Genomic DNA, 72,089 nt, shown 5'->3' on the forward strand with positions numbered 1-72,089 from the left:
TTACATACATATTCTTATATATGAATATATACATTCAATCCTAACCCTAGTCCTAACCATCCCTCTAAATTTGGTCTTAATCCTAACACTACCCCAACCATAAAACTATTTTAAAATAAAACAACAACAACAACAACAACAAAAAAATAAAACAACATATATTTGTGTGACTATTCATATGTATTTTGACACACACACACACACGTGAACATGTAGTCACATATATTCATTTATATATTCATACCCTATGTCTAAACCGAATCCTAATGATATACATAACCATAAACCTATCCATATGTAGAAACATATTTATTTAGGTTTTCGTATCTATTTTCACATATGTGTTCTTATAAATGGATATACATGTTCACACCCTTGTCATAAACCTACCCCAAAATTTAGTTCAAACCCCAACATTACCCTTAATTATAAAACTATTTTTGCACAAAACCATATATATTTAAAAAAATATTCATATATATTCTTACATATATTTATATATCAAATATATATTCATATTCATATTCTTATATATTCATACCCTGTCACACAAATAACCATAACCATAAACCTAACAACTGACCTATCCGTATATAAAACCATATATGCTTATATATGTTTTCTAAAATATTTTTACACATATATTTTATATATATTCTTATATATGATACATAGATGAATATATGTGAATATATTTGAACATAATAAATATATGTGTCAAATATTTATGAATTTTCACATAAGTATATATAATTTAATGTATAAATAATTTTACAAAAAAGGTAGTACTAGAGTTAAGCTAAGTTTATGGGTAGGGTTAGGGTTAAGGTTAGATTATGAACATATATATCCATCTATATGAATATATACATGGACAAGTATGTAAAAATTTATATATAAACTAATAAAATTTTTTAAAATATAGGAATAGTTTTAGAGTTAAGGGGATAGTCACCATTAGTTTTAAAGATAGGGTATAAATATATAAATGAATATATATAAATTTATATGATTATATAAGCAAATTTATATATGAATATAGAAATATACATCAAAATGCATGTGAATAGTCATAAAAATGTATGTGGTTTTATATATAAATACTTCTATGGTTAGAGGTAGTGTTAGGTTTAGGATTATATATGGTTTTATAAATGAATATATGGTTGGGGTAATATTAGGTAAGACTAAGTTTAGGGGTACATTTAGGGTTAGGGTCAGGATATGAATATATATACATTCATTTAAAATAATATATTTGGCAAATATATGTGAAAACACATATGAAAACCAATACACCCATATATGTTTGTATATGGAGAAGTTTAAGGTTAGTACTATGATTATAGTTTGGTTTAAAGGTAGGATATGGACATAGAAATGATATATATGTGAATTTATGAGAGTATATAAATATAAACCTCAATATGTACATGAATATTCATATAAATATATAGGAACTTATGTAAAATTAATTTTATGGTTGGGGTAGTGTCAGGATTAGGACTAAGTTTAGGGTTAGGGTTAGGATATGCACATATATGTCCATGTATAAGAATATATGTAGAAATATATAAATGAATATAGATATGAAACCTATATAAATATATACTTGTGTATATATATATATATATATATATATATATGATACTTGAATGTGGTATGTGTGAAGTGAATGGTTACAGTTTGGTTGTGAGATAGTTAGGAATATATAAATGAATATATATGAATATATAAGAATATAGATTTGAATATATAAATACATGTGTCAAAATATATAGAAATATTCACATAAATATATATGACTTTATATGAAAATATTTTTATGGTTAGGGGTAGTGTCTGATTAGGACTAATTTTAGAAGATGGATTAGGTTTAGGGTTAGAGTGTGAGCACATATATCCATATAAGACCCAGAATAGCCAAAGCAATCCTTAGCAAGAAGAGTAAAGCAGGAGGTATCACAATACCAGAACTTAAACTATACTACAGAGCAATAGTAACAAAAAAGGCTTGGTATTGGCACCAAAATAGGCAGGTAGATCAAAGGTAGAGAAGAGAAGACGCAGATTCAAACCCACATAAATAGTTATCTCATACTAGACAAAAGTTCCAAAAACATACAATGGAGAAAAGATAGCCTCTTCAACAAATGGTGCTGGGAAAACTAGAAATCCATGTGCAGCAAAATGAAATTAATCCCCTATTTCTCACCCTGCACAAAACTCAACTCAGAATGAATCAAAGACCTAGAATTAGACCAGAGATCCTGCACCAAATAGAAGAAAAAGTAAGCCCAAATCTTCATCATGGTGGCTTAGGATCAGACTTCCTTAACATGACTCCCAAAACACAAAAAGTAAAATCAAGAATCAATAAATGGGATGAATTCAAACTAAAAAGCTTTTTCTCAGCAAAGGAAATCATCAATAACATGAAGAGAGAACCTACAGAATGGGAAAAAATCTTTACCACATGCAGTTCAGATAGAGCATTAATCTCCAGAGTTTATAAAGAACTCAAAAAGCTGAACACTAAAAATACAAATAACCCAATCAATAAATGGGCTAAGGAACTGAACAGACACTCCACAAAAGAAGAAATGTAATTAATCAACAAATATATGAAAAAATGTTCAACATCTCTAGTAATTAGAGAAATGTAAATCAGAACTACCCTAAGATTTCATCTCACTCCAATTAGAATGGTGATTATGAAGAATACAAGCAACAATAGGTGATGGCAAGGATGTGGGGAAAAAGGTACACTCATATATTGCTGGTGGGGTTGCAAATTGGTGCAACCACTCTGGAAAGCAATGTGGAGATTCTTTAGAAAACTTGGAATGGAACCACCGTTTGAACCAGCTATCCCACTCCTTGGCCTATACCCAAAGGACTTTAAATGGATGAAGTTGGAAAATATCATGCTAAGTGAAATAGGCCAAGCCCAAAAAACATGTTTTCCCTGATAAGTGGATGATGATATATAACGAGGTGGGGCAGGGGAAAGAGAAGAATGAAGGAACTTTGGATGGTGTAGAGGAAAATGGAGTGGGAGGGGATGGGGGACGGAAAGATAGTAGAATGAAACAGTATTACCCTACGTATATTTATGATTACAGGAATGGTGTGAATCTACATTGTGTACAACCATAGAAATGAAAATTTGAAAAAAAAAAAAAAAGAAACATTTTTCTTGAATAACACCAAACTTTTTTTATAACATTAATTTATTACCAGGGTAAATTGTATTGGCATGCTAAATAAAATCATCTGATAATTTCAGTTAAGAAAGTATATATATAGAATATATGTGTGAGATTATACATGAAAACCTATATACATACATAGGGTTTTATATATGGATAGATTTATGGTTACATGACTATAATTTGGTTCAAATATAGGGTATGAATATATAAAAGAATATATTTGAATACATGTGTAAATTTACATGTGAACATATAAATATATACACATCAAACTGTATATGAATATTCATATAAATATATATGAATTTGTATAAAAATTGTTTTACAGTTAGGGGTTGTGTCAGGGTTAGAAATAAGTTTAGGGGAAGGATTAGGGTTAGGGTAAGGGTATGAACATACCTATTTATACATAAGAATATATATGTGAAAATATGTATTAAAACCTATATACACACATATGGTTCTATATATGGATAGGTTTAAAGTTAGTCATATGATAAAGTTTGGATTAAAATAAGGTAGGATTATATAAATGAATATGTATAAATATATATGAATATATTCATTGATTTGTATGTGAATATATAAATATATATCAAATATGAATATATGAATATTCACACAAGTATATAAGGATTTATATAAAAATAGCTTATGGTTAGAAGTAGTGTCAGAGTTAGGACTAAATTTAGGGGTAGGGGTAGGGTTAGGTTATGAACATATATATCCACACATAATAGTGTATATAGAAATATGTAAGTGAATATATATACTTATATATATGAAAAACTAGATAAATATATATGGTTTTATATACAGATAGGTTATATATAAAATATATGATTATGAGATAGGGTATGAATATTATAAATGAATATATATGAATATATATTTAAATATGTAAATATGTACATCAAATTATATAAGAATATTTACATAAATAGATATGGTTTCATATAAAATATTTTTATGGTTGGAGTAGTGTTAGTATTAGTTTAAGTTTAGGGTTATGGTTAGGGTTAGGATTAGGATGTGAACATATTTATACATATGTAAGAATATATATATAGGAATATGCATGTGAAAATATATAAAGAAGCATAAATATATTTGGTTTTACATATGGATAAGTTAAGTGTTAAGTGTATGTTCACTTCTGATCAGTTCAGAGATAGTGTATGACTATATACATGAATATATGTAAATATATTCACATGAATATGTACTTAACCATATGAATATATATAAAAATATATATGCATATTCACAAAAATACATGTGGTTTATATGTAAATACTTTTATTGTTAGGGTTAGTGTTAGGTTAGGACTAGGTCCAGAAGTATGATTAGGATTAAGTTTAAGGTATGGACATATATATCCATACATAAGAATATATATAGGATTATATTTTAAAATATATATGAAAACCTATATACATATGTATGATTTTATATAAGGATAGGTTTCAACTTATATGATTATGGTTTGTTTTAAAGATAGGGTTTGGATATATAAATGAATATATGTGAATATATAAATACGTATGTCAAAATATATTTGAATATTCTTATGAGTATATATGTATTTAAATAAAAGTAGTTTTATAATTAGGAGTAGTGTCAGGGTTAGGACTAAATTTAGGGTAGGTTTAGGGTTAAGATATGAACATAAATATTTATATAGAAGAATATAAAAATAAATACATATGTGAATATATTTATGAAAACCTGTATAAATCTATGTGGTTCTAGATATAGATATGTTATATGTTAGGTGTCTGGTTACAGTTTGAGAGATAGGTTATGAATATATAAAAGAAAATATATACAGAATCCTGTATAAATAAATGTATGGATAGGTTTAATGTTAGTTATATGATTATGGTTTTGTTTAAAGATTCATTTATATGAATAATACATGAATTTATATATGAATACATAAATATATACGTCAAAATATACATGATATTCATGTGTGTATATATATATAAATATGTATGAATATATATGGTTTACATACAGATAGGTTAAGTGCTAGGTATATTGTTACAGTTAGGCTTAAAGATAGGTTATAAATATATAAGTGAATATATATAAATAGGTTTTCATACAGATTTTCATACAGATTTTCACACATATATTCCTATATATATTCCCATATATGTATATATATGTTCATAGCCTAACTCTAACACTAACCCTACCCCTAAACTTAGTCTTTACCTTAACAGGATCCCTAACCATTAAAGTATTTTTATATAAAACCATATATATATTCATGTATATTTTAAATTTATATTTATATATTTACATATAAATTCCTAAATACACACACACACACACACACACACACACACACACACATATATATATATATGTATGCATTCATAGATATTCCTCAGAGAGAGAGTCCCCTCATCTTGGCCTGTGGTTTTAACATCTATAGAGGGACAGTAGCTTGTGGATGGAGTCAGTGTGGGGTTATGCAATTTCATGCCAGTTTTCCTTTGCACTTGCACATTACCCTAATCATGCTACTTTCTACATTTCATGTCTCATTGTATCTCAAATTTCTACCCAAGAGTGTGTGTCTTGCTATTTATAATGAGGCTGGGGTCATTTCTCAGTCTCCCAAATCTTTAGTGTGCATGTTCTTTAAAGGAGTGGTTCCTCTGGATAGCTTATGGTAATTTTGTGGCTTTGTTGCTTTGCTATCAGCCAGTTGGCAAGCTACCAGCAGGGATGTGGGCACAAGGACACAGGCTGGGTTGCTCACAAATTATATGTTCTGCATTCCCATGATTTATGGGTATTTATCTTTTGAGACACAGTTTCAAAAAAAAAAAAAGGAAAAAGTAATGTGAAAAGCAGGAAAGTAGTAAGTATGGCCATACTGGGAGGACAAAGGGGACCAGCATTTCTAGTCCTGTCTTTGGGGGTACTGACAGGAACTTCCAGATAATATAGACAAGGGGGGACCTGAAATATGCATAGTCAAACAGTCTTGGTCAAACTGTGTTCTGGCTGATCCTTGTCTCAGGATTGGTCGTCTGAGGTGATAAGAAAGTTGCCTGGGGGTAGTGTTGACTCATCCCAAAGTGTTTATTGATCAGACCTGTTATTTCTGCCATCAGAAGTGACTCAGCAAAGAAGTCAGATGCAAAATGGAGACAGAGATACCAGGCTTCTTATATTTACAGACCCATGTGAAAAGTCAGCATGTTTAGCAAAAGTAGCCTCTAAGTCTTTGTCACATGCCTTGTGGGTTCATAAGAGTGTGACAACGTGGTTGCCCTGAACGACCCGATGGCTTGTTTACCAATGCACGGTTTGGATGTGGAAGCATTATGGAGGCTGCAGAGGCTGCACTCCACTTAAGCAGCCATTGACTCTCCAGGAGTCTAACCCATTTTTACCTAGCCAATCTAGTTGCTCTGTCATCAACTCAGCTTCTTTTCTCCATGCATCAGCTCTTTTCATGAGCCCTGACCATGGAGAGAGGTGGGAACTGCAGACTGGCCTGAGGACCATGAGTCCCCAAGTGCTCTGACTCCTATGCCCCATTACATGAGGGCTGGGAAGGACCACAGGGAAGCCTGGTCAGCCTTGGTCCCCAAAGGGGCAAGGAAGAGCCCAGGCAGCTCTTGGAGAGAGATGTGGGAACAGAAGCAGGGAAGTCTTTGTTTCTCAGTCTCACAGTAGAACTTTCTGCAAAGGATCTGCTTGGTAGTGGGAAGGGTAGGGTCAAGACCCATTCTTTCTTTCTCCCTACCTTGTGTTCTAAGGAGTCACCATTTACATCTCATGTGTTGTGTAGCCTGTGGGACTAAGGAAATTTCTAGGGAACAGAATAAGTTACCTTGGCCATACTGTAAACAGAGGCTCCCCTGAAGTTGTCCTTTGTCTGAAGAGAAGCCTCACTTAGATGGTTCTATGCAGATAGCATTTACTGTGCCATCAATTTACACAAAGCACATGAATTGACTTGCAAAAGAGTTTTATGTCTGTTTGAAAAGAACATGCTAGAGCTGGGCCCAGGAAGTTGAAGTCAGTTGAGAGGTCCTCAAGAAGACACACACCCTAGCTGATGAAGGACTGACTGACCCAGCCTGAAGCCTCTCTGCCTCATTTCCCTTCCCCATAAAAAACTGCCATGCCCTTGAGACTCCCTAGGGTAGAACTTTGAGGTGCTAGCCCCTCTCTCCCCTTCAGGGCCAGCCAAAGCTTTCCAACAATTCCTGTTTCTTGAATTTTGGTCACTTTGAGTGGCAGTCAGCCTGGCAACAATACCCTGCCTCCAGAAGGCCTTTCCACAGCCAGACAGATATCTCCCTACATGCCTTCAGCTATGCACTCCTCTATCTAGTGGGTAGATTTTGACCAGAAACTAGACGTAGGGATCACCTCACTCTGCCACCCCAAACCTTTGGCTCAACAAGATGGGATCTATAGGCTGTTACTTTCCTATCTTCTTTATATGAAATCATCTCAGCTCCTTCTATTCTCTTTTGTGACCAAGACAACCTTACAGTTCCCTTCAGCTTGAGGAAATATTTCTTTCTGGACTCTAGGCCCCTGAGCTCTCTTCGAGCATTTACTTTGGAGCATGCATTACAAGTCCTTTCTCTGTCCGTTCAAGTTGCAAATCTCCTAGCCTCTTTTCAGTTTGGCACCCCCAAATGTCTTTTTCTAGGAAAAAGTTCTCAGGAACTTTCTATTTGAAAGGTAAGCCTCGAGGAAGATGGCGCCCCTCATCTCCCAGGTTCTGTGAAAGGCAAGGAAGGAGCCTTGGGTGGAGGTGGGGTGTATGTGTCCCTCCAAGCTGTAAAACTATCTCCTGTCATGAAACTAGAAGAAAGTTTACTTTTCCTTTGAGTAAGTAAGGTGAATTAGTAAACACAGATGGTCTAAAATTACCCCCAGTTCAGCACTTAAAAATTCTCCAGCCCTTTAAGTGCTGTGTCTGGCTACACAGTGTTAACAACCAAAATTCTTGAGACTAAGGGAATCTTTAAACTACAAGTGTTTATTGAGCTGTGACAGATGCTAGCCAGAAAAGGACCAGAAAAGAATGAGTGCTGTAATTACCAACAGGATAGTAAAGTTAAGAGGAATTTTATAAGGAAACATTGGGGAAGGAGAGCATAGGTTGTTTACATTGAACCTACACGGACTATCAAGAAAAGAGGCAGGATAGCATGAAGCAGGGCAAGTTTTGGGTAGGAGGACAGTCCATAAGAAGCCCTTGATGCTTCTGGACTGGTTGGTTGAGAACGGCTATAAGCAGGATGCTATTTTGCCTAGGGGATGGTGGCCTGGGGTTCTGAGTAAAGGTTTTAATATGCTTTGAGATGTGGAAAAAATTATTTTTTGGTTTGGCCCAAGGTTAACTAATTAGCTCCCTTTTCCCTTCCCTCTTCCATCACTCCCCCTTATAATTAAATTTGTGGCATCTCAGCATTTTTATCTCTTCATCAGGTATTTGGACTTAGTCTGTACTCTCCCCACGATTACTGACAATGGTATCAGAATAAAATAAATCTGTCTGGTGTGACTTTTTAAACTTTAGCTCTCCTGGTTATGATTCCCTTCAAATTCTTTTCTGCACTTTGCGTTCTTGAAACTTATTAAGCAATGAAGTAAAATGTTACTGGAAACATGTGTCTTGCCACTCCATTTGACTAGAATTTTCTTGGAAGAAGAACTGTTCGAGGTGGTGTGTACCATACATTATCTGGCACAGTACTGTCTGTGCTCAAGCCCTTTTGTGGCTGAAACATATTCCCTCCAAAGCAACTCATGATAGTCAATTTCCTTTAAAATATACCACAATTAAGAAATATTTTTATTTGTATTGTTTTCTGCCAGCAGAAAATTTGTGATCTTTTTTCAATAGTCAAGAGGAAGAACCGGAAGTCCAACTCATGTATTTTCCTAGAAAGATACAAAATTTTAGATAGAGAAGCTGGATTCAAGGGGGAGGCTCCAAATAGATCTCCTCTGATAAGGAATGCCTCATGAAGAAAAATAGAACTTTCTGGGATTGTGGAAAATTTTATGGAAGTTAATTAGGAATGCATAGGGATAAATGAAGTCCAGGAGCAATTCCACTGTGGTTTGTACCAAGGTTTTAAAACCAGAACATTCCAGTAGCAACCTTTGTTCCCCAAACTTGATCACCCTTAAATCTTCTGCTTTCAGCAATGTCAAAGTTTGGGAGAAAATTAAGTCTTTGTTCAGTTTATCACTGTCCATGTCATGTATCTAAGACCTACCTACTAGAAAAACAAATGTGCAGAGCAATGAAGTCATGTGCCTGAGGTCCTTCCCTGAGCATGAAGTTTGCTACAGCCTCAGGAGGCAGAGTTCCGATCTCTCAGTCTGGACTCCTTTCTGGTGTTCCATGTTGCCTTTCTCCTGCTGAATTCAGGGGTTTGGAGTGCCAGGGAGCAGGGACTGGATGTCCAGGGCAGTACAACTTCCTTCTAGAAGAGGTAGGAGTTAGGCTGTTCTGAGAAGTCACGGCTGTCAGAACATGTGCTGCTGTCAGGGTGCAGAAAGCCTGCAATGAGATTTATAAGAAACACAGGTGCATCTGTGAGACGACTGTGGGTACTGAGGTTGCAGGAATTTTCATTCTCCACCTGAGGAAATGTTTCTCCCCATCATAAGTAATATTTAAGAATAGTTTAATAAGTAATATTTATTAAGTAATGTTTATTATAAGTAATATTTATTAGAAACAGTAGCAGCAGCAAAAGGTCATGTGACTTGGGTTTCTGCTCTTCTCACCATTAAATGAGATTTCTGGAAGAATCGACCCCATATTCTTTAAGACTTATAAAAGTATACATTTGTACTTGAAAGTATATTCTTTTATGCTTATAAAAGCATATGTTTTTTCTTTTATTTTATGCTGTATTTAAATTATTGTATTCAAGTGTATGTTTACACTTTTATTTTCACTCTTTTATCTTCTATTTTGGATTGCTGAGCACTGATGCAAAAAGTCACAAAACTGCCCCCAATTCACGTTTTACATCATGAACTGAGCCTAATGTTATTCACTTATACCCCTTCCTTCCTTCCTTCCTTCCTTCCTTCCTTCCTTCCTTCCTTCCTTCCTTCCTTCCTTCCTTCCTTCCTTCTTTTGTTCCTTCCTTTCCTTCTTTCATTCCTTCTTTCTTTTCTTTCTTTTTCTTTCTCTTTCTTTCTCTCTCTCTCTCTCTCTCCCCCTCCCTCCCTCCCTCCCTCCCTTCCTTTTTCTTTTCTTTTCTTTCCTTTCCTTTTCTTTTCTTTCCTTGGAACTGGAGATTGAACCCAGGTGTGCACCACCATGACTGGCCATATATTTCTATTAATAAATATTTCTCTTGCCATTTCTCCATGGCAACATTCTCAAATCTCAAATCTCCTGCCTTACATTCTTCAGTGATCCTCCCTTGGGGAAAAGAGAAAAGGCCAACAGGTAGAAAGTTCTTTGACTTCCTCTCCAGATGATCATTATAACTCATATCTATCACTTTTTTCTCTGATCTCAGACAAAGCTCTGTACTACCATTTCATGGTTAAACCCTTAACAGTGCTTCAGATTTCAACTCATGCCAGTTCCCGGTGACCTCCACCATCATTCTCCCCTTCCCCCTGAGCCTTGGTCCCTCCTACCCTGTTGATTCTTTCCCCTTAGCAACTGTGTGTGTTATGCGGTTTCCCTCCCAGAACAACAGCAGCAAACATTCCCTGGAGTCTCTTGAGCCCTTTATCTACTTTCTTTTCATCATTTCTTATTTGCTTTTCACATCAATATTTTAAAGCCCTGTCACACAAATAAAAATACTCTCATCAAGGTTGCAAGTCACCATTGAGTTTTAAATCCATTGGTATCTTTGCATTCTCCTTTCTTACTGGACGTTTTATGACACATTACTGAAGACTATATCCTCCTTCTTGGAACAAATTTCACTTGACTTCTATTTGCAGCTTTATTTTTTGATCAATATGAATGGTCCTTTTTTTTCTCCTTATTGATTCATAAATATTAATATTTCTGAGGTTTCTTTTTGACTTCAGCTTCTGACTCATACTTTTCCTGTACGAACTTCTTTTTCTTAGGTCCTCACTTATTATAATTAAGCACTGAATTAAAGAAATCTCTATCCTTAAACACATTTATCTGGCTGCCCTACGGACTTCTCTGTTGTATTACTTTAGAAGTACCTCAGGCTCTCTGTGTCTAAAGCTGAATGCATCAAGTTGTTTTAAACTTGACAATAGCAAAAAAAAAAAAAAAAAAAAAAAGTGTTAGTCTTTACATTTATGGGGTTATTTTACAACTACATAGGGTCAAAGGTTATATTACAGATTTATGTTGGGTAGAAATACAAATAATTTTTGTCCAGTGCAATCAATAATCCTAGAGATTATAATTTATAATGCTACTGAATATTAATCAACCTGAATATTATCTAACCTGGCAATCTATTAGGCTGTCTTCATATACAAACTAGTTTATCAAATACTCTTTGGATCAGCTCAAATACCCTATTGGTACCCTTACTAATGAGTGAATTGCACAAAATCTTTGAATATCTTTTTGAAAATTATACTTAAAATATTTGCCTCCCAACTTGTTATTTCTGTGTATTTTGTTCCTAATAAAATGGGATTAATTATCCACTTAGTCATCTGAGATGACACCCAAAAGTCCATCTGTTTTCTTTTTTCCTTCCCTCATCCCTCTCCTCCTACCTAAACACATGTCTGTTTGGTCCTAGGTTTGGCCATTGCTATGGTGTGAATGTGTCCCTTCCAAAATTCATGTTGAAAGTTAGTCCTCCAAGGTAGTGGTATTCAGAGATGGGACCCTTTGGGAAGTGATCAAAGCGTGAGGCTTCCCTCCCCCCCAAAATGAATTAGTGTCTTATACAGGACTGGAGGAAACCATCTTGGGTCCCTTTTGTTCTTCTGTCCTTTCTGCTATGTGAGGAGCCTGCATGAGGAAGGAGCTTTCACCAGACATGCACCCAGCTGCTGCTTTGATCTTGGATATCCCAGCTTCCAGAACTGAGAGAAATTATTTATAAATTGTTTATAAATTATCCAGTCTTGGGGATGGGGATGTAACTTGGGAGGAGATTTGTGGCAGGCGAAACCCGGGGCCCAGGGTTACGCCACGTGCATCTAAAGATGGCGACTGGCAGAGAGCAAACGGCATCCTAATTATGCCTGGAGAGAGGCAGGAAGCGTTTACAATTGGCTGTATGATAATCAGTTCAGCCGCCTAGCGCGTGGACAGATATACTTTACATGTATGCTCGAGTGAGTGATCGCTTGACCTTTAACAGGATTGGATGGACATATCTGGTTACAATTGCTTATGCACGAGACTGCTTATATATTGAGGGTGTTATTTGAATAAAGTGGAAGCTGCTTCATGAACCTCTGAAGAGTACATGTCTTTTGTCCCGCTGGTCGGGCTGAAAGAGCAAGCAGCGCCGCCGAGCCGCTTGGAGCAACCCAGGCTAAGAAGCTGCGGTTTTCTGTAAGCGGAGCTGCTTGGAGCAGCCCCGGCGGCAAGCAGCAGTCTTCAGTAAGTGATGGCCCAGACCACGATCAAGGAGGATCGAACTGGGAAGTGGTGAGCGCTCAGATAAATAATAGACAGTTTTGCTAGCGTAATTAACGAGAAGGTTTCCCTATTTCAGGAAACGGTTACCTTAAGGTTTTAACTGAAGAGTCCCCTAGAGGGATTATTAGCGGAAGATTCTCCTAGAGAGAGAATATATTGAAAGGCTGTCCCAAGAGACAGCAAAGGACGTCCCATAAGAAATATGTGTAAATTTCTGTTTGTGTTACCTTTTCTTGTTTGGTTTCTGTTTGTTGTTGTTATAGCGATGTGTACATTAGTTCGTTTTTGTCTGACTTCCAAAAAACCAAAATCTCAAAAACAGTTAAGAGAAGGGGAAAAGATATTAGAAATTGTAGAAAAAGAACAATCAAATCAAGCTTTTGAAAGAGAAAGTAGATGTTCAGACTCTGAGGAACAGGAGCAATCTGAGACAGAGCCGGAAAAGAAGTTACCTCAGTGGCATTTAACCCCTACTGCACCACGCCCTCTGGCGTATAATCAAGATCATCACTCTTTTTCAAGTTATAAGGGCGCATGTACTTGCTGCACAGGGGAAGCCCCCAGACAGTGGACTGATGTAGAATCTCGATCAGTGTTCCCAATACTCCCAGTATTTGAAGATCAAAACAATCAGAGTTATCATCAAATATTAGATATAGACCTCTGTGCCTCCGCCAGAGCAGTATTAACTCCAGAGATGGGAGTACAGCCAATACCAACTTCGGTTGTCAGCCCATTACATAAAGGAACAGTGGGATTAGTTCTGGGGAAGAGTTCTTCTGCTTTAAAAGAATTCAAATATTGTCCCTGGAGTTATAGACCCTGATTTTACAGGAGAAATAAAAATCCTTGCTTCTTCACCAAGAGGTGTAGCAATAATAGCTCAGGGTGATCACATAGCACAATTGTTGGTCTTACCCAGTTGCTATGATCAATATCCATCAAAAAATATTATTAGGGGAAATAAAGGATTAGGTTCTACTGGCAAAAATATGGTCATGTTTACATGGGGTTTAAAAGATAGGCCTATGACAAAGTTAGTGATAGAAGGCAAAAGTTTTGAGGGCTTATTAGATACTGGGGCTGACAAAAGTATTATCAAAAATTATAGAATGGCCCAAAGCCTGGCCACTTCAGCAGGCAGATCAGACTTTAAGGGGATTGGGTATGGCTTCCAATCCTAACAAAAGCGCAGCCATATTACAATGGAAGGTGGCTAACCAGGAGTTATGTTCTGATACTGCCCGACATAATGCAATTGTGGGCAATCCTCAATGGAATCTAAACATGCTGACAGGCCAAGGATGGTATGAAGGGCAAGGTAATCAGATTAATTTCCACCCCGGTGTGTATCAACAAATTAACCCTCAACTTTTAATCTATCATTATATGGATGATATTTTGCTAGCTCATAAGGAAAAACCTGTCTTAGAGCAATGTTATAATTCCTTACTAAAGTCACTTGAAAGATGGGGCTTACACATTGCCATTAATAAAGTACAAATCACAGACACCAAAAACTTCCTGGGATCTATCATAAATGCAACTATGGTTAAACCCATAAAAGTTGCCATTCGGGTGGACAAACTTAGAACTTTAAATGATTTTCAAAAACTTTTGGGTGATATTAATTGGATTAGACCTTACCTTCATTTACCCACCTCAAGTTTGGGCCCCCTGTTTGATATTCTTAAAGGTGATTCTGACCCTCTTTCTAAGCGAGTGCTTACCCCTAAGGCTCAAACAGCTCTCAAGCTTGTTGAAACAGCTATGGGAAAGGCTCATCTTGATCGTATTGACCTAACTAAGCCTTTATCATTCATTGTCTTGGCCACAAATAAGTTACCCACAGGAATGTTTTGGCAAAAGGGTCCTATTCTATGGGTTCACATGAATTATGCCCCTAACAAGGTCTTAGCCTTGTTTACTAAATCTGTGGCAGAATTAATCCTTAAGGCGTTAAAAGTATCCCTTTCCACCTTTGGATCATATCCCTCAACTATCACTACTCCATATACTACTGATCAGATACAATATCTTATTAATAATTCAAATTCATGGGCTGTAGTCGTTACTAGTACTTCTGCTGTGTTTGACAATCATTTGCCATCTGATCCTCTTCTCCAATTTTGGAGTCAACATCCTATAATTTTTCCTAAAGTCACCTGAAAAGAACCTATTACAGGAGCTACCCTTATGTTTATTGATGGATCAAAAAATGGTACGGGTGCTATTACTATAGATAATGTTACAGAAACATTGTTGTTTAATACTCTATCTGTACAACAAATGGAACTATTAGTAGCTATAGAAGTATTCAAAACCCACCATGAGCCTTTTAACCTATTCTCTGATAGCAAATACGTTGTTAATGCTATTCAAAATTTAGAATTAACTGGTATGATTTCCCTCACCTCCACTATTACTAAATATTTGCAAAGTTTACAAAAACTTATTTGGGACAGAAAAAATCCTTTTTTTTGGGGGCATGTTTGGGCTCATACTGGCCTTCCAGGTCCTTTAAGTTTACACAATGATTAAACAGACATGGCCACCAGAGACCCACACGTCTTTAATACGCTTGAAAATGCAAAAACTTTTCATTCCAAATTTCACGTAAATGCTTCCACTCTACGCACAAGCTATAAAATTACTAAGGCAACAGCTCAGGACGTAGGCAAGTCTTGTGCTAAATGTGTTACACTTATTTCTAACCCCTCGTTAGGAGTAAATCCAAAAGGGCTTCAGCCCAATCATATTTGGCAAATGAATGTAATTCATTATTCAGAATTTGGAAAACTACAATTCATTCATGTGTCTATTGATACCTTTTCAGGATTTATTATGGCCTCTGCTCTTACTGGAGAAAAAGCCAAAGATGTAATAACACACTGTTTACACTCTTTCTCCATCCTAGGAGTTCCCAAACAAATTAAAACAGATAATGGTCGTGGATATACGTCCCAGGCCTTTAAACAATTTTGTTCCACCTTTGATATTCAACATGTCACAGAAATTCCCTATAATCCTATTGGACAAAGCATTGTTGAGCGTGCCCATTTAACGCTTAAAAACATGCTTTATAAACAAAAAGGGGGAATAGGGGCATCATACAGATCCCCAAAAGACAAATTGTCTGTTGTCTTGTTCATTTTAAATTTTTTAAATCTTGATTCTGAGGGCCGATCGGCTGCTGACCGTCATTCAGAGCCCAATAAAAAGCATCTACCTCAAGTGCTCTGGAAGGACATTCTATCAGGACAATGGAAAGGCCCAGATCCGGTATTAATTGGACCCGAGGGTCTGTTTGTGTTTTCCCACAGGACGCACAATCGCCAATTTGGGTGCCGGAGAGATTGGTCAAGGCCTCAACAGAGACCCCAAAAATAGGAAGAAGATGAGGAGGCTTCTCCTGCTGATGGTGCTGGCAAATTCTCGCCAAATTAATGGAGGAGACTCGTGTGAACTATGGGGGATAGTGAAGATGTGGCCCTATCCTGTACCCCTTACCAACTCCTCTATTTTTACAACACTTGGCCACATTTCTGCAGTCCGCTGTTCTATGGGGAAAAGAATGGTTTGGGTTTTTGTCCAGGGGAGGTCTCTTGTGTGCTGAATCTGTCCTGTGCATATACAAAATGCATATACATCCGCGCAGAGAAACAGCCATTATTCGCCAAGCTCTCGTCGCAATTGATGCGGGCCCATCCCCCCAAGTCTGGTTAAATATGCTGGACTGGTAGCCAATGACGGGTAAGATTCATGGGGAGCTCATACCAACCTAAGACAGGAAATGAGGGCTAGAGCCTCATTGTCCAATGATAGGTAAGGATGTTGCTCTGCTGTGGACAACCTAAGACAGGCAAGGTCCCTTTTATAAAGAGAAAGGGGAAGTTGTGGCAGGCGAAACCCGGGGCCCAGGGTTACGCCATATGCATCTAAAGATGGTGACTTGCAGAGAGCAAACAGCGTCCTAATTATGCCTGGAGAGAGGCAGGAAGTGTTTACAATTGGCTGTATGATAATCAGTTCAGCTGCCTAGCGTGTGGACAGATATACTTTACATGTATGCTCGAGCGAGTGACTGCTTGACCTTTAACAGGATTGGATGGACATATCTGGTTACATTTGCTTATGCACGAGACTGCTTATATATTGAGGGTGTTATTTGAATAAAGTGGAAGCTGCTTCATGAACCTCTGAAGAGTACGTGTCTTTTGTCCCGCTGGTGCCGAGCCGCTTGGAGCAACCCAGGCTAAGAAGCAGCGGTTTACCGTAGAGATTCTTTGCCTAGTATTTGTGAGACCCTGGGTTCAATTCCCAGCACCTGAAAGAATGAATGGATGAATGAACAACTCAGTCTCAAGCATTTGTTACAGCAGCACAGATTAAGATGGCCATTTTCTGTTTCAATTATCTAAGAAGAGTTCTCTCTTCCTCCATTCTCAATGTTTCCACCTTATTTCTGATCACATTCTCCTTGGGGTTCTGCGGTAGATTCTGAAATTGTTTTCTTTATTTCATGGCTCCCTACTTAGTTCATCTCCCATAACTCTGCCAGAATGATATTTCTTTTTTTTTTTTGAACACTGGAGATTGAACCCAGAGGCACTCGACCACTGAGCCTCATCCCCAGCTTTATTTTGTATTTTATATAGAGACAGGGTCTCACTGAGTTGTTTAGTGTTTCACTTTTGCTGAGGCTGGCTTTGAACTTGCCATCCTCCTGCCTCAGCCTCCTGAGTCGTTGGGATTATAGGCAGACACTACCGTGCCCGGCCCAGAATGATATTTCTAAAAGACAAATGTAATCATTAACTTCCTATGTAAAAATTTCAGTGGCTTCGTATCGTCTCAGACTAAATTTAAAAATGCTTAAAATGTAAGACTTTGTTCCAAAAATCTGATTTGATTATCTTTTTTATTCTCAATTTTGACTTTTTCCCTAGTAGGCACAAGATACGACTTCTGAAGAGCCTGGAATATTCTCATCCTTTCTACTTTGAGTATGTTTTCCTCTTTGCCTAAAATATCAATTTTCTGTTTTTTTTTCTACTTCTCCCCAGCTCAGCCTTTGTTCATCTGCCCAGACTCACCTAGAAAAGTCATCTTCCTAGAAGTTAACTTCTCTGTGCCCCCTGGGATTTAATGAAAAACAATTGTTGATTTTCCTGTCATATTAATCACTAAACTATAAGCTCAAAGTATCCTGTGGCTATTTCTGCTTAACCTGTGGAACACTCCTTTTGTCAGTTTACAAGGCAAGATCCAGTGTTGATAAAGGTAGTGAGGGCATTGCTCTCTATGGGGGGGGGGGTCTCTTCAGTCACTTCCCACGTGGATGAGAAAAGGCTTAACTGCCTGAGGATGATGTTGGCTATAAATCAATCAATTACCCATTAACTTATCTAATCAATAAACACGTAAGAGCCAATACTCCTTTTAAATGAGAAAGGGCATGATGGGATCAGGCCATACCAGTTCTGACCTCTGACAATTTGAAGTAGCCCAACTCTCTTATTTATAGTCACATAGGTAAAGTGGACTGGACAGGGAGGGTCTTCTTCTGTGAAGAACAGGATGGGGTGGAGTTAGGGGAGCCATTTTCTCAGTGAAACTATCTTAGAACCAGACAAGGAACCACTCCTCCAGAGCCACATACCCCCAGGCAACCTGGGATAGACCTCCTGTGTCTGCCAGATCCGAGAAGTCAGGCCTCTGTGTCATGAGGCTCAACCTAGTCTGACTCTGCTGGATAAGGATGGCTCCCCACAGCTCTCAGCTCTTAGGTTAGGATACACAGTTAATGAAGTTCAGCTCCAAGAACAGGTGGAGAGGCTTGCTCTGATATTTAGCAACAGCCTGCACAATCAAGGCCCTGTGCTTGGATGGAAAGAGCACTGACTTGGGGGTCAGGAGATTTGGATTCAGTTCCGACTTGACAACTAAGTGGTTGTATGATCTTGCTACATCGTCTTCCTTTTCTGAACCTTTTCAAATACAAATAGTTGTAGCTGTCTGTATGATTATAAGATTTACACAGGATAATATCTCTGAAAGTGTTATCTGAAAGATAATCTCTCTGAAAGAACTAGAGGCTCTTTCTACCAAAAAGGCTGTGTGAGGTAGTAAGGATGGAGCCAGGGGCTTGCTCTGCACATCTCCAGGAACAATGTTTACATTGCATTCCATGTTGAGCCTTGGACCTCATCTTGGTGATCCATTCAAACTACAACTCAGAAAATGGGCATCATGCAAAGCACATAGAGATTACCCTTCTGCCTTCTGCAACCTAAAGAAGAACAAGACAGCAGATAAAGGGAAGGCTGATGATGAGAAAAGAGAATAAACAGTGGTGTAAGGGCACATAAAAATTAAAAATAATAGGCTTAATTTTTCCTGGTACAAAAAGAGAATGATACCTGCCCCTTCTTTTCTTGAAACAGCTTCTTCTGAAGACTTGTAAATTCTTACTCTGTGTTTTGAAAAGTATGCAAATCTTTTCAAAGGCTAAATAGTCTTGGGCCACTTTTTTTTACAACCCAGGAGTATCTAACTCCTTCTGTTTTTACTGTGGTAGAAACGCTTAATTTGAGATCTACCCTCTGAATGAAATTTTAAATATGTACTATATTGTTGTTAATTGTAGACAATGTTGAGCAGTAGATGACCAGACTATAATCATCCTGCATAACTGAAATTTATTTTATTTTTTAAATTATTTTTTTAATTTTTACAGACTGCATTTTGATTCATTGTACACAAATGGGGTACATTTTTCCTTTCTATGGTTGTGCATGATGTAGATTCATACCATTCGTGTAATCATACATGCACATAGGGCAATGATGTCTGCCTTAATCCACCATTTTTCATATCCCCCCTCCTATATCTGTTGAATAGCAACTCCTGGTCATCACTCCTCCCCAGCTGCAGGCGAGCACCATGCTACTCCCTGTTTCTATGTGTTTGAGTATTTTATACAGCTCTTACAGGTGGTAACAAACATTATCTTTCTGTGACTTATTTCACTCAGCTTGATGTCCACAGGGTTCATCTATGTTATCACATATCACGGGATTTCCCTCCTTTTTAAGACCGAATAATATTTGATTTTATATGTCACATTTTCTTCATCTGTTCATCTCTCCATTGATATGTAGATTGTTTCCACATTTGATCATTATGACTAGGCTGCAATGAACGTGTAAGAGTACTGTTTAAGATCTCGACCTCAATTTTTTTTTGATAAATGCTCAGAAGAGAGATTGTTAGATCCTTTAGTAGTTTTATTTTTAATTTTTGGGGGACCTTCATACTATTTCCCATAGCAGTGGCACCTTTTTATCTTCCCTTCAACAATTTACAGGAGTTCCTATTACTCCACGTCCTTGTCAACACTTATCTTTTAAAAAACTAATGATAGCCATCCTATTTCATTGTGATTTTTGATTTGCATTTCCCTGTTGATGGGTGAGGTTGAGCACTTTTTGATGTGCCTGCTGACCATTTGTATGTCTACCTCAGAGAAACAACTATTTCAAAGTAAATAAGGAACTTCTTCATAGCAAAAAACTTCCAATAAATAAATTGCCTGATTTTAAAATGGGCAAATGTCTTGGGAGTATCTCTTTGAAATGTAATTATCAGAGAAGATAGCACCTCTGTCTCCTACGGTCTGTGGAGCATGGGAGTCTAACTTATGCAGCTTCCTCCTACTTCCAAAACTATCTCCTGTCTTAGATAAGAGAGGTTTATTTTTTCTTTGGAATAAGCAAATTAGCTAACACAGATGGCCACCCCAATTACCAGGTGAATCTGGGGTGAATCATGTGTGACAAATAGTACTGTCAAATCTTCTTACTTGAGGATCAGCTATTGTTTATTTGAACAATATGTATGTAATGGGTTGTAGCTGCTTGGTTATATAAAGGGGTAAGATTTCCTTTTTTTTTTTTTTTCCCCCTAATCTTGTTAGTGGATTTTCTGTGGTGTACATCATATTCTAATTTAATGCTTACTCAAAAACAAAACTGCTTTATTTCTCTTACACCTTTGTGGAGAGATTTTCTGTGATAGAGGGAAAATTTTTAAATTTTTAATTTCGAGATGGTGTTGCCAAGTTGCTGAAGTTGGCCTTGAACTTGTGGTCCTCCTGCCTCAACCTCCCAAGTAGCTGGGATTACAGGTGGGTGCCACCATGCCCAGCTAAAAACAGTGCTTTGAGTTATCCACTATTTGTGGATATCAAAGACTTGTTTCCTTCTTTACCCTGTGCTCTGCACCAGCCTTCCCAGCTAAACACTCTTGTCTCTTCCCAATGCTACTAGCAGAGTTGATCATAAAATGAAGCCTCACACCTCTAGATATGGCTACTTCCCAAATTGAATATATATATTGGCCTGTGCTACCTCAGACCTGGTAAAGGAAACAAAGAGAGCAACAAAAACTAAACCTTCTCTGTGGCTCTGCTTCTTATTAATGTGGTAAAGAACAGAGAGCTTACATCTCAGCCTTAGGGCATCAACAGAAAGGGCTGTGAGTGTGAAATTCTTGGGCATGGTGGAAAATCTGAGGGATGATGAGGGCCATCCATTCTCAGGAACTTGGGGGATGATTAAGACCTCTTCCTTGGCAGGGCCTAAATGAGAAGTTAGAGAGGAAAGGAAACTGCTGGTTGGGGATCAGGTCCTCTTTTAACAGAAAAGTTGTCCCTCTGCTGATTACAAAAAGGCATTTACTTTATGTAGATGAATAGGAAAAAAAGAAATTCCTTCCTAGAAAATGAAGTCCCTTGAGTTCTTGTATGGTAAGCTCAGAAGGATTGAATTCTAACTTCAGTTCTCCCCCACGACCTGGGTATCTCTGGGCGATCGCAGACTGTCCGATTGAACACAGTGGCCAGTTGAACGCTGCTGCCGCTTCCTACCATGCTCATAGCCCTCAATAGGTCGATTACTGGGACTGGGACTATCACAGGAAATCACTATTTTTTAGGAGATAACTACAGACTCCTGACGAGGCAGATGCAGGCTGACTCTTAGTGTTTCTGAGGAACTGTCCCACCGAGCGCTGCCTCTGCCCCTCTGCCTTTGATGTTGGTGAGTGAGGAGTGAGTTTCCCTCTTCCACATTTAACACAGGTGTTAATCGTGGAGGGGCTGAGATGTTTTTATAACTATCCCACCTTCTCGTGGAATAATGGAGGAACTGGGATGAGTGAGAAACAGTTTACAGCTTTGTGAAAAGATGGTAAAGAAACACACAGAACATTGAAGAGGGCTGGGGACCGCTGTGACTCAAGGACTCAACCAAAGACTGTCAGAATAGAGCTCTCATTTTCCTAGGTAATGTGGGAAGGGAGATCTACCAAATCTTTTGCTCATTTACTTGAGAAACTAAATGAATTTCATTTCTTAAGTTACTGTGTTTCATTGAATCTGATGTGCCACCTTTTGTAAGGCTCATACTTATTTTATATTCCATGTAGGGAGGAAAGAAAGATAGCTCAATTGCCTGACACTATCAATTGTAAGACAAATCCTGATTCCAGGCATGTTAAAATGCAGAAAACGGTGTGCCTGAGAATAAGTGAAATACAGCATTTTAATAAAATCTTCTCTGAGGAGATGAAATCCCAATACCTTGGCAGAAAATTAAATCTAGTAATTTACTTGAAATGTATAATTCTCTCATAAATTGATTCTAATAGTCTCTGGGGCTGAAATTTAGTCAGGGTGGGGACAGGTTTGTGAGGTGAACTGGGGTTCTGAGTGTTGCATGGGTTGTTCACTGAGGTACTCACACAGGTCCTGCTCAGGGCCTGCTTTGGTGACCATCTTGGCATTTTTTGTGTGTGTGATGCTGACATCTGCTGAACAAACAAGACTTAACGGAAAGCTCTGAATTTCTGAGTAAATTTAATTCTTGGTATGGTATGGTAACCTAGCCGTGAAATATGTACTACACATTTTTATTTGAATTTGATGGACCTGGGAGTTAACTTCCTTTCCAAATTTTGTATGCCATGTCTAAGTTTGAATGAGCATTAGAATGAGCTTATTCTCAGTGAGTTGTTAATATGTGAAGAATGAAGCCCTTTAAATAATCCAATAGTTCTTATTGTTGGTGCTAGATTGTTTATCAAGATGGTCACAAAAGCCCATCTGCTTTCATATGCCCTGGTACAATATGACTTTGCCACTTCATTAAAAAGCAGTGCCAGGGGCTGGGACTGTGGTTCAGTGGTAGAGTACCTTTCTCACACATGCAAAGCTCTAGGTTCGATCCCCAGCACTGCAGAAAAGAAGAAGAAAAATAAGATACTGGAAAAATGTTAGGTATTGAAAATGCTAAAAGACATTGCTGAGAGGGTGGCACACACCTGTAATCCCACCTACTCCAGAGGCTGAAGCAGGAGGATTACAAGTTTGAGGCCAGTCTGGGCAACTTAGTGAGACTGTCTCAAAATAAAATGGAAAGGGCTGGGGATATAGCTCAATGATAGAGCACTTGCCTCACATGTGCAAGACCCTGGGGTCGATTTCCAGTACCAAGGAAGAAAACAAAACAAAAACTAAGTAGCATCCATGTTTTTCATCCCTTTGAATCTAGGTTGGTTTAGTTATTTGCCTTGGCCAGTACTTTGTGGACAAGAGAATTTTGTACAACTTTCAAAAGAATCATTGCAAATTCACTTTTGGGGGATCAGATTTGCATGTAAGAAACAGGCTAACTGAAAGACAACACACCCCATGGAGAGAGCATCCAACTGACATTCAGGTCCCAGACATATGGGTGAGCCTATTTTTGACCTTTCAATCTAGACCCTGGCCAAATGCTGCAACTATGTAAATGAATCCAAGTGACAGGAGCCAAAAAACAAACGAACAAACAAAAAAATCTACTAGTCAAGCCAGAAAACAATGCTTCCTTTAACACACCACACTCTGAGTGGCTGTAATATAGCAATAGGTAAGTAGAACACTAGAAAATCTTCAAAAGAAGAACAAACATCATGGCCTAGATCCTGATCTAACAGATTTGCATTTAATTCTACTGGGTCGACCTCAGGGAATAGTTATCTTTTTAAAAAGCTCACCTGGATTGAGAACTACTGACCAAAGTATTTATGCCCATGATTACTTTTATAAAATTCAATACCATCAGCAACATCATTATGTTATTCCAATGTGTTACATATCCTTCACATACTCCTTATAAATGTTTAAACTGTATGTAAATGTGTAGTCCATATACAGGTACACGTACGTAAATATAAATTATGATTATTCTCCTATCACATAGGACAAAACTGAAGTGATTTTCCCAAGATCACTGAATTAGTACAGAGTAGGTAACTTGACCGCATGTCCTAAACCCTTTTTAAAGTACATTTATTTTTTAGAGAAGTTTTTAGCAAAGTTGAGCAGAGGGACAGAGATTTCCCACACACACTCTGCCTCCCCACAGGTGCTCTCCCTGTTGTCAACAGCCCCCAGCAGAGCAGTACATTTGTTTCAACTGATGAATCTGCATTGTCCCATCATCACCCAGAGCCCAGAGTTTACATTAGGGTCCAGTCCGGGTGCTGACCTCTGTGGGTTTGGACTAAGGCATAATGGTAAGTATCCATCCATGGTAGCATCACTCAGAGTAATTTCACCACCATAAATACCCTCTGTGCTCTGCACGCTCATCATTCCTGTCCCTCTGTCCCCCTTTTACTGTCTCCATGATATTTTACTTTCCAGAATGTCATAAAAATGGAATCATACAGCATGTGTCCCTTTTAGATTGACTTTTTTCACTTAGTAATATATATTTAAGTCTCCTCCATATCTTTATGGCTTAATAACCTATTTCTCTTTAATAATGAATAATATTCAACTATCTGATGTACCACAGTTTCTTTATCCATTCATCTATGGAAGGATGTCTTGGTTGTTTTCAAGTTTTGGTAATTATGAATGAAGATGCTATAAATATCCATGTGCAGGTTTTTGTGTGGACATTAAGTCTTCAACTCTTGTGGGTGAATACTAAAGAGGGTGATTGCTGGAACATATGGTAAGAGCTTGTTTATGTTTTTTTGAGAAACTGCCAAGCTGTCTTCCAGGTGGCTATACCATTTTTATTTCCACCAGCAACAAATAAGAGTTCTTATTGTTGCATGTCCTCACCAGCATTTGGTGTGGAAAGTGCCCCAGATTTTGGCCATTATAACAGGAGTATGGAGCATCTCTTGTGTTGATTTGCATTTCCCTGATGACATATGATGTGGAGCATTTTGTCATATCCTTATTTTCCATCTGTTAATATTTGATGAGGTGTCTGTTAAGATTGTTGATCTTCTTCTTCTCTTCCTCCTCCTCCCTCTTCCCCTCTTCCCCTTCCCCCTCCTTCTCCTTCATACTCTTCTTTTGTGGTAATTGGGATCAAACCTAGGACTTTGTGCATGCTGGGTGTGTGCCACTGTGCCCTGGATTCCTTTGTTTCTAATTTAGCATTTTATATCATTCTATTTTATTTTTGGCATATGAGTTATACCTCATTTTTCCATTTTATAGCAGTTTCCCTAGAGTTTATAATGTACATTTACAATGAGTCCAACTCCATTCAAGAAACACTCTTATTACTTAAAGGGTGGTGTTAAGTACCTCATAATAATACAATCATCCTGATTCTTCTCTGTTGTTCCTTGTACAATCTCTGTCATTCATTTTACTTATATAAAACATATGTAACACACACAATTATATCATTACTTTGAATAAACCATTATCTGTTAGCTGAATCAAGAATACGAAGAAAACGAAAGCTTTCTATTTCTCCTCCATTTATTCCTTCTCTGAAGATCTTCCTTTCTTTATGTAGGTCTGGGTTTCTCACCTTTGTCATTTTCCTTCTCTCTAAAGAATTTCTTTAGAAATTTAGGTTTATTGGCACCAAATTTCCTCAATTTATGTTTGTCTGAGAACGTTTTCATTTCCTTTCCCCTTTTGGAGAACAACATCATAGGGAACAGGGGTCTCTATTGTTGGTTTTGTTTTTCTCTCAACATTTTAAATACCTCTCACCACAGTCTTCTTGCTTCCATGGTTTCTGATCAGTTGGATGTGGTCTTATCTTTGTTTCTCTATAAGTAAGGTGTATTTTCCTCCTCTGGCTTCTTTTAGGAATTTTTTTTTCAGTTTTGATTTTTTGTACTTCAAAAATAGTATGCATAGTTACTTTTATTTTTATTTTGCATTTATCCTGCTTAGTGTTCCCTGAGCTTCCTGGATCTGTGATTTGGTGTCTGACACTCATTTGGGAAAAATACTCATTCATTATTGTTTTAAATATTTTTTTCTGTTCCTTTATCTCTTCTGGAATTTTCATTATGCCATATGTTATACCTGCATTTCTTCATTTCTTGAATATTCTGTTCTGGTTTTTTTCCCAGTCTTTTTTCTCTGTGCTTTTATTTTTAACAGTTTCTATTACTGTATCTTCAAGCTCAGGGATTCTTTTTCAGCCATGTCCAGTCCATTAATAAACCCCTCAAAGGCATTCTTGATGTTTGTTATAGTGTTTTGATCTTTAACGTATATTTTTAAAATTCTTTTTCAGGATCTCCATCTTCTATCTACATTATTCATCTCTTCTTGCATGCTGTGTACTTTATCTGTTAGGTTTCTTAGCATAAAATCACAGTTGTTTTAAATTCCCAGTCTGATAATCATTCCCATCATATCTGACTTTGGTTCTGAAGTTTGCTTTGTCTCTTCAATCTGTGCTTTTTTTTTTTTTTTTACTTCGAGTATGTCTTATCATTTCTTCTTGATAACCAGACATTTGGTTGGTGCTATAATTTAGTAATGTAGTGGTGAGCTATGAGGGGGAGGGAGTGTCCTACAGTCCTAGGATTAGGTCTCAGTCTTTTCGTGAGCCTGTACCTCGGGACTGTGAATTTCACATATGCCTCTCAGTCCCTTCCTCCCACTTTGATGGTACAGGAAGGCTAGAGGAAGCAGGGGTGCTTTCCTTTTCCCAGTTCAGCTAGTTTTTTTGATAAAACCCCAGCAGGTTAGGCTTTGGGTAATTAGTTTTCTTGAGGGCAAAACTTTTTCCTTCTTCCGCCAGAAGTAGGAGGGGGTTTTTCTGTTATGTACTGTGAGAACCTGATTGAGTTCCTGGAGGCAAAACTCAGCAAAGTGTGGTGGCCCTGGCGTTTTCATCTCCAGCCTGGTCCAGGCGGAACCTCAGCAATCGGCACTGGTTCCTGGAGAGGTTTCTGCTTGGGAGTTTCCATTCTGGCAAATCACGAATCTGTGCATTAGCCTGTCGGTCTCTTCAGCATGGGAGGCAATGGTTTGCCCTGTGATCTCACTTCTTTGATGGATCTAAGAAGAATCATGGGTTTTTCTGTCTGGCTTTTTACTTGTTTGGATATAGTGGAAACTTTTAACTTCTTATAGTCCAGATTGGAACCTGAAGCACTCTTAAACTTTTTATACTATGTATCACAGATTGCTGCCTTCTAATATTTACCTCTTTTGTGAGTGACTAAGAGTATACATACCACCTACATACTCAGAGATGCAGGTGACAGGTAAAAGAGAAAGAAGAGTGATTCCGATCCCAAACCCACAGGGAATTACAATTAAAAGAAAATCAAAGATCTTTCTGTGTCTGGGCATATAAACACTGAAATTTTAGAGTATTAACAATAACAACAGCAAAACTCTTGGGCTAGAAAGTGCAGTAGATAGTACTAAGATGTCCAAAATGGAGGGATCTCTTAATTAAGATTCATTTACTTAATTTAAGAAAGACTTCAATTCCTAGTGTCCTGGAAACACTAGGAATTATTCCTCATGCCATTTTCTTTGTGGCTGTAGTACAGAGGAGGTTAAAACTATCAGAGATTAATTCTACTTAGTTCACATAATAAATTTCTAGTTAGACTATAACAGAACCCCTTAAAATTTAAAAGCTCCAATCTCCCAAAAAATCATTTTTTCTGCAACTGAGTTTGCTCATGCTGAGAGTGGAAACTGATGAACTGGCCCCAAAGTCTGAGCAGGTGCCAGGAAGGATTGAAAAGCTGGAATTGTAACATATCTCTGGCTAGTGCAGCCTGGCTAAATCTTCATATTTCCTAGCTTTTATTCCTGTAAACTAATTCTCCCATAAGATAAGCAGAGGTAAGCTTTCTACCTTCCCACTTTTGGCTAAACTATGATTAAGTTCATTTTTTTCCTTTTATGTCATTTGCAAATTTCTTTTGTTTGCAAGGGGAAATCCAGTCCCTGGGAACCCCAGCAAGGCCTCTTGCCTGGGGTGTGGTAAATAAAACTGTTCAAAGGTAAAAGGGATACCTGTGAAAGAGTTGATATGGAAAAAACTCATTTCTGGAGGAAAGAAATTTCAGCTACAATAACTATGTGTGTTAAGTTCATTGTCCTTCTCTGGGAAGGGGATGGAGAGTTGTGTTCATCAGATCCTAGCTGCAGGAAGGCCCTCAGATCCTAAATGAGCGTAGCTGTGAGATACATTGAGGAATCTGCTCTGAGTCCTATGAGGTGGGCTGATTTAGAAATGGCCAAAAGCAGGTGCTGGCATACAGATTATCAAGGATGTCTCTACCTGTTAGAAAACTTCTACAGCAATACTTCTCAAATGCCAGTGAGCAAATGAATTACCTAACCCAAGGATCTTGATAAAATTGTGACTCATTAAGTCTGAGATGGAAACAGATTTTGCATTTCTGATGATACTAAAGCTGCTGGTTGTGGACTGCATTTTGAATGTTAAGATTCTGCAGCATTTCCTCTAGAATAGTTGCTTTCCAATATTGATCACCAGACAAGCAGCAGCATCATCTGCAAACTTGTTAGAAAGGCAAAATCTTGGACCCTGATAGAACCTACTCAATCAGAAACTCAGTGAGTTGGGGCCCAGCCATTTGTACTTTAATTTTAACAAGCCCTCCAGGTGATTCTGATGTATGATTAAGTCTGAGCACTACTGATCTAGAGAAGTATTTTTCAGCCTCCTCTGGGGAGCTTAAAAACAAGTCAGCCGTGGTTTCTATGCCATTTGAATGAAATGAGAACTGTAGGCTGTGGGGCCCTCCCAACATGGATATTTAAAAAAAAATCTCCCCAGGTGATTACAATGTGCAGCCAAACCTGAGAACCATTGCCTGAGAGACAGGCTCACTTACTTCTTGTGTTTTTGCCAGGGAAAGTCTGGTAGAGGTCGGGGAGTGTGGGTCTGCTGGGCCAGCAGCTCTCTTCCTCTTCGCTGTTGCTTTGAAGCTGTAACTGAGATACCAGAAGAATATGGTCAGAACCAACCAGAACAAGGGCAGGGAAAGGTGCTGTGTGGAACCTAGCTGTGGGGGAATGAGGTTGAGTGTATTTGGGAGATTTGGACAGGAATCTTGGATAGGAGATAGGAGAGGGGTACAGCTCTGCATTCATACATGCAAATGATATTGCAAATTAACACAGCTTCTCTCTGTGGAGAGGATTTGAGAGCTTTTTCCAAGGAATACCAACAGTAGATGGTAGTACCACCTGTAGACCCAGGTAAGAGGAGTTCTAAGATTTAGAGGGTCCACAGGGTGAAGAGTTGGTGGACTTAGATGATATACCCACCTGCTGGTCGTGTGGCCCTGAGATAGCCTCAGGGACCTGCACTGGTTTTTCCTTGTGTCTGTTCTCTCAGAGCTGACCTCTCTGCTAGTGTGTGCAGCCCTAGATCTGAGTGGTTAAGGGATTGTGGCATTTGGATATGCAGGCTGGGATGACACCAAGGTGTGCAAAGTTTCTTAGAGACTAGGACAATTCTAGATATAGGTAGGGAAGGAGACAGACCAGAGGCTAGTATGGGCTCTGCTCATACTATCATCTCCTAGCACAGAAGTCCTAAGTATGACTTCTATATTTAGAAACTGACTTCTTAGTCTTAATGGTTACACATTTGTTATGGATGGAGAGAACATATTTTACTTAATAGTTTTTAGCTTTGAGTATACCTAACTTCCTTTCATATTTTTCTGAGGACCCCAGCAAATGATAAGGGCAGGTGTGTTTCATGAGAACCTTCAACGGGAGTCAGCTCCAATAAGAATTTCAAAAGTAGATTTGAATGTTCATATGAAACAAGGCCTATTTCTCCTTCTCCCTCTATATTAATTCATTCTCTAAAATTTCTGAATTTAATTCAAGAAGTGATACATCTGGGGAGGATAGGACCCCTGGATCTCCTATTCTTCTTACTGGGATGGACTCCCTTACCTTCTGTGTAAAAATCTGAAGCTTTTCTCTGCCAGTTTCTCTTTCACTTGCAACTCACTCACCTTCTCTGAGTCCACAGTATGCTGAGGCTGCTGGGTTATAGATCGGTGCAGTTCCGGTCTGTTTTGACTTTGCTTCCATTTCTGCTGAATTATTGACAAGTCCAATGACTTAAACTTTTTGTCCAAGGAACTCTTTTGAAATAGGTTCTTTCTTGCTTTGCTCTTTCTTTTCCAGAAAATCTCCTTCGTGGCTGAATGGGCTTCCTTATTGGTGGCCTGTAGACCCCACAGCTCTCTTCTTACCTGTGCAGAGTTTGTGCTCCATTGTGGATCGGCTCTGGTTAGAGAATGTATGCAACAGGGTGCCTCAGGGTTAGAATCCAGATCTTGCAGTGGTGCCCGAACTGTGGACATCCCTTGCTGTTTTTCCTCTTTTGCGTAGAAGACACATGGAGAGGTAGCAGGAAGCTGTGACTCCCTTATAGGGTGGGCAGTCTCTTTCTGTGGAAGTTCCCCAAACCCAGGGCCTTTCTGAAGAACTAGCTTCTCTTCTCTCACTCTGTCCATTACTTCCCACACCACTTGGTCCAAACTGTTTCTCTTAGGGATGTTGTGGGGTGATGAGAACCGATCGCGGGAACCTGTGTACAGGCACATTTTGGAGATAGCTTTCCGGAGGCGTTCTTTGGGTGAGTGGGGTTCAGACTCTGGGGTCAGAATCCTGATGGATGGCACATCAGTTGGATTGCAATTCCAGAACATATGGGATGGTGTGAATTTTTGGACAGGTGTCTTAGACACATAGGAGTAGAGACAGAAGAAGGCATCAGCAGTGACAGCCAGAGTTTGCACCTGCTTGAACCTGCCTGGGTAAGAGGTTAAAGATGGTGATTCAGGATTCATCAGCAAATTCTCTCTTAAATGTCTCCCTTCTAAAGCCTTCTGAAAGCTCGATTTCAAAGGAAGCTACCGATTTACCCACTAGTGTTTTTTCCTTTTAGATTTTGGATACCCAGGGTCCCCTTTTTCGACTTTCTTGACTCTCCCTACCCAGAGGATACCCCAAATAGGAAACAGAAAATGGATTAAGCCTTAAAGACATTGTACTGATTTGATTTGGCTGAAAGAGAGAAGATCTAAAGGAAGCAGTAGTGGTCTGAGATCTCTTGAAGGCTATTTCTTCAACAGAATGAAGCAGACATCAAAGTAATCCATCTTCCCTAAACGACATTAGAGGAAATGGAAGTGACATAGAGAACGAAGGATTTGGAGCTATCGGGCCCCTTTGTGAACAGCTGAGACTGGGGGAGAAGTGGAGCTCATATGCATAGTAACACTCACTGGCTAACATGAGGCAGGGGTCTTCCATTTCAATCCTCCGCACCTGAGCCTTCAGGAAGAGCTGGAAATCAATGCCCTTGGCCTGAGAGGGGTTGGTGAAAAATCTTGCAGGGATCCGAGAAGTGTCTCTCTGGTCCTCTTGGCCGAAGCCCAGACTGAAGAGGACATCTTCTGCATCTTCTTGCACCTGATCCAGAATCTCTGAGATGCTGAAATGAGGGAGTTTGGATAAACAGTAAACAACTTTGAGACATATGATAATCCAGAATATCTAATACAAGTATCAGGAGGCTAAAATTTCTGGCCATTTCTTCACCTTCCACTATGACTTTGAGAAAAGCTTTCACTTCTTGAAACCTAAATTCTCTGTCTGAAACATGGGAATTATGAGCCAGATTTAAAAACTGAATAAAATCTTGGCACAGTACTGTGAACAACTTGCTACCGGTGAAAAAAAATTATATAAATATGAAAACATTTTGAAAAATGAAAAGCAGTGTAGATGCAAAGAAATTATGTAGTCGCATTATTAACTATGTATGCATTATTAATTAGATACACTGTGACGTATCTGGCTTTTGCTAGGTCTTTGCAACTTGCCACTCAACTTGCCCTAGTAGTTGTATGGGGAACAACAAAACAATGAGTGCTAAGGAACACAGACCTGCTTTTTGTCTCACTCTGAAGTTAAAAATGAATCAGTAGGTACATTCAAATCCTGATTGTGAAAAATACACCTCTTTCTAGCACTATTTTCAGGAGAGAGGCCCTGGGTTGCAGAAGATCAAGTGCTCACTCTCTCTTTCTCTGTGGAACCAAACTGTACCTACATTCAAATCTGAGTATCACTGGTGACACCATTGCTCAATAAATGCATTTCAAACAATGGGGCCAGGGGAAATTATGGATTATTTGACACTGAATAAACATCACTCTCCTCAGAAAGAACGCTGGGTGTTTTGATCCAAATAGGGACCATCTTGCTTAATTAATAGCTGAAGAGTTGGAATTCTGAACTACTCTTGTGATTGCCAGCTATGTGCTCATTTTATCTCCATGGTTCTGAGGGTCCCTGTCTGTGGATTGCAGGCATATGAGTGGATAGCGGTTCACAACCATGGCTGCATGTGGGCCTTTAAAAAAAACATAGCACAGATACCTGAATCCTCTCTCCAGACATCCTCATTTAGTTGAACTGGGTGTAGCTAAGGCTACAGTTCAGGGAGGATAATTCACTAAACACAGTCATATGACAAAGTTTAAGTCTCAGAACCAGGTCTGGAATTCAAACTTTGACTCCAAATTCCTGACACTTTTCATCATACAACACTCGTCCTCATCACTTACCATCTTGTGTAAGATCTGTGCATGTTTTATCTACCCTATGGAATAGTTGAGCCCCTTAGGGTTAGTCTTTGTCTGCTTAAGCTTTTTAAATTCTGTAGTTATTGAATGACCAGCATTAACTGATATTTTATTGCTTCATTCAATCAACAAGTTATTTGATGAATCAATACATGGTTTATTGAGTACTTACTGTGAGTCTAGGCACTGGGATGGTAACATGACGACTCCTCCTGGAATATAATATTCAGTGGGAGGAGACACCTGTATTTTACACAGAACATCCAGTTCTGAGCAGATCCTTTGCAACCCCACTGTTCTTACATCAAAAATGGTCATATTTCTCAAGTGTGCATAAAAACTCCAAAAAGACATATCAGAAAAAAGGGAAATAGTTCTTAGGTCCATTCTCCTCAGCCTGTCTTCTTCCTTGCCCTCCCAGTCCTACTGAACTTAGTATTTACCTTGAACTTGTCTTGTTGGTCCCACCAGTCATGCTGCTAGAAGCCAAACTACAGCCAAGATCAAGTAGTTGTCCAGGCCTGGGCGTCTGCAGGAAACTCCTGCAGAGATCAAAGCTAGTGTCATACGAATCTTGTGGCCAGTCTGCACCCTGGCATCAAGCACTCACTGACTGGGCATATCCACCTTCTGATGGATGCCTTTGAATTACTTGCGGAGGAAACCTAGTCTATGCCCTCGTTGCTGGTTAGAAAATTTCACTCTCTCTATTTTGAATCTGTTTTAATCTCTTTGATTCTGGTCCTACTCTAGTTTTCTGTCTCCTAAGGTGACATCATTCATCCTGGCTGACCTGGAGGCTTACCTGGAGAAGAGCTTTCCATTGGCAGCCAGGAGTGTGGCTAGACAGGAACAGAAAGACAAAGAACATGTTAGAAGGGAAAATAAAAATCACTGGAGTTGCCTTTCTGAATTTAAAACAGTCCTTCTATTTCCCTATGCCACTGCTACAGGCTAGCTGGACCCCAAGAATTCTGCTCTAGATTATTTAGCGTAGTTTGGAAAGGGGACAATAAGGCAGAAAACACCTGACCTCTGAACTTTTGAACCATGACTGAAGTCTAGGCAGGGAACCCCCACCCCGATCCTAAGGAGGACAGTCATTCCACTCTGTCTGAGGCTCCTGTTCCTGCCCCACCACAAGAGTCTCCACAGGTCTCAGGAGAATCAGGTGGTTGGGCCTCTTACTCAAGCCCTTTCTTCCTACAGTGCAGTCTTTCTTAAACCCAGTACTCAATCTTCTCTGGGCTTCCTATAGAGAAAACGGTCTTAAAGATGTCTGGGCAGCAAATATTACATTGATTTTTATATTATCTTCCCAGGAGCAAAGGAAAGCTCCAGTGATGGGCTGGTAGGAGTCACGGTAGGCTTGTGAGGAAAAGTTTCTGCTTTCTGTTTTTGCATGAGAGATTGAGTCCATTCTTTTTCTATAGATAAGACCCCAGGGGGAGCCTGCTTCTTTCTGAAGTTGCCCCCTTCCATGCTATCCTTAATTCATCCAACGTGTAGCTTCTTCCCTGGTCTCAGCTTCAGAGAGCTGTGCCACTTACCCTCTGCTCCAAGGGTCAAGTCATCTTCAAAGCTGGCCCCATGGCTGGAGCACTCTGTCAAATAATCAGGTGAGGGTCACAGAAAATTAGTCTGGAACACACACACACACACACACACACACACACACACACACACACACACGTGCATGCTTGAATTCTGCACATATCCTCAGATTTGCACAACCATATTCTTACACTAGGCATCCACTTGTTTACACAGCTACCTCCAGCTTTACAAATACTACCTGGGGAATTTCACTCATGTTTTGATTCAGAATTACACATACACTCACATATACTAACCCATGTTCTATGTCACACAGACCACTGCCAAACAGAAAATACATGAGGGCGTACACCCACACACAGACACATACATATAAATGCACATGTTTTATGAAGTGCTTTTCCTGTAGCAGTGGTCGTTGGCTGAACACCACTAACAGAAGATAATCTTTCAGTTTTAGTGAGTTTGTAAGCTCCAAGCTGGCACTTTCTTTTGGGCCTTCCCCGGCTGCCTTGTAACAACTAAAAGGTGGTTTGCAGACACTTTAGGCAAGCATTGTTATGTGTGTATTTACACCCCACCTCCCCAACAGCCGTATCACTATTCAGGTAGAACAACAGCAGAGTCTATACTTACCATTGTAGATGGACTGTCCTGCTTCCTCACAAAGCCCCTCTTCAGAGTCTCTGAAACCCAAAAAAAATTATCCTACAGGTTGAAATCACAGCAGTTTCTAATGATTTTCCTCAATATCTCCCAAATATTCATGTGATTTTCATGGAGTCAGCAGTACTTATTTACTTTTCTATTGGAGAAAACTAAGACAGAGTGGTTATCTGACGGACAAATTCATAGAGGTTTCCGTGAGGAGCTGGGATTGGAATGCACTATATTTTTGATAGTACTGCCATTGTTCTGGCGACATCGTCTAAAGTCAGGTTTGCAATGATTCTTCAGTCTTTAGGTAAAATACAAAATAGGGAATAAAGAAGAAAAATTGGGGAAATGCATTTATAGAAGAGGGGTTTTGGTGCCATATTTGCAAATCACAACTACAAGCATCAATTTTCTTAAAGTCTTTAGGAAGTCCCCTTATCCACCCACACCTCCTTTCTCTTGGAAACATGATCTTGCTGAGTATCATGTCTTTCAGGAAACAGCAGAATTGCATCTTGGTTAGAGATATTTTTAGATTTCTAGATACAGGATTTTATCAAACATTTACCATCTCTGCCAGAAGAACAAATGGAAATCAGTATAAGTGGTGGTAAGAAACAACTCAGTTTTATAAACAAGGAAGGAATTATTTCTTTTCAAAACAGGTGATTGAAGTATTCTGTGAAAAAGCTTTGAACTGGGAATAGCACATCTGGGTTCCAGATCTGGCTCCTTGTTGCTAGTGTGTTCTCAAATACTGTGTAAGGGCCCCGGATCACTAGATTTTATCATGAGCTAAGTCCACTTCAAGAACTGATAAATTGTGAGATTTGTAGTTTGTCTTCCTAGCAGTTTTTAAAACAGCAGTTGTGCACAATGCTTTAAATGTAATCTCAAGGGGAGGCTTGATTGGAGAAAGGTTGGTATGATGAGTGGCAGGGAAATGGACTGGAGCTGGCCCTAACCAAGCCTCCCCCTTTATCCATGTCCAGAAATTCAGATAACTCTCAGGCACTTGGAGTACCTTGATAGGACGTTTAACAATGGGAATGGGATTAATTAAATCTGTAGATCAAGTGGTGTTTACATTTTACAAAATAAATCATTACATATATAGACAATTTTGCTTGTACCCTCCTTTCAATAGTGAAAAAAAATCAACCATGCTTTCCAAAATCTGAGTATTTATGTGATGAAAAAACTGCACATGTAAAGTGGTACTTAAGCTAATTAAGAATGAGTAACTCTAATAATACAACTAGAAGTACAAAAACACACTTATCTCCTAATATATAATCACAGGAAAATGTGTTGCAATGTAATACTACAAATGTGTGTATATATTAATATAGTCATAAACATTAATATTTACCATGACTCCTAAAATGCTATGATAACTAATATAGTCATCTAATACTAGAATATTGGATTTATATTGCATTTAATGCTTGTGTTATTGCTGTATATTACAGGTTGAGTATCCTTTATCCAAAATGCTTGAGATCAGATTTTGGGTTTCTAAAATTTTGGAATATTTGCATATACAAAATGGAATATCTTGGAGGATGGGACTAATTCTAAGCATGAAACTCATTTATGTTTTATATATACTCTGCACACACAGCCTGAAGGGAATTTTACATGATATTTTTTTACATGATATTTTTAGTGTGTTGCATTTTGACTGTGACCTATCACACAAGGTCAGATGTTGAATTTTCCACTTACGGTTTCATGTCAGCCCTCAAAACATTTCAGATTTTGGAGCATGTTGGATTTTAGGATTATAGATGAAATTCCTAAGGCATACTATTAGCAGAACTACAACTGAAACAGACTACTATCCTACTTATAGGTTGTACCCAATGGAAATGACTATGTATGTCCACACACATACCACATACACACACACACACACACACACACACACACACACACACACAGAAATTCTAGTTGTAATAATCCAAAAAAGAAACCCCAGAATCTCTAGTTAGTGTAAAATGGAAAAACATGTAATGCTAATTATGCAATTTAATACTACAGAAGGATAAAAAGAATGATCTGCTACTTGTAAATGCATGGACAAACATCACAAACATAATGCTAAACAAAAGAAACAGATAAAATAGTATATATTGCATGATTCTATTGCGTAAAGTTTAAAAGTTCTAAAACTTGTCTATAATGTTATAAATCAAGGTATTGGTTATGCTGGGAGGTGCGGTAGTGAATGGAAGGGAACAGAAAGGGGCTTTTGGAGTGCTGGTAATGGACTGCTTCAGGTTTCTGGGTTGTATTCCCTTTGTGAAAATTCACTGAACTCCATACTTAAAGCTCACTGATTTTCCAGAAAGTAAATTCTACTTCAATATAATTTGTGTTGGAATAAAACATGTGCTAGGTACAGCAGAACACACCCATAATCCCAGTGACTTTGGAGATGGAGGCAGGAGGATTGCAAGACCCTGCCTCAAAATTAAAAAATAGAAAGGACTGGGGATATAGATCAGTAAAGTGTCCCTGAGTTCAGTCCCTGGTATGGCCCCAAACAAAACACAAACAAAAAAACCTACTGACATGTACACTTCAATAAAATTTGCTCTTCAGTAGATACAATCTTTTTATCGGGTACATATTCTACAATTCTTTCTCTAGTCGTGCCCCTCTCTAGTTGCAGTCATTTTGTATTCTTTTTTGGGGGCTAGCCCAGGACTAGTCTTGGGGCAGTGGGCTCTCGTGTGTGTGTGTGTGTGTGTGTGTGTGATCTACCACAGTGTATGGACATGGGCTGGATCTATTGATGTCTTCTCACTGAGCATGATGATTTGAAACTTTGTGGCCTTCACCCACGTCCCAGGCATTTCATGAGTTATTGTGTAGACCAGAAAATCAATGACTGGGGACTAGATCCATAGCTGTTCCCCTCTTCTCATTCTTGTGTTGAAAGGTCCCATGGCATCACATCAACTCTGAAATAGGGGAACCAAGGTACTGTTCCTCCTGTGTGTCCAATTCATAAACAGATAGTTGTGGGGGGAACTGGATTGTGAGAAAAGAAGCTCGTGGCTATTTTTAGCTCCTTCCAGCAGTTTTCATAGATGTCTGCCTGCAGAGACTTAAGTTGAAGCCTGCATGATGATTTCTGGGCTCTGAACTCTACCCCTGATGATTCATGAGCTAGATTTTTGTGTCCCAGAAAATCCCTTGACTGAGTAAGGGGAGAAAGGAAAGCCATAATTTGTAAAGATGTGCAGGTTCTAATCCTGTAGCTGAAAGGACTGCCATTAGATTTCAGTTGCACTGAGAGACTCTGACACTAAATAAATGGTCCAAGAAGGTGGTAGATTTTCTTGGAGAACTTGTCAGAAAGAAAGCCCTCTTGTTACCAGAGGGTATCTGGCATTGAAAATGGAAAGAAAAAGGAAACTTTGTGGTCTTGGAACCAAATTTGGAAAATGCCTGCAGGGCAACGTAGTGGACAGATAAACAATAAATTGGGGGCCTGGTGCATCTGTGGTCCTGGCAGCCTAAGAACTGAAGACCATGGCACATCAGCATGCCATACTTAGAGTGTGCTTTTCCTCTGGCTTCTTCATATCTGCTTATCAAAGGTCAAGTGTTCTCTCACCATTATCAATCATTCTCATCATTATTATCCTTCAATTTCTTCAATTTTCCCACATAACTAGAAAGTGCAAGCATACATTTCCTATTTCTCAGAATAGGGACACGTTCTGAGAAATGTGGCATTAGGTGATTTTATCAGTGTGCAAACATCATAGACTGTACTTACAAAAACTAGACCTGCTATGATGTCACTGGATGGTATAATCTGTTGTGCTGCTGTTTGTCACTGACTGAAATGTCAAGAGTAAGTGCATGACTCTGTTACATTCTTACTAAAGAGAGTTAGAAAAAGAGAAAACTGGAAATGTTGTCTAAATCTAACAAATCCCCTTCCAGAGAAGTATGTAAGCATGTTAATACATTCCCTTATGGCCTTTTTGAAGTTTAAATATTGAAACTTTTTCAAAACAAAGGAAAGTAAAGAACTCTGACAGATACTCCTGTGCCTGCCACCCTGCTTTCACACATATAAACATATGCCTTGTTAGCTTCAGAAAGAAATAAAATGTTCAATAATAATGACGGACTCTCACACAAATGATAAAATATTAAAGATTTGACTAGAGTCTCCTCCATTATCATTATCTCTACTCTTTTCCTTCCGAGTGGTAGCCACTATCCAATAGTTGGTGTATATCATTTCTGGTCATACTTTTTCCTAATACATAGAAGTAGATAGAAAGATAGATAGGTAGGCCAACTGATAGATTTTGTGAAAGAAAATAGGTATAGAGCTCCTTTTAAATCAGGTCATTCATATGCCATTCTAGAGCAGAAGGCATGTGCATGTATATCATCTCATTTAAACATCACACTTTATTATTTGGCACTTCATTATTCTAGTGTGCTACTTTATAGGGAAGGAGTCTACTATGGAATTTCAGTTATTTTCTTCCAGTTTGCTATACAGGTGGTAGCACAAGAATTAGTCTCAACTCTTGGAGGCTTTTCACTCACCGGATCACCTTTTTATGTCTTGGATCGGGGTTTATCTTTGTAGAACATGGATGGGGAAAGATTATTTCTAGAGCTTACAATGTTGCATTTCCGTGAACTTACTCATTTCAACTAGAATGTAGTATATTTGAAATTAAGGGGCATATTTGAAAACACATGGCACCTTGTCAGACAATTGGACATTTAGCAAATGCACAATTAATAGTTGACATAAATTGATCAGACTCAAAAGTAGTTGAGATTAAAACACTAGCTGAGCCAAGGATTTCTCCCATTTATATCTGTACAGAACTTTAAAACCCAGTAACCTGCAAACATTCCTATCATCATCATCCTTTATCTTCCATTATGTTGAGGATCACTAATTGGCTTTGAAGTCCATGAACTGTGAGTAAAATTAGGACAACACATTTTGTAAACTATAAGAACAAACACAGAATGAGTACTCCTTACACTGCCTTCTGGGAGAGTTGAAATAAGCAACTTTGGATTATTTAATCCTATTTGTTTCCTATGGAATAAGTAAGAGTGGGTTATTTATGTCATTAATGGATGAATTTAGATTACAGTCTATAAAAAGCTTGAGACATTCCTGGAGGGAGAATAAAGAGTGTGCAGGGGCCAAGACATTTGGAGATTTTATTCTTACAGAAGCGATCAGGCTGAAGTAGGTCACTAGCTTCGGCTTTGTGTCTGGGTAGACGGAACCTAAGATGGTAGAGGCTGAAGGGGGTTGGGTTTCCTATTTCAGTGTTTCTGAGCAAACAGAGGGCATACTTTGCTTTGAAGGGCCTGAACTCTTCACTGGTTTGAATGACAGTGGTGACCCTGAGCCCTCCTCCTGTTCTGGTGCATGGCTCTTCAGATCCCCTTTCTAACTCCTCCTCTTCTGTCACACAATGTGAGACTCCAGTCTGAAGGAGGAAGCAGTGGAGTGGAGTGGGGATCTGGAACTCAGCTCCACCATTTCCCACAGGTACAGATTTCAGCCTGTTCTTTAGTGCAGATCCACCCTGGATGCCTCACTCCATGGATGCATTTGCTTCACATCCTGGATCACCAGCTGACGCCAAATCCTTTCAGCACCCTGCCAATCACTGTCAACCCCATCCCCTCTGGCTCGGTTCAAACCCATTGGCCTCTCTGAGTTCCCAAGGGGCATGCCCATTAGCACAGGCCACCACCAAGCACGTCCACTGCCACTTTTTGTCCAGCACTCACCCACAGTCCTGCAGCCAGTCTTCAATCTTATGGATTGGATTCCCTAGAAAAGTCACACATCAGGTCACTGTGAGAACTGAAGGGAACCAGACCTGCTCCCTGCAACTCGCCCCATCCCCCAGGTTTGTCCTTATTTAAGTCACATCAAGATTCTTTTTCCCCCCATAGAACTTTCCTTTAAGATATGGGAGAATATACCCTTATATGAAGGCAGTGGTTATGTCTTCTCTCTCTGGTTCCTTTATCCTTTTACCCCTGGAACCTGGGAGATGCCTAAGAGGTCCAGGAACAGGGATGGCTTCTTTTTCAAAAGATGTGCTTTTTATTTCCTACCCAATAAATGAGGATAGGTTTATTTATGTTAGAATTTTTGTTTTCTTCTATGCAGTCTCTCCTGAACCTCCAAGAAGCTCTGAGAGGCATGTAGGAAAGGGACTACTGCTTCAACTGGACAAGTAGGTCTTAGGTAAGTGACTTCTCAAAGGTCACACAGCTTGTTAGTGACAGAGTGGCAGGCAGAGTCCAGGCATAGCTTGAGTGTACTTTGTTGCACAGACGAGTAGAAACCTCCCAAAGCTTTCCTTCACAGACTAACCCTAACCTCGGCATCCTACAGAAGCTTCTCAGGATGATGCAAAATGTCCCCCTTTCCAACCTTATAACTGCCTCTTTCTTACATATTCACATCTGGTATTTCTTTAGGCCCCTTCCCTTAAACTCATTTAAACCAGGTGAAAGGAGCCTCCCTGAGGTCCTAAACAAAGGACCCACGCCCTCTCTCTGCAGCCCTGTGTCATCTTCTTCCCACCACCAGACTCTGTGGGCATCCCTGTGAGGTCTTAACTGCCTCTTACCTTCCTGGAAAACGTCATCTAGGCTGGAAGGCTCAGACTCTGGAACATCCTGCAGGACCGCCGCTGCTTCCTCTTCCAGCACCTGGGTCTGCCAGTTTCGGCTCTGACGGAGCCAGGCCCTCCGTTTCTCCCAGGATGTGGGGCTTAGCACAGAGGCCTCCATGGCCCTGGCTCACACTTCAGGGCCTCCCTCCACGTTATGCTGTCCTGAGGGTGGAAACAGCCACACTCCCTCATCTGTTCAGAAACCACCCCTTCCCATCTCCACACAGAAGAGCTTGATCTCTGCCCATGCAGGGGGAGGGAGGAGACGCCTCACCTGTCTTCTGCCCACATGTAGAAATGAAATGCTCTGCAACCTCTAAACCCCAGAGCGAGTCTTTGAAATCAGTAAGTCCCAAAGCTTCAAGCATTACCAATTTGACGGACATTGAGAAGGCTCTTCTCACTTCAAGGATCTGTATTTTCACGGTAACTGAAAAGCTGTACTAGCGAACGGTCTTCTTTCATCCTCAGGGATTTTTGTCTCTCAGAATCTTCCATTAACACCAAAATATCTTTACAGTTACAATTTATAAAATTTACTTCATTTTATCCTCATGGAGATATATAAAAAGTTTTAGGATTTCAGAAGTCAAACAGCTTTTCTAGGGTCCCACAGCCAGGGTGACACCCCACTTACAGTAATTCTGGATTTTGTTTGTTTCTCTTGATTTATTTTGTTTCCTTTTGCTATATGAGAGGTCCACAAAAGATTTTTCTCAGGAAAATAAAAGCTGTGATAGAAACAAGGAGATGCTGCTTTAAAGCAATTAGCAGAAAGCACCTTTGGGATAATTACCCTCTGATTTGTCAACTTGTGTTTTTGCATAACTGTGAATTACTTACCCAGTTATCAATGCACTAATTGATTCATCTGCATTACTTTCATTTAACAGTATCTAATCATCATCTCTGTTTTCTTCCAAAAAATACATAACCATAGCTCTAGGCATAGATTCAAGGAGGAAGAAAGATGGGTAGAATCATTCAGTTGTCCAGATCAGAGAGGCTGGAGGGCTAAGGTGCTCTGTCCCTCTGCCTCCTCCAGGCCAGCCCCACCCACTAAGCATCCCTCCACAATGAGGAAGTAGATGCAGGACCAGGGCTCTCTGACTTATCCCCATTCCCTTGAGCTGCCATGAACAATTTTTATCTCCAGAGTTACACTTTTCATTATTGCAGTCAGGAAAAAGAAAAAGAAAAAAAGAAATCTCATATTCTGTTCTTCCTACTCTTATTAACACACATGCAACAAAAAAGGGAAGGGAGTATTTATTCCCCAAATTGTGTTAACATTAATAAGAACTAAGAAATCATGATATAAAATAAAAATGAAAAATTAAAATAAGAATAGTGAGAGGTTTCCAGAGACTTTTTGTTCTTCCAAGACTTAAAAACAAAATCATTAGTGACACATTCAATGATTTAAGCACTAAAATAGCTATTTTAGAAGAGAACATCCTGAACATAAACTGTATTCCTGGGGCAATAAAATTGTTTTAGATGCCTCTGCTTGCTGCAGACAAAATATATCCAGAGAAAAATAATCCATAATGACTGCTGTCTGATCCAGATTCTTTTGTGTCAGGTCCATTTGAAGACATTTTCCCCCCCTAGGGGAGACAGCAGTTAGCACTATGAGAATTTGTGTTTACTCTGGGCAACTGGTCCTTCGTGCCTTTTAGGGAAAATTAAATCACTGAATTAAGCTTGTGTTACAGGGAAGCTACATGGTGGGTAGTGACTTGCTGTCCTTAGGTGATAAAGAGAGGATGAAGCTACCACAAAGAACTTAGCAAGAGAGTCTGAAAAACCTTGATCAGAGTGTGTTTTCCTAGTCCTGACCTCCAAAAAATTTAATAGGTTGGCTCCAGTCAGGCCAGAGAAGAAAATATTTGATTTGCCTATCGTCCTTAATTCCTGCAAGAAATGGATGTCACATGATCACAGGGACTCTTCTGGGCACAAGGAGAACATTTCTGATGGTTAGAAGAACTTAAAAGGAAGGCAGGAGGACAGGAAGACAAAAAAGAAGGAAAAATGGAAATAAGGAGAGGAAGAGAGGAAGAGAGGTACCTGACTTCTACAATCTCCCAAGCACTAATGGTAAAATCTTGGAAAATTCAATCCCTTTCTCTGGTCTCAGTTTTTCACATAATGCCTAGACTGCATGGTGCTGGCATCTCACTAATTGAGATGATAGACAGAGGGTTTCAATGTCCTCTGTGATATAAATCTATTTTAGATTCCTCTGCTTGTCTGAAACTGTCTCGCAGTTACATAGATGAATTTCCTCTCCAACCCCCGGGAAGCCCCATTTTCTGTTACTTTTCCCTTCCTTCTTCCTCAGTCTTGGTCACACTCTATCTGTAAATCCTAGCTTCCTCCAGAAAGCCAGGTTGGGTTCCCCAGCCCACCCGTCACTGAGGGCCTTCACTTGGAACCTCCTCCTCTTCTTCTTCTCCTTCTCCTTCTTCTTCTGTTATTTATGGGCACATACCTTACTTTATTTTATGTGGTGCTGAGGATCGAACACAGTGCCTCTCATGTGCAAGGCAAGCACTGTACCACTGAGCACAAGCCCAGCCCCGCCTCTTCTTAGTTTATCGTCACTAACATACTTATGTATTTATTTATTTATTGTTTACTCTTCAAGCTTAGACTATGAGCTCCAGAGGACTGAGATATTTGTTTGGATTGCTCACTGTTGTGTTCTAATGCCTACACAGAATCTAATACATAGTACTAGCTTAATAATACTAAATGAGTGAGCATTTTGTAGGTGACTGTTCTCCTGGGACTCAATGCTTTGTACAGACATCATAGACCACATGCAGGGAGATCAGTTTCAAAGGTGTGATAATAAGATTTCATTATGTGTTTACGAAGAATATAAAACGTTTTGGGCTGAAAGTTGAAGAGGGAAGGCTATTCTGTGACTTGTTTTTACCCTAGGAGTTCCTATAATTGAGGACAGAAGTTGTATTTGCAACCCTATTCCTATTTGCTTCTGTCTCTATGTCCTGTGCATAGTGTTAGGTCTTTAGGCCAAAGTAACTCCATTTTGAAAATCAGCACCTACCCACCCAGGCATGACCTTCCCCACTGGCCCACCCAAAAGAGTCCCTAACTACTGAAACCACAGAAAAGATGTCAAGTAACAGTCATGGGGCCAGACTGGTTATTAACTACTCCATTGTACATGACTATATAGTTTAGAAGTTTTTTTTTTTCTGCAGGCTGCTGTGCCTTGCAGAGGGGCAGCCTGGCAAACTCTCTCTGTCAATAAACCTTTGCTTGATCTCAGAGCTGTCTCTCATGAATATTTGCGCCAGTCACCCTAATATATAGTAGTTTTACTTAATGCAAATACCCAAGATAAAACACTTAGGAAAACAGAATCCTTAATGCTTAAAGGGTTCCAAACAAAAGGCTTATGAATAAATGAATATTATAGTTATGGCAACAAAAAGACTAGACATGTTGCATGCCCTAATGGTCTACTGAGAAGGACTGCCATTTTCCAGGCAGTTCTGGTGATAAGGGAAGAGGTGTTCACTTGAAAAAGGCAACAGTGGTCTTGGGGTCTGAGGAAAGAAGATGCACTGGACATGGTGCTGGGGAACTAATTAATTTCCCCCAATCTTTGCCATCCTTGGGTTGTACAGAACTGTAAATACTATAAGAACGCAGTGTTAGGAGGCAGGGGAAAACAGAACTGTCTTGTTCGTGGTAACAGAAAGAGCTGTACTGGGAGATAAGAAACTGGGCATTCTTTGTGAAATCTGGAGGAAGTGACAAAGGTTTATCAGAAAAGCACATCATTAGTGTTGTAGAGAATTGAAAGGCAGGTAACACCTTGATGTCCTTGGGGCCCCTTGGAATATAGAGAAGGGCAGAGACGTATTTCCTCCAAATAAGCCAAGCAAAAACACATTTCTATATACACAAGCGTGAAGTAAAAAGAGCACTGACTACCAACATTGCTGAATTTTATGTTCATACATCCCAGTTGCATTTGAATATTTATGGGAATAGTATCTATAAAAAATCCTTATATAGTTTCCCATTAGAAAAATGGAGACAATCCAGTGGTCTCTGGAGTTACTTCCCACTTCCACAAATCCCCTTTTAAAATGAAGACTGAGTTGTAGGGATCCTGGGCTGGAAGGTTTCACTGACCCAGGGAAGTGGCAAGCCAGAGGGAGCCCCAACTGGAACTCCAGATGGATGAGATTCGGTCAGTGAGTTGCTCAGACGACACCCAGCACTTCTTGGATTTTCCGCTTCTTTGTTTTTGCTTACACAGCCACCATTCACCTTCCTACCTCCCTTTTAAAGGCCTACGCAAAGCATCTTTCTCTGATCAATCTCTGAGCCACTAGCACACAGGCCTGTGTCACGCTCAGCATGACAGCAGGAGAACGACCTTTCTTGTCATTATGTACTACTCTTTCTCATCTTCCCTTAAAGTCTACCTCATAGCATAGGAATACTTTCAATGGAGGTGGCTCAGTACATGCTTACCTGCAAAGAAGCGAGAATCACCCTGTTGCTGGAAAATGATCCTCAGCTGGTGCATGTCATGGGACAGGGACTCCTAATTTTTCTCCTGTTCTCAGATCCTATGTACACCTGCTGCCTCTCTCATAGTGAGGAAGAGAGAGACTTGGGGTATGGTTTTTCCAGTTCTTTGTTGGTACAAAGCATAAAGATCCCTCAGTCTGACTAAATTTATAAAGTTTAACAAATTCTTCTATCTTCAAAAACTAGTTTCCATTCCAACTTTTCATTTATTTAGATATTCTAAGAATGGTCAAAAAGTTCCTTCTGAACTCTCTCCACCTTTGTGGTGATACTCTATTTTTGTATGTGAACCTCCTCTATGAGAGTAGAAGTCGGAAGCCCCGCAGATACCTTCCCTCCCACTTCTGCATGAACCCAAGAAGCCTCACTGGTCCTACTATTTCTTGCTTGAATTACTCGAGCCTTCTCCTTTCTCTCTGTTGTCACGTCTCCTTCTCTCTGTTGTGCATTTTTCTTCTGCACTTCTTCTATTTCTTTAGAGGTTTGTTCTCTGAATCCTTCTCCACAATCTGTCTAGAGTTCTGGAATCTGACCTACACACCAACTAGGGGTAAGAGAGAAATTCACCTTGTTCAGAGCATACTGTGGTGGAAATGGAAATCGTAGCACTCAGAAATGGAGGCAAGACCAGAGAAATTGTCTCTAGTGGTGGAGATTTGGGAGCTGTTTACAGCTGTGCCCAACAAAATAATTATCATCAGATGCAGAAAACTGGCAGCAGCAGCAGCAAGCCGTCAGGGGTATGTCACTATTGCTGAATTGAGGATGCCACTGACTTCAGTTCTATTCACTGACATGAAAGAGTCAAAGTGATGGGGACTCACAATAATTATATGCGTGGAGTCCCTAATATTATCCATATCTGTGCTGTGCTTCACTTGATCTTGACAAACACTTTAAGGCTAATGAATCATCACCTGCAGCCCACAGAGATACGTGTCTTGTCCAAGGTCTTGTATTTAGGAACTTGTAGTGCTGAGATTTACACTCAAGTTGATCTGACTCCATGCCGTACAGTCTTTCCACTAATTATAGCATAAGAAAATAGCCTAATGTCACCATCCAACTGTCAGTGATGAATGTAATCTGGGATAAAGGAAGTGTTACTTGCTTTGTGTTATTAGTATAGTTTTCCCCTTTTGACTCCCACTAGATGATCATGAAGAAGTTTTATCCTTTTACAGGCTTATAAAGCAGTTTTTTATTTTTTTTTTTCTTTTTTTTTTTGCAAGGACCCAGTTAGGTTATACTTGTGAGGAGAGATTCTAGAATTCTACATTGCTTCATTTTTTTTTTTTAATTGAGCTACATCCCAGTCCTTTTTATTTTTTATTTGAGACAGGGTTTCACTGAGTCGCTCAGGGCCTTGCTAAGTTGCTGAGGCTGACTTTGAACTTGTGATCCTCCTGTCTCAGCCTCGCCATGTTGCTGGGATTACAGTTGTGTGCCACTGTGCCTGGCTGCTTTCCTATTGTTTGTTGGCAGTTAGAAACAGTTAACAACGGTCATGCAGTGGCCACTGAACAACCAGAGCTGAAAAACATTCACAGCCCTATAGTTGGGTCCTGTGAGTGACTAGCTGATGTGGCACTGAATTTTGGGAACTAGGCTGGGGATCTTTTGGGAAGAAAATGGGATAACCAGGTTGGTGATGGAGCACTGCAGAAGACTTGGAGCAAAACTAATATTTATCATAATTTGCTATGGACACATTTTACTATTTCAGACACCCCAGACCTGACAATTTTATCTGACAAATATCAGCTCGGCTGATGGGTGCTTCAGAGTAAGTTTGGGGACCATAGTGTCCCTGTTTGTCCTGGATAAAATGATTAGCCCCCTCTATAACCTAAGATTTTCATATATAAAACAGATAATATGATGCCAAGTTTTTTGGTGATTGGAGGGTTAAAAATCAGGTAATGTATATAAATGATAGCTTGATTGTTGTTATCTGCCTTCACCTAAGACAGTCGCTAAAGCTGGGGACATTGTTAGAGATAAGGAAGAAGGAAGGGGAAGGGATGGCAGTAAAGTGTATCTAATCCAGAAGGTTAAAGAGCACGTTACTGTCAGGCAGAGAACCACAATGAACAGTAAAAAAATCCTCATATCTTATCTAACGCCACAAGGGATCAGAGAGATCAATCTAACCCTGCGCACTCATTTTGTAGTAGAGGAGACTGGAAAGAGATAGAGCGACCAGAGAAGACTCAGCTGGAGTCACAGAGCTTAAATAGTTGTAAGTGGGATTCAAACTCACAAGTTCTGTGGCCTCTCCCTTTGCGTCTCTCGCAGCCTTCCTTGTGCCGCTCTTGGTCCTAAGGCCCAGGCTTAGGTGGGCCTCCAGTACTTTGGGCCTCTGTCCAGGAACCTGGATGGTCTCCCTCCTCCCCCGATTGCATTCGATCAGTGCCTCAAGCAAGAGGCTGTGAATGTGGACCTGAGGAGTGAGAATACGCGAGGAAGAGAGAAAAAGGAATTGCGTTTCCGATGATGGCCAGAAGACCTTCCGCTCCACTGCCGAGATGCACTGTCCCTACTCTAACAGGGCTGTGGGAATCCCAGAACGGCTGATGTTTTCTGTTTGTGGTCAGGTACAATCTCCAACCCGAGCCAGGTTGGCTGTCCCCAGTCTCCATATCCGCCGATCTGCAACAGGCTCTTGCATCCCTTCCTCCATGAGAAATGTCTTCTTGGCTTCTAACCCTGCTTCCATGTCACGCTGCAGTTTGGAGATCATCAGTAAGGATAACTTACCTGAGTATCGCACCTGAGTATTCCCAGACGTCTGTGGTCTGAAGGAGCACCTTCAGTCTAATTCAGGGAAAAAAGGAAGATGTTTTTTGGAAAGAGTAATAAGACCATGCAGCTAATCTAATACAGCTTCCCCTCCTTCCCACAAATTATTTTAGCTGAATAAATACTGAGGGAAGACCATCTGACACCTCTTTTTCTCTCCTTCCCCTCCTTCCTTATTTCTATCTTCAAAATGTGCGGGAGTTTTATAGAAGGGTTATAAACAACTCCAGGAAATAGTAAAGTTCTGTATTTGGGAAAAGTAATCCTGTGCTTTAAGTGAGAGAGACACTAATTTTTTTTCATATGAATGGGCTAAAAAGACACCCAGAAGAAGCAGCAGTTCATTTGTGCTGGTTTCCATTTGGTTTTGTTGAGAGAAGGTAGGAAGAATGAGTAGATTTCTTGACCATTGAATCAGCTCTGTGAATTTATGTCATTAATTTGATCCTGTCTTCTTGGTGATGAAGCTCTTTCCCTCATGTACTCGTTTTTATTCTTTCCTGTTTTTATTTTATTTTTTCCCTTTGTAGCTACACATGCTCTTCTTTTCAACCCTTGGCTCGACTGGTGGAACTTTATTCTTAACCCAAATCTGTGTTCCAGCCATTCTGCATTAGACCTGTGGGTGGTCAAGGCAGAGTGCTGTGGGTACTGGGTTGGCCACTTAGGCCTTGTCCCTTAGGTGGAAAACAGAACAGCTGTCAGTGTTCAAGTGGAAATTCATATTTGATCTTCTTTTCTTAACTGTAACCTAGACTGAAGCTTGTGGTCATGACATGGGCAGGGACCAAACCTTTTCTGTGTAGTTTATTAGAATCTGAATCATCAGCCTTGAACTGGAAATGACTTTTGGGTTTCTGTGGCCACAGATCATGCCTAATCTCAGGATTCCATCTTAATTGCCAGAGGATCAAAGGAGTTATGAGAATGTGTTGTTATTATGGTTATAAATAATCTCTAAACTGCCTGGGGTGCCTGTGAATAAGAAATCACATGTTAGATCCCACTCTATCCCTTTTGTTATATCTTCAGTTTGTTACCTCTCCTAATATTCTCAGTAGAGACTGGCAACAAACCTGGTTTCCTCCTTCCTGCGAATGCTTCGTGTTATCAGATCTGTGGCTCTAACCACTCGGGCTGAAAGACTAGGAGACTGAAGCTTGGGCACACAAATCACAAGCCTCCAACCTCCAGCTGCCTATCCTACATACTGCCCTGAATTGTTTAAAAATTGTTGCCCCTCTGTCTGGGATATTCGTGGTAGACAGTCACTAGTGCTTTTCTGGATGTCTCTTCTAAACCTTCATCATCCTATCAAACCACTTCTATGGGACTCTCTTGTCCGTGCTCTGCCATGAGACCTCTTCTTTTCTATTACTGATGAGCTGGGTGGCCTTGTAGGGTGTGGGAAAACCCCAATTGCAGAGGATCTTTCCATTCCTCCACCCTACCCAAAAGTCGTGTAGGTGGTGACATGCTCAGCCTGACTTCCACTGAGACAGGTGTTGTTGGAGATCACCTCCCACCCCGGCATTATGGAGGTCGTCCAGAGGCCAACATATCCACCTCTGAGATGCAGAGTCTGTCAACAGTTCCAGATAGGACATCAACTGTCTTGAGCTCCCAGTTCATTTGGCCTGGCGTCATCTACCTGTATAAGTCCTCCTAATAAGTTTTGTTGTAGTTTATCCCTGCAGCAGCTTTCTTCTGCAGCTTCCAGAGAAAAAGGTCTCGCCCACAGAAGGCAGAGGTGAGTCAGGCTGGGTGTTGCCAAGAGTCAGAGTTATGGACACTAGAACAAGACCTGCAGAGAGATTGGGAGATGTCTCCTTGGAAACTTTTCAAATTTGGAATTAGACTGAAATAACCTCCAACAGTTAATTCAGCAGGATACAGAGAGGAACTCAGGTGAGAAAGATGAAAAGTGCCCATATATTAACTCAGACCATCAAAAATCCCATGTCTTGTGACCCTAGATGATTAACATCCCTGGTAATAGGCAGAGCAGGTACGGGGTAGTGACAGGACCTCCTTGATCCTATAGCTTGACAATGAATGATGTTTGCGTGCTTGAAGCCAGGGAGGTGGGAGAGTGTCTCCCTGCTTTTCCCTTTTCTTGGTAGCCTGAGTTTTCTCTGACCTGTTTCAATCTCCTATTATCACCCTAGATCAGTGCACCTTAGAATTGAGGTTAAGACTGTACTTACCCCTCTGCTGGTAGAGAGTCGAGTTTGAGGCAAAGCAGTTCTCATAGCTGGGCAGAGCCCTCCCCCAGGTGTGGGGACAGAGCTGAGGCCCCCCAAAAAGTCTCATGTTGTAGATTGTGCTTCTCTCTATTCTCATTCAACTGCTGCTGCCAGCTCAAAAGGGGAAGCGGAAATGAGAAAACAACTAACTACATAGCATCAGCACAGTCCCCGCCTCCTACCCCAGCCACATCCTCTGCTTTGGCTCAAGAGACTGAAGAACAAAACATCTGTAATCTTTCAGCTCATAGGGAGCCCTTCCTCTCAGAGAGCTGCCTGACCCTCCCCAAGGCAATGCAGTCTTTTCCCGTTGAAGAAAAGGTACAGCTTGAACCCACTTGTCTTCAGCAAGAAAGGTGTCTAAAGTGAAAACTCACTCTCTCAAAAATTGTCTCAGAGAGGATGCTTACGGCTGCAGCTGGGCCAAAGCCTGTTTCTGCAACTCTTTCAAACTTCCCCAGAAGGTTGTTTTCAAATTCTGTGTACCATTATAAGAAAAATTTTTTGTGCTAATTTGTTAAAACTTTGTTTTCAAGTTTAAACTCACTTCAAAGTTTTGCTTTTTTTTTTTAGTAAATGACTGTTTTCCCAAGGAATGTTGAAAGCTGAACTTTGAAAATTGCGCACTCTAGGGATTCTTCAGTTTCTAGACTTTCAGTTCCAGGAAGCCTAATCAACTCCAAAAGGTTTCTCCTATCTTCACTTTCACCTTTGGGTGGCACCCAGCGTTGTCATCCAGGGCTCCCCCAATTCTCCAGGGATTCAGATGTGCCTTCCTCTTGGTTGGTTTGATGTTGTTCCATTGCAGATAGCTCTTCTCTCTTCCTACCTTTATTCCATTTCCTTCTTTGCATTATTTATGTCCAAATATTTTTCATAATATGTATGGGACAAGGCACTCCTTTAATATGCTAAACAGGGGCTGGGGTTGTGATTCAGTGGCAGAATGCTTGCCTAGCAGGCACGAGGCACTGGGCCATCCTCAGCACCACATAAAAATAAACAAATAAAGTTATTGTGCCCATCTACAACTAAAAATATTTTTAAAAATATGCTAAATGTCCATACTTTTCTTTCTTTTTCATAGTTGGATCTCTTTTTACCTTGTCCCCAAATCCCATTTCCAATCACCAGTAGGACAACTCTATTGAATATCCACAGAATAGCTATAATATGGTAGAAAGAAGTCTAAATAAAATTTCTACTCAGCAAACTAAGTTCTATAGCTATTATGTTCTGAAGTATAATATAGAAAATGATAATTATATTCAATTTCTCTTTTTCTCTCAAAACTTCTACCTGGCCCCTCACCACCTCTATACATAGGGATGAAAATGTCTAAAAAATTTTCTAGTATATGGTAATTGCTAAATAGGTACAACAAGTGAAAAAACAAAACCCAACATTCTTTGGTTCTCTTTTTGCAGTTTTTTTTCCTGCAAAAATTAACTGTTAAAAACTGAACTAATGGAACTCTTAAAATTATTTTAAACCTTAAGTTTCTGGAATTCACTATTATTATTGTTGTTGCTGTTGTTGTTATTTTGTACTGGGAATTGAACCACTGAGCAACATCCCAGCCCTTTTGTATTTTACATTTTATTTAGAGACAGGGTCTTGCTGAGTTGCTTAGGGTCTTGCTAAGATGCTGAGGCTGGCTTTGAACTTGTGATCCTCCTGTTTCAGCCTCTGGGGGCTGGGGTTACAGGCACATGCCACTGTGCCTGGTTCAAAATTATTTTATTTTAATGGTTGTTTTTGATGGGTTTTGGACATGAAGAGTACTACCTCTATGGGTGGGAGTATGGAACTATGTGAAGAAATTTTAATTTTCGGAGTGATGGAAAGCTGATACTGCTATTTAATGCCTGGAGACTAGGGATGCTGAATGCCTTTTAAAGCATGGGATAATTCAGCACAAGGAATAATTGAACTGACCAAAATGTCAACATTTTGTCAACACTGATGGTTTTTTGGTTAGGAGGACAGGCTTTGGAGTCAGACTGGCTCTGAATGGTTCTGTAATCCTGGACAGATAATGTCTCCTAAAAAAGTGGTTGCAAGGCTATAGGAATAAAGGAATACAGATTACTTAGTTCAGTCCTGTTTCAAAGAAAATGTTCAACAAATCACAGCTATTTTTTAAGACTATTAAATAGAATTTTTTTTTTTTTTGGTGCTGGGGATTGAACCCAGGGCCTCACATATGCTAGACAAGCACTCTACCACTGAGCTTTACCACTAGTCCATTTTAAATTTTGAGACAGAGTCTTGCCAAATTGCCTAGGCTGCCCTCAAACTTGCAATCCTCCTGCCTCAGCCCCCTGACTAGCTAGAATTATAGGCACAATCAGTCCCAGATGAAATACGTTTTTCAATTTATCCAGCATGCTGTCTATATTATATCAAAGGAGCTATTTCTCAAGCAATGTCTAGAGATATTTTGTTAATAAAAAAGAAAACTGCTATCTATGATTTTTTTTTTTTTTAAAGAAACATATTCTTCTACAAGCAGTTGCTATAACACAAGGATGGGCAGAGAGGAAGGCCCAGGGTATTCCCCTGTTTTGTTCTCCTTCTTCCATTGTGTAATCTCTCTCCTCATTTGCCCTTCCTCCATTCTTTGAAAACATTAAGAATCTCTATGTCTTTCACACCACGAACTTCTATGTTCTAGTGTCCCTGTGCTTCATGAAAACATAACCTCTTGTCCTTTTTATATATTAAGTGTACTTCAGGATTTCAGAAGATTTTTATGTGATTTTGCTCATTTTCCCCCCTTTGTTAAAAAATGAAAACTCCATTACTAACTGAGATAACAAATTATCTCTCTATTATCTCTGTGATTCATCAGTTCACAGAGGTCCATTGTTCTGGGCCTGAGCTGAGCTAGAATATCATGGCGGGAGGGTGAGGCAGAGGACAGCTTTTCAGCTTATGGCAGCCAGGAAGCAGAGAAAGAGTGAGTGAGTATGTGCAGACTCTGGAGAAGCCAGGGACAAGGGCATGCCCCCGGTGACCTACTTCCTCTAGCCACACTCCAACTGCCTGTAGTTACCACCGAGGAATAGATTCGAATTATTAATCCATCAAATACATTAATCCCCTGATGAGGTTACAGGTCTTATAATCATTTCACTTCTAAACATTCCTGTATTGCCTAACACATGAGCTTTCAGGGGACACCTCATATCCAAACCATAACAGAAATCATTGTAAAACTAATAGAAATTATATTAAAAGACTCTTGCCCATTGCAAAGTCTGTAAAAATTGCTTTTGAATGATATCCTTCAGACATGTAACCTGAGAACTCAGATAAGTCAGAACAGTTTCTGAACACCGATGTGCCCATCAAACAGATGGACGGGGCTGGGTGCAGTTTTGAAGCAGCAGAACTGAGAGCTCAGCTGGCTGGTTGCCCAGACCTGGGGCAGAGCCAGGACAGCTGTCCACAAAGGGTGTCCCAGGATAGAGAGCTGCGGCACAGGGCCTCTGCTCTGCTGAGCAGCTGGGCCCCTCTGAGCAGGCCCAGATGCAGGTCATCTGCTCCCATTCAACTTTCAGATTCTGGGGTTTCAAAATGTTCATTTTACAAAAAGGACTCTGTTCCTTCAAACTGCTGATGTGGGATTTTTAGTGAATCTGTCTCCTCCCTGTACCAAAGGCTTAAAAGTGGGGAATGGTTAGAATGCTAGGGGAGAAAGCAATAGTTAAATTCATCAAAGATTTCCTGAATGTTCTCCAGGCAGAGAAGGGTCCCCTCAGGTCATCTTGTCCTTCTCTCTGCTTCTATGTTCTGGGTATGAAGGATCCTAAGAACTGGGATTCTCTCACTTTCCTATACATCCTTTCTCTCTAATTAACCTCTCAGTGCAGAAAAGTTTTCCTTCTATTGGGCTATATTTTCCCCATATTTAAGTCCCCCATTTTTAACTCAAAAGCAATCTGCCGCCACCCCCTTCCCCCTAGGGCATTCTTTCAGAGATCTGGATTATGATTCTATTTGTTTTAGTCAGCTATTTCACTGCTCTGACCAGACAAGAACAATTTTAGAGGAGGAAAAGTTTATTTTGGGGCTCACAGTTTCAGAGGTCCCAGTTCATAAACAGCTGATTCCATTCCTCAGGGCTTGATGTGAGGCAGAACATCATGGCGGAAGAGTGTGGCAGATGAAAGCTGCCCAGGACATCACATCAGGAAGCAGAGGGAGAGCTCCTGTTCACAAAGACAAAATATATACCCCAAGGGCCCCCCCAATTCTTCCAGCCACACCCTGCCTGCCTATAGTTACCACCCAGCTAATCCTTATCAGGGGTCCTGATTGGATTAAGGCTCTCATAACCCAATCGTTTAACCTTTAAACCTTCTTTCACTGTCTCACACATGAGCTTTTGGGGGACTCCAGATATCTAAAGCATAACACCATTCAAAGTGTGTTCTGCTGGGTACCTTTTAAGGGCCAGGCACGGGGTGTGTGTGCATATATGTGCATGTGTGCGCATGTGTGTGTAGTGTGTTGGCGGATGGATGTAAAGAGACACAATACAAAATACTATTCCTTAAATAGATTTCCCTTTAATGTAAGTAAATAGTTTTGGGGAATGTAGGATGAGCAAAAGATAAACTTGTTTCTTTACATACCATTTCTGGGGGATTTTCATAAGCTGATAGGAATTGTGGTAGTCCTAGAAAGAGGGAGTGTTATATCCTGCAAATGGTGTTTTTTTGAAGTGCGTCCTGGAAAAGTAACTTTTGGGAAAATTTCCCTCCTCTATAACCACTTCAGTTCTATCTTCTCTAGATTAATGACATTCATGTCTTTGGTGAAGATGTTTTTACTCAGATGCCTGTGAACACACAGCAAGCTCCCTGTTTCTTCTGATCAAGCAGTTTTAAATCAGAGGCAGAGGACTTGTGGAGGTCGCCAGTGCCTTTCGGATGGCGAGTGCTCAGTGTTTCATAAGCCCACAGGAAGGCAGAGCCTGGGGTATAAGTACAGTGGGAAAGGACAGAGCTGGGGACTTAGTAGGATGGGAGTCCGGGGCTCTTGGGGGTTGGGAAGAGATCTATCTCTTCTCTTCAAAAGAGAAACCCTGAAACTCTGAGGCCACTCCACCAGGGTTGGACTAGCCTTCCCCCGCCTCAGGGGACTGGAGACTCTGGTGGGCAAAGGGACATAGACAGGGGCAGGGGGGAGCCTGGGCAGAACCCAGTGACGGGTGGAGAACAAGAGACTCGGGCTTCTGTGAAGACGTTGAGCGTTTCCTGAGTTATGTGGGTTAATCAAAGGAAGTGGGACAGCCGCGACCTGATCAGGGGGATAACTGCAGGAGTGGGCTCCAAGGAGAGTTGTTTTTGTCAAGCTTCGAGAAAAAGGAGGAGGAGGAGGAGGTGGAGGAGGAAAAGAGAAACCACCTCTGAGAGGAGCACACAGAACGGATCTGAAAGGAAGTGATTCGCAAACGGGAAAAAGTGAAAGTGAAGTGCAACCACCCACCCAAACAGTAAAGGCCAGCTCCTCTGTCACCCTACAGAGGAGTCTCGTCTTTCTCAGGCACCTGTCCCTGCCGCAACCGCCTCCGGGCTCAGCTTGCCCTGCCCGCCTGGAAGAGAGGGTGGGTGTGAATGGAACTTAAACTTCTTAAAACATCCTACAACTATGTACTCGTATTGAATTTATTTCCTCTGACGCATGCGTGGTAAAAGGGTGCGGCGTAAACCAGCTGCCCTTCAAGCCTTTCTCTTCTGCATTTCAGATGCCTCAATTTTAAAATGATGACAAGAAAATAAATGGTCTAAAGGGTTTTTTCAGTATATTTTGTTTTCAGTAGTACCATCTATCATTTATGGAGTGAATGCGCTGTGAAAAATAATTAGTATATGTTATCTCGAATTCTTAAAATAATCTGGAAAATGGGTATTGTGCTCGGCAGATTAAATGAACCTCTGGGGCTCCTTCTGACTTCCCACTCCGCAAACTGTGCTCAAAACCTCCAGATTGATGTGCACCAATGGACCACCAGGTGGCAGCCTTTACCCATTTTCTGAACTCCGTTCACAGGCCAAAAATAAGACTGCTCCATAAATCAGAAAATTGATTTAACCCAAACTGAGAATTCACCAGTTATGGAGTGTAGGAACAACTCCTTTTTATCTGATTGAGATCACAGGAGGTTGAATGGATTTAGAGGTTAAATGGGCAATAGATCATTTTTCCCCCTTAAATGACTCATTAATTTAAAAAAAAAATTGTTCTAATTAGTTATACATGACAGTAGAATGCATTTTGACACATCATACATAAATGGAGTATAACTTCTCATTCTTCTGGTTGTACATGATGTAGAATTACCCAGGTCATGTAATCATATATGCACATAGGGTCATAATGTCTGCTTCATTCTACTATCCTTCAGACCCCCTTCCCTCCCTCTACCCGCTCTGTCTAGTTAATGACTCATTTTTAATTTAAAGATGTCCAGTGTAGGATTTCAAGACTAACCAGCAAAAAGAAGACTATCTTGTAAGAGATCTGAGATGGGAAAGTATAGGATATGTTTGGGAAAAGTCGAGTAAGACGACGTTACCATAGTGGGAGTTGTGGGAATGGCAGGAAAGGAGGGGAACCTAAGGTTAGTAACGTAGGTTGGGGTTAGAGCTGAGAAATACCTGAATGCCATATTTCAGGATTTGAACTTCATTTGAATTTTTAAATCTATTTTGAAATAATTTCAAACTTACAGAAAAGTTGTACGAGAAGTAAATAGAATTTCTGTACATCTGTCACTCCACTAATTGTTAATATTTTGCTTTATCATACACTTTTTCCTGAAACTTCTGAGAATATATTACAGATATGTCTCTCTACCATTTACCTAAAAATGAGGACAGTGATTTTCATAACTACACTATAAGTATCAAAATCAGAAAATTTGACATTTATACAATACTATTATCCAGTTTCTCTCACATTTTATTATTTTCCTATTAATGTGGAGTCTCACACATTTCACACAGTTTTCATTTCTCTTTTGTCTCCTTCAATCTGGAATGGCTTCTCAATGTTCTTTTCTTTCATGACACTGACATTTTTGAAGAGTATAGTGCTTCTGTTCTGTAGTGTCCCTTGGTGTGCTTCGTCTGCAGTTTATGGGATCCAATTTGAATGGCAACTGAGTTGGGACTATTCATGTGACACTGTATCCTGATCAGGGCATCACGTCAGGAGGCACATGGCAAATGTTTTCTCATTATTTATTTTATTTTATTTATTTTTTTTGTGTGTGTGGTGCTGGGGATTGAACCCAGGGCCTTATGCTTGCAAGGCAAGCACTCTACCAACTAAGCTACCTCCCCAGCCCATTTTTCTCATTATTGAAACATAACATGGGGTTCTTTCTTTTTACTGTAAAGTTATAATTTCCCTTTTTAAATTATTAAGTATTTTAAAACATTTTAGAACTATTTGTATAGTTCTTATTCTTTATCAAACATGGAACTTGCACCTCCTATTTTGGGTACTTTATTTTCTTAACAATGGGGAATTATCAAAAATATGCTGAACAGAGTAGAATAAAATCAGAGCATGTTTAGAAAGAGCACTCTGGCTAGATGCAGTAGCACACACCTGTAATCCCAGTGACCTGGAGGCTGAGGCAGGAGGATCACAGGTTCGGTGTCAGCCTCAGCAACTTAGCAAGGCCCTAAGCAACTTAGTTAGACCCTGTCTCAAAATTAAAAAAAAAAAAAAAAAAAAAGGACTGGGGAATGTGGCTCAATGGAAAAGTGCCCCTAGGTTCAATTTCTAGTACCGAAAAAATTAAAACATAAAAAATAAATAGCACTTGAGAGGCCCTGTGTATGTGATTTTACCATCCTTAACTCCTTCCTTCTGCCTTCTGCCCAGATTCTGGTACTGGAGTCCTAACTTGCAGGATTCTTTTAATCTTGAATTTAACACATAACTATCTTGGTAGATTAGAGGGGAAGAGATGGTCTTTTCCAAGCCGATGTAGTCCAGTCTCCAGTCAGACATTTTGGTTGTATTTGCTCCCTTGGGCTGGTACCTCGTGCCAGGTCCAGCCAACCCAACCACAGGCATGGACACCTACCCCTCTCATTTGGATTTGGGGAACTTTAGAATCTGAAAGAGAACATTTACTGAGCTTGGACTGCCTCTGTTTTAGTCCAGCTTTTTTGCTGTTTTGACCAGAAGACCTGATAATAGCAATGTAGAAAAGAAAAAGCTTACTTGGGGCTTACTGTTGCAGAGGTCTTGGTCCATAGATGGCCAATCCATTGCTCTGAGCCTGATGTGAGCCAGACCATCATGGCAGAAGGAAATGGTGGAGGAAAGCAGCTCAGGACATGGCAACAAGGAGGGACAAAATACATACCCCAAAGGCATGCCCCCAGTGACCTCCTTCCCCTAGTCATACCCTACCTGCCGATGATTACTGCCCAGTTAATCCCGATCAGTGGATGAATGCACTGATTAGGTTAAGGCTCTCACAGCCCAATCTTTTCATCTTTGAACTTTCTTCTATTGTCTCACATGTGGGCTTTTGTGAGACACCTCATATCTAAACCGCAACAATCTCCCTACCTCTCTCCTAGCTGTTTTGCTGTGAGCCCTCTCATTTAAATCTCATAGCAATCTTTAAAGGCAGACATTAGGATTTCAGTTATACAGATGAAGAATCTGAGGTCCAACAGTCTCAGTGGAAGGTCAGGATTCTGGAACATGTTTTTTCTGCTGCTGTTCAGCTATATTGATCGCAATGACAATACTAAGAATGATCCTGCCATTGTCTCATAACTGACATACTCGTATTCCTCAGATTCTCACAGTAACCTGAGGGAGACACAGAGCAGGCGCCATTTGAAGGTAAGTGCCCACACAGCTAGTGGGAAAACCAAGTCTTATGTCTTTCAGTCAAGAATTCTGAGTTTAGTAGGTGTCCTCTTTGGAGGAGATGGAAGAGAGGAAAAAGATGGTGGACATCAGGGGTGAGACCATGAAATCAAGATGCCTCTTCTGGCTGGGCATGGGCTGTGGGGCTGCCCAGTGGTGTTCGCAGGCTTCAGGGTACAGGACGCATCTGCGTCCTTTTTGGTTCTTCTTGCCAGAAACCAGGAGATTGGCAGGGACCCTAGAGAAGACCCACTCCTGGGTGCAGGGCAGATGCCTCGCAGCTGAGCAAGCAGGAACAGGCAGCAGGGAGAGCTGGCTTTTCAGGTCCCTCCATTTTCTGAGACTCTGGCAGCAGAGCTTCGGATCTCTCTCCCTTGGGAGGAGCAAAGCTGGCTGGGCTTGCCTCTGAGTCCCAGTGGGTCTTAAGGCCTCAGAGGAGATCTTCTCTTGAGAAAAAGAACTGAAGGAATAACGGAATCTCAAAATATAGAAGAAAAGGAGAAACTGGACTTCTCTTTTTTTTCTTTTTAAAATTTAATTTATTTTGAGACAGGGTCTTGCTAGATCAGAGACTGGCCTTAAACTTATGATCCTCTTGCCTCAGCCTCCCAAATATCTGGGATTACAGGCACACACCTCTTTGACCAGCTCCCTCTATTTTTTCTTATAAACCAGGAGGCAGCTAGGGCCAGGCAGGTAATGATTTTGCAGGACCTTTCAGAGGAGGGGAGAAGTTGAAAGTCACAGGAAATGTTAGCTCTGAGGGTAAAGGGTAAAGAAAATGATCCCCAATATATCTCTGCATGTCTTCCCATTCAAAATAATAGGCAGACATTTGTGTGGGATGGTTTAGACTTTCTATCTTTTTTTTGTTTTTTTTTTTTTTTTTGGTGGTGGTACTGGAGGTTGAACCCAGTGGTGCTCTACCACTGAACTACACTACATCCCCAGACCATTTTTTTTTTTTTAAAAGACACAGTCTTGCTGACTTGCCTAGGCCTCCAACTTGTGATCCTCAGCCTTCCTAGAAGCTGGGATTACAGGTGTGTACCACCATGCCTGGTGCCTTCAAGGTTTTCTGTCACTTCATGGGATACATGAACTTGCAGGTCCATATTGATGTTGAGGGAGGGATACAATGAGGCCTAAAGGAGCGAGCGGAGTGCCTCCCAGGGAGGTAGTGGTAAGAGAATGGGTGGTCGATTTGGGTCATGTGCTGTCATTAACCAGCTATTTGAATCTGGAAAAGTTGCATAGCCAAGAAGCCTGTCTTCTCATATAACATGGGACGAGGACAGACTCCATCTCAAAGTGATGTGTGAGTGAAACAAGGGGTGTGTAAAGCTTACTTAGCAAAGCCCCTAGTTCACAGCTCGCGTGCAAAGAATTCACTATCATTACCCTCGTCACTTACATGTAGTGCCAAGAGCTTGGGATGAGGGCGAGGAGACCTGGCTTCCATTTGTTTCTTTCTAGGTATCCAGCTTTCCCTGGCAAATGATATCCTCTCTTTCTCCTTCCTAAGGGGAGAATTCTGTGAGATTCAAGTCTATTTCCAGTTCTGATACTAACTCGTACTTGGAGCGAAGGTAAATGACTTTACCACTCTGAGTCTCAGTTTCCCTACACATAAATGGAGAATGTAATACCTATTACTAATTAAGAGGCATTGTCAAATAATAGGCTGCTTCATAGCATGGTGCTTAGAGTCAGACCAGCCTGGATTTGAATTATACCTTTAACACTTAGAAACTATATGAGACTGCATAGGCATTTAATAAAATGCCTCTGACTCTCAGTTTCCATAGTTTGTTAAATAAATGGGGAATTACAATACTTATACTCTGTTTAGCTTTGTAAAGACTACTTCAGATAGGGTAAGCTGCTTAACCAGAGCTGGAAAAAGTAAGTGTCCGGAGTCAATTAGCACTGGTGGCTTTTCTGTATGAATGAAACCACCTCAGGAGTATTCTTCCAATCACATTCTACCTTAAACAAAAAGGAGATAATGGTGTGCAAAGTTCAAACCCTTAATTCTGTTCTCATCCATTTAGCGATCGACCATAAGAATATCTGTGAATTCAGCCAAATTCAGCCCAAACCTGCTTCAACACCCCTTAGCCTTTCCCCTCCAGGGTAATCCACCAGCCCATCCATCAGCTCTCAAGCTCACCTTTGTCATGCAGAGTGGACTAGCCCCTGCTACAAATTCCCTTCTGCAACACACACACACACACAGCACACACTCACACAACACACACAACACACACACACACACCACAACTCCACGACAATTTCTCAAAAGCCAAATTAAAGTCACTGTCCATCCACTGCCAGAAGTCCCTCTACTTTTCCCTTCTCCCAAGGGAATGATCTCCGCTCCATTGACAACCACCCTCCTCCCCCACTCATTCTGGACACAAGCACACACTGGTCACCATCCCACTTCTCCTCCCCTTCGCTATTGCTCCATAATTATATTCTCCGCCTCTCAGTGTCATGCTAATACAAGCTCCTGGCAGCAGCTGCCCAGATTAAATTAGAGCTCAAACCAGCAGCTGACTAATTATATTTTCTGGGTTAGAATTGTCTTCCCCCACCTTGGGGTACTGGGCCAATAAAGAATAAATGAGCACTGCCAATATTTGCTGAGGATATTGACTCTTCTTGCCTGGGTGGTTTTGTCCTCCCTGACCAATCTGGGCCCCTTGAATTAGATTAGACCAGAATGAGAGAAGAGAGTTTTACTCAAAGGACATCCTCAATCCCATTCATTCTCCTGTCGGTCAGCTCAACTGGGCCTGACCACCTCCGTCAGGCCACAGAAGAGAGAATGGCAGGGACCCTTTCTCAAGAATGAGATTCTACTGCGCTTTTGGTGGGTCTTTCTTTCTTCCAACCCAAAAGTCTTTCCTCCAAACATTCATGGCTACTTGTCCTGCAATGATTATTGCTGAATTCTTTCACTTCTGACTCACACGAAAACCAATGCTACTTCCTTATGGGGCACAGTTTCAGAGTCTATATCTCAGCTGTTTTCTCCTGCTTCTCCCTTCTCCTCCTCCTCTTCCTCCTCCTCCTCTCTTTTTCATTACTGGTGATTGAACCCGGGGCCTCACATATGCTACTAGGCAAGCACTATGCCTCTGAGTTACATCCCCAGCCTTTTCATTTTGAGACAGGTCTCACTAAATTGCTCAGGCTGGCCTTGAATTTGAGATCTCCGTCCTCAGCCTCTTGATATCTGGGAGTGCAGGCCTATATCACTGTGCCTGGCCTATCTCCCTGTTTATTTTTCCTCATTCATGGCTGGAACATAGTTAAGTTTCAGTTTGCCCAGAGACGGAGTATTCTTCTTTATTCCACAAACATTTCTGGTGTTCTAACAAGGTATCACACAGAAAGTTGGATGTTAGCGAATGTGAAGGCTTAATTCTTGCTTTCCAGAAGCAGAAATCAGAAAATCTATGTGGGGTTCAGTGTAGGCACAAGATGCTTGGGATAGGACTCAAGACAGCCATTATTGAAGAGGTGACGCTTGATGAAATCTTGAAAAAACTGTGAGGACATAAATTCTGGGCAGAGAAACTAAAGATATAGAGGCAAGAAAAGCAAAGCAACTTTATGACCTGCAAGCACAAGGGATAGGACAGGAGAGTAGCCAGAGAGAAGTCTCAAGAAGCATAAGAATGTTGAATTTCTGGAGCTCTCTGAGCCCCAGAGTCACGCCTTCCTACCCCAGGGAAATCAGATCTGCTTCTTAAAGACCTGACCTATTCAATGGGGGGCCTTTTCTTCTGATGTCAACTTCCTTCTTCAAAGTTGCCTGTAATAATTTCTCCCACAAATAATTATCTGGTGTGACTGTTTCCTTTGGAGGTACATTTTAAGAGGAATCTGAGACTTCAAAAACTTGAAGGAAAAAGATCTAGCAGTAGAATTTCTAAAAATGAAACCAAACCTCTGTCTGATCTTTGCACTGTCCTACGTAATTGGCAAACTTTTTCACGGCTCTGTTCACTCAACACTGCATCAAGCACTGTTCTCAAGATGATTCAATCTAGGGGAATAGGAGTGTCCAGATGAGGAGAGTCTAGATGAGGAGAGACTAACGAATAGATAATTAAAAGTCAGGTGCAATGTGACCACAGAGCAGGGGCAGGTAGGGCTGGCCCAGCAAAGTGCTGGCAGTTGGGCGGCTTGTGTGTTGCAGGCTGAGTCCAAAATGAGACTGAGCTGGACACCCTTCCTCTGAAACTTGTGGAGAAATCCTCCCTCGTCTCTTCCTAGCTTCTGGTAGTCCACAATCTCTGGCATTCCTTGACTGGCGGATGCACCTCTCTAATCCTCCGTCCTTTCAAACCATTCTTGTGTGTCTCTGTCTTCACACGGTGGTTTTCTTATAAGGACATCATTCATATTGAATTAGAATGATCCCGCTCCAATCAATACCACTTCATCTTAACACATCTGCAACAAGCCTATTTTCTAATAAGGTCATATTCTGAGGTATTAAGTGTTAGGACTTCAGTGTACTTTTTTTCCGGGGGGGAATGTGATTCACCTCACAGCAGTAACTCTTTCTACGTGCATCAAGATGGTTGTTAGAGGTAGGAGCAATTAAGTGATTAAAGTGTTTTTTTTTTTTTTTTAAATCAGGGATTAACCCAGGATCACTTAACCACTAAGCTTCATCCTTATCCTTTTCTAATATCTTATTTTGAGACAGAATCTTGCTAAGTTTCTGAGGCTGGTTTTGAACTTGCAAACCTCCTGCCTTAGCCTCCTGAACCACTTGGAATGACAGGTATGTACCATTGTGCCCAGTGGGAGTTGATTAAATTTTAATCCAGAAAACCAAATAATTTTCTAAAAGGGTGATATAGGGGAGATGTTCTTATACAGAAACAACACAGGAAAAGCCATGAAGGTAAAGAAAGACCAGCTAGCATAAGGGATAAGACAGAGGCATTCTCATGAGGGATGTTTCACTAGAAAGGAGAAATCAAATATCATTTCTCTCATAATAGGACGAGTCTATGACTGGGAGAAACCAAGGTAGAACCACCTGGCTTCATACGTCAGGTTTTACCCCCTGCCCCCAATGTTTAAAGAGCAGCTGTGAAATTTAGTTGTCTAATTTCCAAGGAGCTTGCCAACCCAATTTCCACTAGATCCTGTGTGCTTGCAACAGAGTCTGGCCATCGAGGGTACTTAGATATTGCATGAACAGTGTGGGTGGTGTTGCGATGACCTCGTTGCTCCATGCATGTAAGCAGAGCACTGTGTTTCGTTGCAGAGACTTCACTGAAAAGTAAGATGAGTTTTCACCATGAGAAGTGCTTGCATTCTGAAGGAGAGATGAACCCACAGTGTCACGATAAGGGAGCATGCAACAAGCGCTATGAGAGATACAAAGCAAATTCTTCTATTATGTTTTGGAAGGACAGAAGACTGATTGAGTCCAGGAAGAAAAATCATTGAGGCAGTGGCATGAATTATTGAAAAAGATGAGGAGGGAGCATGTGAACATCTAGGGTAAGAGCACTGATGACTGAGAAAACAAATGCCAGCGCCCTGACACGGGATCAGGGTTTTGAAGAATAGTGAGGAAGCCAGTGGTCCTGGAGTAGTTGAGCTAGTGAGTCAAAGTGGGTCTAAGATCACATCAGAGAGGTGAGAGGGGAGGTGCTTGCAAGTCATTGGAAGCATTCTGGCTTTTACTCTGAGTAAAATATGAAGTCATTAAGAAGTTTCTGAGCAAAAAGAAGTCATAAAGATCTCTCTCATTGCTATGTTGTGAGCCGATTGAAAGGATCAAGGGCACAAACAAGAACACCAGTTAGGAAGTGGTGGCACTATTCCAGGTGAGAAATTATTCTGGCTTAGGTGAAGGTGGTAGCAAAACTGGTGGAATTCTTTAAGTTTGAAGGTAGGCCCAGCAAAACTGCTGATAGATTGGAAGAGTCAGAGAAAGAGCCCAGGAATGATGATGCCTCTTGACCCGAGGTGTTGCCGGTTCTAACAGATGAGGAAGCTTGGAGGAGGAGCAGATTTGGGGCAACACTAGGAGCTTGGCTTTGAGCGTGCTAAGCTTGAGACACCTCTTAGTCATACTTGGTGATCCAAGTTGGCAGCTGGATCTATGGGTCTGGATTCTAGGATGTGACTGGTCTGATAAGGTATTTGGGCAGCATCACTTTTTGCACAGATGGCTTGAGAGTGTGATCATTTAGAGACAGACTCCTGAGATGACTATTGGTAAATTTAGTGTAGAGTTAGAAATGTCAATTACAGAAGGAAAATAGTGCTGTGATTTCAAAGTCTGATTTGAACCATGGTGTTGCATTGCTTTTAAAATGATTTTATTGCTCTCTGTGCCCTAATGATGTGGATTGTATTTTAAGAAAACTGCATGGGGAGCACTGGAATCATACATTGACCATTGAGCTAGTAAAAGACACTTTTGAAAATAAATAAAGAAAATTTAAAAATCACAAGAGCCTACTGCCTAAGTGATAACCATTGTTAAAAGTCTTATATTTATGTCCTGCCTTTTTCTTTGAATATTTCCAAATGTGGATTTCCCAAAAATGCTGCCAAAATAGCTTGTTGATAAGACAAAGCTGAGTTTATTGCTTACTCTGCCAAGAGAGATCACTATCTTATTACAGATCTCTCTCCCTCCTTTCTCTCTCTTTCTTTTTGGTAGAGCAGGGAACTGAACTCAGGTCCTCAGGCATGGGAGGAAAGCACTCTACATTCTCAACACCCACCCCCCATTCTCTTTTTTGGGAGAGAAGAGAGTTTAGATATTTTAAAGACTGGCAGGTATAGTGTAAGAAAGACTTTTCCATGTGAGGAGTAAATAGGATTGAGTAAGGATAATAACATAATCATTTAGGATTGGGAGAGGAAGCAAGACCAGAGTTATGAGGTAAAGACTCTTGAATGATAAAAAATTATTTGATATTCGTTTAATGTGTTTTTTTCTTTTTTGGTAAATTCCTGAAATAAAAATATCTAAGACATATCCTGTGTAGGAGCTTCTGAAATAGGGAAACCATGTTCCTACAGAAAGTGAGCTAAATGAGTCTACGAAGTTTTCCATTCTTTTTCTTTTACTTTTTTCTTATTTATTTTTATTTTTTATTTTTTGCACCGGTGATTGATGATTGAACTCAGGGGCACTAAACCACTGAGCCACATTCCCAGCCCTATTTTGTATTTTATATAGAGACAGGGTCTCACTGCGTTGCTTAGTGCTTTGCTGTTGCTGAAGCCGGCTTTGAGCTTGCGCTGCTCCTGCCTCAGCCTCGTGAACTGCTAAAGTTTTCCATTCTTATTATTTGTTGTAGATAATTGAGATCACATTGTTTAAATATTTTGCATATTACATTATTTTATTTATATTGTCATTTTTCTATGTTGCATGTTTCTGCTGTAAATATTATGGTTAAAAGATGCAAAGTTTCACTTTATGAACTCGCAAAGATGATTATGAGTATGGGTTGTTTCCTTTAGGCAGAAATGCGTGAAGTGACATTATGGAATTAAAGGATTGTGGGCGCATTTCAACTTTAAAGTGGCCATAACTGTTTTTTTGTTTCGTTTTGTTTGTTTTCAGATAGACTCTAGTCATATAAGTAAGGACATCTTACTTATATGTAAGACTTTCTGCACAGGGGAGGAAAAATACATATAAAGTAGATATTCAGAGCTCCTTTGGTTTTGTTATTATCTATGACTCCAAATGGCTAGAGTCTGTAAAACTAGCACTATTATGCAACACTTTTCCTAGAAAATAAGTGGCTGAATTTTCAACACCAGTCAAAAATGATAGAACAAGGAAATCTGCTGGCTTTCACTAGCTCTCACAACTTCCCACACCAAAAAACAAAAATGAAGCCAACCAACTAACAAAAACAAACTCCAAAAGTTTTTCATCTTAAATAAATCCCTGCAAGTTCACTTACACCATACATATCATGGGTTACTACAGAGAAAAATGCAAGTCAGCTGGGTATGGTGGCTCATAACTGTAATCCCAGCAGCTCAAGGCAAGGCCCTGAGCAATTTGGTTAGACCCTGTCTAAAAAAAAAAAAAAAAAGCACATCAATGTTCAGTTTACACTTGGTGCAGAGTTAATGAGTTAATGGGAATAATGTCTGAAGCTGTCTCAAAGCACAGTTCAAATTCCGCCTCCTACTGGATCCACTCCTGGGCCACAGGACACTTTCTCCTAAAGTCCTAGAGCACATTTTGCCCACATGATGGTTTTCCCCACTTAGTTATTCATGTTTTAGTCTCCATTACATCAAAACTCTGGAATCCCTCGAGTGTAGCTATGTTATTCACCTTTGTGTCCTCTGCACCCCACAGAATTTGAACAAATAGACCTTTGTTGAATGGGACATAATTTGGGATTATCTGCCCATCAGGATTTTCTGGACTGCCGCTCCCAACTACTAGGTGTGCCTAATCCTGAGTTTACCCGTGAGACTAGTGATGAGATCAGTAAGTCTTAATGGTATAGCATCAGGCATCCCAGTAGGGAAGCGGACACAAAGCCCCTTCCCTGGACTGAGGATTCGCAGATTTCCCTGATTACAAAGCCTGGAGAGGATAGCAGGAATCAGGTTGAGTGAGGCTGGAGAGAAGTGGGAAATACAGGCCTCCAGTGAGGAATGAGCTGAGGCGAAGTGGGGAATGGGAAGTTCACCTAAATCTCCCACAGCTCCCTTAGACACTGCCTACGGGGAAGGGGCCAGGGGAGGGGCGATGGCTGCAGGCCAGGGAGGGGCTGGTGAAGGGCTGGCAGATGGAGGGCTCCCTTTGAGGGCTCTCTGAGGACTGGCCATTGCAAAGCCACACAATGTACAGAAGTAAATCAAATTGAGGAACATGTGCACTAAGAGAAGGGGAAAGAAGGAGGGGGAAGAGGGCACTCAGTAGGGAGGGGCTGAGAGGGAGCCCCTTAAAGCCCGAGAAAGAGAGAGCAAAGGGAGTTAGCCAGAGGAAAAGGAAGCACCATTTTGGGAGGCCTGCTCTTTTCTGGAGCAGTTGGGAGTGAGGGTTAAGGGTTGGATGGGGAGGAGCCGAGGTCCACAGCATCCTAAGGCCTCAGGGAGATTGGCCAGGTGCTTCATTCATTCTCAGTAGACTGGGCAAGACAAAATTCTCAATGATCCAAACATGTAACTGGGGAGAAGAGGGGCAAAATACAGGCAGAGACTCCACCAGCATCTTTAATAATAGGTGGCGACATCTCCCCCAGAATCCTGTAGGAGGTTCTTAAAGGAGAGTGCAGGGGTTTAAGCCAGGCCTCAGCTGGCATTACAGAAAATATTCAGAGCCTTAATTTAGCCTTTAAAAAGGTAAATCCCGTCTAGCCTGGGGCAAAAAAACCAACCACAACAAAAACAGTTCTTGCCCTTAAAGTGGGATTTGGGCTCTAACTACTGGATGTATCTGGGTGAAGGTAGAGAGATAGGTAATGGAGAGCCAGAGGCCAATTCCGTGGATGTGTTTTCACTGAGTCACTGGATGAGGTCAAGGGACATTTTGTTTTTGACTTTACCTTTTTCTCTCCTCTCTCTTACCCTTCTGTTCCCTGCTCTCACTTCAATCACTTCTTACTTGTAAGGCAGGCCCCAAGGCCCCAGTATCTCTGTGCCCTTTCAGTCCACTTCAACACCATCCTTTCCAGCCCACGAAGGGTGTCATAGATGTTTTTCCTTTAATGGTGGAGTAAACCAGGGTGAGCCAGGGAGGGCCAAGGTCTCCAAGCAGGAATGGGCAAGTTTGGTGCTCTCTGCAGGGTGAGTAGGATGACCATCCAATGTGCAACAAGCCAGGTGAGAGAGGCTCTAAAATAATTAATAGGCAGTAATTGGTCTATAACAGGTGCAAACTATCACTGTACTGGCAAACCAGAATTTATGGTCACCCTAGGCATGACTAAATTGGTGTGTGACCTAGAAGTTTTGTTGTGTTGTGTGTGGGTGTTTATTTAGGGAGGAGGACAGGTGGGATGTAGAAACTATTCAACTGACCACAGAGAATCTTTCTTTATGGTAACTACCTAGCACCATTACTTCCTTTTACTTAACTAGTTACACCTCGGAGGAGTGGAATTCTGGAATGGCCTATTTACTTATTTCATTTTCATTTGAATCTATCCTCCCGGTGCTCAGGGATAAAAAAGAATAGAATATAATCAAAATAAACAAAAGGGGCATGAAAATAAGCAGGTGTTCAAAGCACAGCATTCATTCCCTGGCTATTTGATCTTGGACACGTTAGTCATCTTTCTGTTTCGCTCATGGATATGTATCCCCAGTGCCTACTGCACATAGGAAGCACTCAAATATTTCTTGAATGACTAAATTAATGGATTTTATTTTCCTCATCCATTAAACAAGTGAAAGGGGTTGGGTGGCCTAGCATGTGCAAAGCCCTAAATTTGATTGCCAGCACTTTAAAGAAAAGTGATAATAATAGCACCCATCCCAAAGTGCTATTGCAGCAATGCAGGTAAAGCCCTTAACTCAATGTAAAAACTCAGAAAATGCTGACTATATGTGTTTCCAAAGGAGATGATTCATGCAGATTGATTGTGGTATAGACTTTTGACAAATGTTAGTTCTTATTTATCTTTACCTTTCTCCCTACCGTATAATTTTTTTTTGATACCAGGAATTGAATTTAGGGGTACTCGGCCACTGAACTACATCCCCAGCCCTATTATGTATCTTATGTAGGGACAGGGTCTCACTGAGTTACTTAGTGCCTCGCTTTTGCTGAGGCTGGCTTTGAACTTGCGATCCTCCTGCCTCAGACTTCCAAACCCATGGAATTGCAGGCATGAGTCACCACGCTGGGCCTACCCTATAATTTTGATACCTTAAAATCCTCACTTTTCACCCCCAAAGGGGCATTGTATTATTTGTGTGTGTGATTCCCAACTTAGCTCAAAGCAGCATTGATGTGCCCAGAAATTAAAGTAGTTCTCCCTGAGAGAATGGGAGAGTAGGAAGAAGAGCAAAAAGTTCAGCTAGATCTTTGTGGTTGAGGAATCACCTGTTGTAGAAGTGGAATGCCAGGGTTTGACAACTGGAGCAAGTAGGGAGTCCTTGTATTCTTTTGCTATTTTTGTTTCCTTAAAATTAGTGGGAGAATGGGAAAACCCCAGGTGGAGGATGAGCTTCAGGCTGATGGACAGGACCTGGCCTGCTTCTGCAGCCTGTTCCCACAGTGGTGACCTTTTAACACTACTTGGCTGGAATCTTAAAACATTTCATATTTTATTTTCATAAGAGATGTTACTCTTTATGCTGTGTATTCATAAAACACTCTCTCAAAACTTCACTGGAGTGAGGTGGGGCGTGGGCGAGGCCAGACAAGTGGGAGGGTACTTTGCTATTGTAAGAGCTTCTAGAGACCAGGCTGCTCTCATCACCGCACATTGCCTTATCAGTTGTAGGGGTAGAAAGACTTGACTGAAGTTGGATCTCAAGTAAGCGCACTGTGAGCAAACTTGGCTGCTTTGGTACATAGCCTGGACAGTGGACCACTAGATGAGGATTCTGCCTCACCAGCTACTTCAGGCTGAGTCATCAGAGTGACAAAGTTAACCATTTTACTTTCACTGTTCCTCCTTCAGCATCCAGAGAATAGATTCCGGATTTATCAACTACCAGCAACCAGCTTCAGGATGGCAATACTGCGTAGTAGCCGTAGATCGATTGTATCTAAATCCCACCACTCTCATGCAGGATG

General features: G+C 40.4%; 1 protein-coding gene across 1 annotated transcript; it reads right to left on the reverse strand.

The window, feature by feature from the left end:
* Positions 1–8,856: 8,856 nt before the first annotated feature.
* Positions 8,857–42,321, reverse strand: TESPA1 (thymocyte expressed, positive selection associated 1). Its single transcript, XM_079142081.1, is given in 11 exon segments — positions 8,857–9,700; positions 9,704–9,777; positions 29,056–29,155; positions 30,196–31,001; positions 31,477–31,685; positions 33,285–33,383; positions 33,647–33,683; positions 34,392–34,445; positions 35,035–35,084; positions 40,861–40,903; positions 41,715–42,321. Coding segments are annotated over 11 exon segments (1,767 nt in total). The 5' UTR covers positions 41,878–42,321; the 3' UTR covers positions 8,857–9,568.
* Positions 42,322–72,089: the final 29,768 nt, after the last annotated feature.

The sequence above is a fragment of the Sciurus vulgaris genome, assembly GCF_902686455.1.
Source record: "Sciurus vulgaris genome assembly, chromosome: 5".
Lineage (NCBI taxonomy): Eukaryota > Metazoa > Chordata > Mammalia > Rodentia > Sciuridae > Sciurus > Sciurus vulgaris.